The sequence below is a fragment of the Mytilus trossulus genome, chromosome 11 (assembly GCF_036588685.1).
Source record: "Mytilus trossulus isolate FHL-02 chromosome 11, PNRI_Mtr1.1.1.hap1, whole genome shotgun sequence".
Lineage (NCBI taxonomy): Eukaryota > Metazoa > Mollusca > Bivalvia > Mytilida > Mytilidae > Mytilus > Mytilus trossulus.
In genome coordinates, this window is record NC_086383.1 from 48,874,801 (window position 1) to 48,946,889 (window position 72,089).

At 32.2% G+C, this 72,089-nt stretch overlaps 1 protein-coding gene across 6 annotated transcripts in view; it reads right to left on the reverse strand.

Annotated features, from left to right (window-relative positions):
* Window positions 1-71,632: 71,632 nt before the first annotated feature.
* Window positions 71,633-72,089, reverse strand: part of LOC134691258 (neuromedin-U receptor 2-like) — a 15,520-nt gene continuing 15,063 nt past the window's right edge. For all 6 annotated transcript variants that reach the window (XM_063551666.1, XM_063551663.1, XM_063551661.1 and 3 more), the window contains exon 2: window positions 71,633-72,089. This exon is cut by the window's right edge and continues 1,391 nt beyond it. The gene's annotated coding sequence lies outside the window, so the exon portion shown is untranslated.

Genomic DNA, 72,089 nt, shown 5'->3' on the forward strand with positions numbered 1-72,089 from the left:
TAACTTCTTTAAAGCTTTATATATTAGAAGGTTGAATACATGAATGCTTCATACTTTGTGTATAGATGCAATCATGTTACGAAGTTTCCATCAGTCACATGTCAAATATCCTAGACTTTATTGTCATGGTTCAGACCACTTGAAAATAAAGTTCAAATGTTTTGTAATGTTAAATTCTCTCTTATCATAAGTAATTGGATAACTATGTTTGATATGTGCGTACCTTGCATGGACCTCATGCCCGTCAGACAGTTTTCACTTGACCTCGACCTCATTTCCTGGATCAGTGAACAAGGTTAAGTTTTGGTGGTCAAATCCATATCTGAGATACTATAAGCAATCGGTCTAGTATATTCGGTATATGGAAGGACTGTAAGGTGTACATGTCCAACTGGCAGGTGTCATCTGACCTTGACCTCATTTTCTTGGTTCAGTGTTTATAGTTAAGGTTTTTTGCTTTGGTCTGTTTTCTCATACTTTATGCAATAGGTCTACTATAATTGTTGTACGGAATGATTGTAAGATGTACATGATTAGCGGGCAGATGTTATTTGACCTTGACTTAATTTTCATGGTTCAGTGGTTAAAGTAAATTTTTTTAGATTTGGTGTTTATATATAATACTATATGCCATAAACCAACTATATTTGGAAATATTTTATGACCTTTATTTCTGTTACGCATGTTTTTATTTGACCTTGACCTCATTTCACAGCTTATTGCTTTGTGTTAAGTATTTGTGTTTTGGTCTGATATTCTTAATTTATAACCAATAAATCTATATTTATTGTATTGAAGAATTGTTAGCTGTACATGTCAGTCTGGCATGGTTCATCTGACCTTGACCTCATTTTCATGGTTCATTGATCAATGTTTCGTTTTCTTGGTTTAATGTTGAGTTTATGTGACAGATGTAATAAAGCTTTATATTTGGTCTATCAACATAATATCTATATGATTAGTAAAGAAGGCGAGCCATTTCAGCGTGTGCACTCTTGTTTTCATATCGTTTTTGGTCATGTATCGCTTCAAGAATGTATTCATACATCCTGGCTTCCATACGTTTGGATCTAAGTATATGGTAAATACAGATAATTGCTTCGTACACAACACATACATTAAGTGTTATTTGCATTTGATATTCATTGCAGAACATTTTCATGTTAAAAAAAAAAGAATCATAAGGAAACAAACATTGAGACAAAAACCGTCCAAGGGTAATTATACCAGGAAAAACCTTTGACTATTGATGTTTTAATATCTTCACGTAGGTACCTGCAATGTAGATAACCAAGCTGAGTGGATATGATTTGTCAGTTTAAACTTTTTCAGTATATTTTTGTTAAAACTTCCTAGTTGACTTATCATTCTAATATATCGAATAGAGATACATGTAGTGTTTTCGATAAGTTTAGATTTAAATTATCTGAAATACTTGTGTTGTGAACGTAAACTTTTCAATATGAAAAACATGAGATTTGTTTTATTTTGTATTTTATTTCGGGTCTGTTTCATGATCAACAAATGTACCAGTGGTGAGTACAAAACATAGATATACACAAAATAATGATAATTTCGTATAAAGTTTGGCTATGTTACATAAATTTAACAATGAACTCTCGGTAGATCTTATCAAGAGTATGAAAAGAAGTAGAATAACCCTTTATTTCTAGTTTCATCTATAAATTAAGATTGTCCGGTTTTGTTTTTATCATCAATTGACAACATTTTTTGTACTTTCGATTTCAGTTTTGGATTTATAACACTTTATATGTTCATATTGTATTACTTTTATACTTGAAGCTGCTGATGTACAGTTTATTCGACAAAGGAAAACTTGGTTTGGAGCCCAACAAATGTGTGAATTAAAAGGAGGCAGATTAGCAACAGATAAAGACAATACCTTAACATGTGATAAACTTAAAGGTGCTTTAGATTCTGATAAAGGTTCTACATTTTGGTCTGGAAGGTATACAACAATGACAGATTGGATATCCAGGGAAGGTATGAACCGATTATCAGGTTTTCTGCTTATTGATATTTTACAATATAGATTTAAAAATCGATTTATCGGATTGTATTTTTGTACTTTGCATGATAGACAAAAGTGTTTTTCCTTGTTTCACCAACAAACCCGAGGATAAAAGAGGGGCGAAAGATACCAGAGGGACAGTCAAACTCATAAATCGAAAAAAAAATTACAACGCCTTGCTAAAAATAAAAAAAGACTAACAGACAACAATAGTACACATGACACAACATATACAACTAAAGAATAAGCAACACGAACCCACTAAAAAACTGGGGGTTATCTCAGGTGCTCCGGAAGGGTGAGCAGATCCTGCTCCACATGTGGCAACTGTCGTGTAGCTCATGTTATTACAAATCTGGTAAATAATCTAATTAGGTAGGTCACATTCATGAAAGGGAAGAGGATTGAAGTTTCGATGTAAGGAGTTTATCATCTGTGAAACGGGTATTCCATAACGGTCAACAAACTCGTGATGGCGTCCGTAAAATTTACGTAGGGATGAATTCAAGTTCACCATTTGGAACTCTTTGTGTAATAGCTTCCTTGTGAGCAGCAACCCTCTATCAAGAAAATCGTGATAGGAAATAAAAACACGGGAATATCGTATCAATTGGGAGATATATACTCCGTATGGAGGTGTTGCTGGAATGTTGCTACTTATAAAAGGAAAGTTCACAACTGGAAAGCTGTAAGCTTTTCTTTTGCTGTAAAGTTTTGTTTTCAACCGACCCTCATTGTCAATTTCTAGATATGAGGCCGAATTAACTGTATCTGTTCTATCCTTTATCTCTAGTTCGATTTGATAGATGCGTTCAACATAGTTTAGGTTAGTTAAACTAATCAACGTCGTTCATTATAACCGGTTTAATTTATTTAGGCATAATAATTATACCGACTATCATGTTGCATATTGATATTGTACAATATTAGCTGATAGACACAATATGAAACTTTTTGTCGGGTGAACACAGAAATCGAGTTCAAAACGTTTTCATATCATTTCGAGCAGCTGATATTTTACAATATCAATATGCAGACAACCAGATAATCGATTTATGGGATTATGTTTTAGTATTTTGCATGATAGAATTGATACAAGTGTGTTCTTTGTTGCCTCATTAAACGGAACATGTCATAATAAGTTCGGGTCAAACATATCAACATCGGTTCATACATTATGTTTTCCCTGATATGTCCGAGTCAAAGTTATACAGGCCGGTTTGACGTGTTTAACGTCATAAAGCTGTAATATGCAATTTTATTGAGAGATGAGCGAAGTGATACAGACAGAGGGACGAACGATATTTAATTTTAGGAAGAGCTGAGCAGAGCTATACAAACACATGTAGCAACAGATTGTTTCGAAAATACTTAACAAACATATATTGTCTGCATCAAATAAAATGTATGTAAAACGATCATGATCATAATAATAAATAAAAAATAGTCAAACGTCAAAAGAATCCCCCGACACAAAAAAAAACCCCAAAACACCCACTAACCAACAATAGTTTGTTATGTAAAAGCATACATTTTTGTAGTTTTAGAAAATTATGCTTGATTTGCAAATTCATAGTAAATGGTAAACTTACGACTTATAATAACATGGTTTTTGTAGTATGAAGCACTTGTAAAAAATCACATGGATATATGTTCTTCTTTATAACCAATTTATAAAAAAAATACCAAAATGACATATGAAGATTGACGGAAAAAACGACAAAAAAATTACAACAGTTTATTCTAAATACTCATCTTTGAAAAACTCAGCTAGCCTCACGTTTCAAAATTGTCTGCAAATTCAAGTCTCGAGTAAAGCAATATCGTGTTACATTGATGATAGAATCTACATATCTTGGTATTTTCCTTGTTTTTTAAAATTAAAACGTGTATCCGAAACTAAAGGTTTTTCTTTCTTTCAAAAAATCAATTTGTAACTCTCAGCCCAGAAAATAGCATAGTTTAAAACTTTTACAACTAAACCTAAATCCATGCATTTAAAAATGAAACGAATCAAACAAGACTGTTTCTAATTCGGAACATGGGTTATTGCCATCGCCATATCAACGACTCAGTGTATCATCAGTCCATCACATAATAACAAGCTTAGTCTAGCATTGGACATATTTTTTTGGATTTTTTTTTAAAAAGATACTATCAAAATACCTGTTAGCAAAAAAATTCTTAATAGAAGATGCCCTGCAAACTGACTAGACAGACTTATGTTGAGAAAGCTACATGTTGTGCATTTAGCATTTATTCTCCATCCGTTTGATTTATTTGAATAACTATAGCAATAAATACAGAATTCGTAAAATTTTCTAAAAAAAGATAAAAGATATCAAGAGAGCCATGGTGTATAGGTTAGTGCATTAGACTACTAACACAAAGGTTCCTGGTTCGATTCCCGTTCCGGGATTAAAATATCAGGGACAGAATTTTCGGCTCTCCCTTAACACCACTTGCAAATGAGGAATGTTTTTCCCTCATGCAAAGCTCTGATTCCTTTCACGGATTTGGCTATATTTTTTAAACCTATTTGATTATAGCTCTTCATCTTTTAATAAGCTTTGGATTTCAAAATTTTTACCACGAGCATCACCGAAGAGACATGTATTGTCGAAACGCGCATCTGGTGCAGGACATTTGGTACTGTGAATGTTATTGCGAGAATGGTCTTGAGAAAACGATGATAGTCAGTCGGAGATGGACGATAAATGGCTGATCCGTATAAAGAGACAGCCATACCTCTTGCACGTTAAAGACACCCTGGTAGATTTCGAAACAGAGCATTGTAATGCCGCTACAAGGCAGCACTCGCAACCGCAAAATGGAAAGGGATTAATATAAGTTGCAAAACTTGTTTCCCAATCCATTATAAATGATTGATTGATTGTTGGTTGCTTGACGTCCAGTGGCAAATATTTCATGCATATTCAGGACGAGAACAAGTTAACAATAAATACAATAGGTAGGTTGTTGTAATAAAGGCCATCTAGAAGATGGTCGGGGAAATTTGGACTGCCACTTGAAAATGAGGGTATGTTGGATAGGGACAGAAATTTTTCCTTGCAACAGGCCACCTACTGACCCCTCACAGAGTTGTTGCAAGGGTTCTTAACGTGCAAAGAGCGTGGCACTCTCTTTACACGAGGCATCGGATTTAAAGTCCCCCTTCTGACCGGACGTGACTGCGAACTTAATACATCCCGCACAGCCAAACGGACGCCCCACTTCGGCAAGCGTTTTACTGCCGGTCGGGAAAAGACCAAGTGACCATATTTCTATACCCCAGTCACCCTTGGGGTGGCCATTATAAATAAATATTTGTAAACTAAAAGATATTTACAAACACTATACGTTTAAAAATTCCATTCCATGATAATTATACATACTTCATATCAAAATTGAAGACACTTTGTGTAACCAACAGTCAAAGGTTTCGTTTGGTTAGCTCAACGCTGTAGAGAAAGTTTTAGATTGGCAGCTGCCTTGAAATAAAAAAAGAAATTTCAGATTGTTGTTAATGTATTTACTATTTAGACACCATTTCTCTCTGATTACCCCTGATGTCTGTGTGTTAATGAAATTTTAAAAGAATAAAAATTTGAGCAACGCAACAATCAGTTTTCTATAACCTTTTAGGTTTGTTTTTTTGGCATACAAAATAAAAATTTATTAGGCATCTATATTGAACATTTTGCAGCACAATTTGTCAGTAATATTTATTTTTTTACTATTTTTTCGCTAGGTTGTTACGACATTTCAAATATAACAGAAATGTCCCATTCCGTGTCATTATCAGAATGTTTTGAAGTATGCAGACATCAGCATACAATTCTTCATAGATTTGCATATAGATCTAGAGTAAGTTATACTATGAGATAAAATACATTTATCACTGACAATGTTTGAATTTAGATTCAAGGTGCAACTAAGAAAATCAATAGATAACCGTACAAAATAATTACATCAGACAATTTAAGAAGTTTTTACAATCAAATCAAACAAATGGAACATCTTGTAAGGTCATGCTATTTAGTAGGTTTTGTACATTATAACCACAAACAACACCACTTTTATGAATGTTTTAGTCAATACATTTGGGACATATCATACATGTTTTAATCAGTATTCAAGGGTTAGACGAATCGGATTTGGTAGTTCAGTAGTTCTACTCACAAGCACGTAACTAACGCAATTTTCTCTTTTGCAGTAAAATTAGTACTGTTAAGGTTATAAAAAATACCATTGTATTTATTGTGTGCACCACTTGCTAGGTGGTTGAATTCTATGGAATTTTGTATGCCTTTCATGAAGTTATTACGACCACATATTCTCATTATTCATGTATGTCAGTCGACACGTTCTCAATAATGTAGATAAAGTGAAAAAAATTAAAACAATTCAGACGAGAAAACTAACAACCTAATTAATGTACAAAACAACAATGAATGCAAAACAGATATGATATACACCAATAAACAACTACGACTGGATTCCATGCTCCTCACTTGGGACAGAAACATGCATAATTTGGTGGGACTAAAAATGAATATTAGATGTCGACAAACCCCCTTACTACCTGGGACATTGATGTACAACATACAGCACACTTTACAAAGCAGATGACTTAGGCTTATCTCATTAGATCGATACAATGTAAAAAATAAATAAATGTAAAGACCTTAGTATACTCATACTTACTAAAAGCTAGTTAAAAGCAAAAAAAAAACTAATAAAAAACATGTATGTGAGACTAAAATAGCAAGCATCTAATGAATTTAGTGTGATAACGTACTTAGCAGACAGATAAAAAAAACATGACATTGTGCAAATACACAACTTAGCTATGACCGTGAATATGCATATGTATATTTCCATAATGATTAGTTTGCATTTAATTTATTAACAAAATCAAGAAGTATGCCGATATTAATAATATTTATATGTCTAGTTACTCTGTAGAATCGGTGACATTTTGAAATAAATTTATCCAAAGTATCGATAAGTTTACCTGGATCGTATCCCAATTTACGAGCTAGGTAAACAACATTAGCGTAATAATGCACTATTCTATTTGTAACAAGTTTTCAACCGGTATGTATAACTTAAAGACCGAATAGTTGTTGCTATAAAATAATTGGGTATAAATGTTTTAAGTAATTTAAACATATTAAAGGACGGGAAATTTTTACATAATAATTTCACATTTCTGTAATCTGAAAAACGATATGATACGTTGATTTGTATAATTATTTATGCACTGTATTCTGTAAACCAACTTATTGTCGCGAGCGATTTATTTTAGCGACTTTCGCAAGTAGAATAATTACACACGAATTTAAATCGTCGCGAATATGTAAAAAGACTCGTATTCAACTACATCAAGTAAACTTGAAAATCGAGAAATTGCATTGCAGCGAAATGGACTAGAAAGATCTAAACGCGAAGTAAAATATCCGCGAAAATAAGTTTGTGTACAATATTCGTTTCAACCTGAATAAATAATGGTCATTATATTTGTAAATTATATCACCCGTCTTTCCTTTTACTAAACCTACTACAAGTATTTACACCTAATTGATATATTTGCAGGACCAAAAATGTGTATGCTCACATAGCAATGCATTCATGAAAAAACATGAAGGTTATAATTGCAGTGATTTTCTTAAGTCAAATAGGACTTACTTTGTGTACAGAGGTATGTTTAACACTTGTTTATATTATATAAATTTGATAACATTAACATTACAACACATAACAGTTATACGTTGATTTGGACGGTTCTAGGTATGATAACATTTTCCTTAATCTTTTCGTTTGTAATATTAAACATTTTAGACGAATAATTCATAGTCCGATTGCTTTTTTTTGTTAAACTTTTCAATTTCAAGCATCAATAGCTACTTTTTTGTATTTCTAAAAAAGTTGCAGTCATTTTATTTCTAAACTATACCCTGTCCTGAAAAATTCGACATACCTTTTATCGCATATACGAGCGTGCTGGTTCCTGGAATGTTGATAGGCAATCAGAAGACAGAATATTATTTCAGGTACGGGTAAAGGTTGGCGCTTAATTAAGCTTTAAAACCCACTGCATTTTGCCCCTGTCCTAATTCAGGAACCTGATGTCTAGTGGTTGTCGTTTGTTTATATGGTTTATAAGTGTTTCTCGTTTTGCGCTGATTGTTTTTTAATAAAGATTAGACTGCTTGTTTGACTAATTGAACGGTTTTACACTAATCATTTTGGGGTCCTGCAGCTTGCTGTTCGTTGTGAGCCAAGGCTTCGTGTTGGAGGCCGTATTTTATATTTTTTTTACTTGAGCGTCACTGTGAGTTTTATATAGACGAAACGCGCGTCTGGCGTATTAAATTATAATCCTTGTTCATTTGATAACTTTTTATAATTTTTATACTTTTTCATTACTTAAACGAACCTTACAACAAGGGTTATACAGTATTTCTATGTCTCAAATATAAAAAAGAAGATGTGGTATGATAGCCAATGAGAAAACTATCCACAAAAGACCAAAATGAACATTAACAACTATAGGTCACCGTACGGCCTTCATGCCCATACCGCATAGTCAGCTATAAAAGGCCCCGATTAGACAATGTAAAACAATTCAAACAAGAAAACTAACGGCCTTATTTAAGTGAAAAAATGAACGAAAAACAAATATGTAACACATAAACAAACGACAACCACTGAATTAAAGGCTCCTGAAAGCATTCATTTGATAAAAAAAACTACCCAAATAGTTCATGTATTGACAAATATATAGGTTCGTGTGTGCGATGGAACTTTTTTGTTTGAAATAAGATATGTTATAGTTTCTTGCATGTTGTTTCAAAATAGTGGTTCTATACCTTAATAGAGACTGTTATGTTCTCATTTTATAATGAACACATTATTCAAAAGAGATGATAATGGTTCTTTTCATGCATCTCCTTAGCATGATCTTAGCTAAACTGATTCAACTTACATAATTCTTATTTTTTCAGTTATTCAGATGGATGCATTTAGGTCTACAGGAAACTGTGCATTTGTTGACTGTAGTAATAATCATAGTATAGAAGCATCAAGTTGCAACGACCGGAGGACCCCTTTCTGTGGTATATACCCTAATATTATGTGGTGTTAATGTAATGACTTGGCCAAGCGAAATTCCTTGGAAAACATGTGTATTTTCATGTCGAGCACCTGTTATCGCCTACGATTCAATGTTTGGCTATTTTAAAGTTTGACACCGGTTCTCACCTTTTTAATTCAATTCATTATGTTTTCAGTGTTCTACGTAATCCGTTTTCCAAGTGTAAAACCATTTTTATTGTTGTATAAACGAGATAACTTTTGTAGTAAACTTTCACTTTCACTTCAGTCGCCATTTCCGGCACAATGATTTTAGTGTATTGATTATGCAAATGAGGTGACCTGTGTGTAACCTCAGTGAACTTTATGTACCACTAGCGTAAAACAGTGTATGAATACTACAGCGCCGTAGATTGATTATTCCAGGATTATTGTATTAAAACGATATTGTTTGTGATTGTAAATGATACTAAGATGATTTTTATGTTCCGTAAACATGTTGTTTACGTTTTTATGTACTTAATTCTAGCAATCGGGGTTTCGTTCTTGTCAGGCCCGTTCACAGTTCCCCGTTCGTTTCCCCGTTAAGAACCGTTCGTTACCCCGATAGCTTCATCGGGGTATATAAAGCTTGCACCCGTTCATCAGGGGCTCTTCCTACTTTGTCAGACCTACAGAGATGTTGCCAGATTTTCGGTCAGTTGATACAGTTGATAGCTGAAGTTTATCTTATTTCTATCATGATTTTCATGTAGTTTAAGCAGTTTTACTGCAGTTTAGAACGTTTTGGACTTGTTCTGTTCATTATAAGTCTTTGTATTCTAAGACTTAGATCAGAATCAAAAATGGATTTAATATAATTGTACATGTACATATAAATAGCTGGTCTATTTATTCAGGCTAGATTTGCTAACCTGTTTCTTTGAGTTAATCGGAATAAAGTTACATGCCTTCCCCATTCCCCTTTCCCCTCCCATTTTGTTAAGGACATTTTGTTAAGTATCCTGTTTGCTGAGATTTTCCAGCATTCAGAGAGAATATTTGTTAATTCTGAATATTTGTTAGGTTAGGAATTGTAAGAAGCTAGAATAATTAAATTGCTCTTAAATAATCTCAATCTCAGCGATTGAAGTTGTCCTCCTGTGCTTACTCCAGGAGGCTGAAGTCATAGTATTAAATATAACAAGTTAAGGTTATTTTTAATGTATAATTTATTAGAAGATGGCAAAGATATAATATATATATGTTAATGTTATAGCATATTTGATAGTTGATTGAAGACTGTAGCAAATAATTTAGATAAAAACTGTGTAATATTGTTAACTGAACAATTCATGAATTTACTCATAAAACATCTTTTTGCTCACAATTATCTTACTTTTCCTTGCTGAAAATACATAATACGTCATTGTAGTCCAACTGGTCTCTGGTTGTTGTCCTTAGACTGTCTCATGAGAGAATAGATCTTCTTGTTAGACTGAGACAAGAGACTATTCGATTGTCAGATAGATAATATTCATTTGTGGAATAGTCTGATGGTACTGTCCTGAAAGTTTCCACTTCTTGAGTGTTAGTTTATATGCGATTCCAGTTTATAGAGGCGCAGCCTCTATTTTACAGCGTCATGCTGTTCTATAAACTACACGATAGAAAGTGCGTTTAGATACACAGACTATTACGTATTTGAATATTCTTTACCCCTATCGTTCTCGCTATTTGAGTTTCTTGTTAAATATAAAGTAAAGTTAATGTGTCAGAAGTGTTTTAACCCTGTTGGTGTAGTACATATCCGTGTTTAAACCATTCTCTGTTTTAGACTAGTTATTCTAGTCTATTGAGGTTCCCTGTGTACCTGTAAACACAGGTGGTGGCAGCAAAGTAAAAGACACCCGTTTGGCCAGTTATTACATTAATGCAATGGAAAACGTAATGTTTCACACAAACACAAAACTTACCGCATCGAGAATAAAAAAGAAACATTTTTCTTTAAGGGCAACGAGTTATAATGTTTTCTTTTAATCGTATTCCCATATAACATGTACTAAGAAAAGTGCAATTTTACACGAAATGCAGAATAAGGAAATTTTATGTTCTTATTTCTTTTTATACAACTTGCTAATATTTCAGGTAGTGTCTCCCATGATTATAACTGGGAAATGAGTCAAGAAAAATGCAAAGATACTATTCCAAAAAAAATTACTAACATATGCACTAACATAAACCATGATGACCACGGAGGTATATGGTTACCCATTAAAAAAGAGGCTTTAAGCATTGCTATATCAGACGGTATGTATGAATTTATAAACTGAACCGTCAACAAAATTATGGCATTAATGAATATAGGAATGACCTTACGTCTGCTGTGAATAAGAATTCCATATCTAATCATTATGGCAAGATTGATAATCCTGCAACTACGACATTGAAAACTTGACATTAACGAAAATAGTTTATCATTATATCTTTATAAAAGAACACATTTTATAATTTAAATTGCTTATTTTAACTGTTCATGCAATGCTGAAATAATTCAGAACACTAAGTTTGTCTATCCCTTTTTAAATATTACCTTCGACAAAATGAACACAATGTTTCGCACTTTTTGTTTTAATTACTTTTCAACTTTGAAATTCATTTGAACTTTTAACTGTTAAGTCTTGTACAGACAAGCTATCTATCTGTACTAAACGGTAAGTCTGTTATCTTTGTTTTTTTTGTTAATCAAGTGCATATTTTTCTACATGTACACAGAGTTTGTCTTGTATACTGTATGGCATTTTTTTTCAAAATCTCTTCAAATCTTTAATTGGTTTATATTTCAAAACTAGTGATAAATATTATAAAGATAACGAACACGTCTGGAACATAAATAAGACTAACAACTTCTCAATACTTTATGGGTCTGTGGTTGCTAGTTTGAAATAGTTCTTGGATTACTAAAGGCAACAGTAGTCTATCGCTGTTCGAATGCCAAAATTCGATTGAGAGAAAACACATCCAAACTACAAACTAAAACTGAGAAAAACACACCAACTATAAAAGAAAAACAACGAAAGAACAGATTCACTGAAGTGCAACAAAAACCAACACGACAATGCAACACACGCAGAAACGTACTATAACTGCCATTTTTTTTACTTGGTACAGGATAATTTAAGAAAAAAATTCTGGGTTGAACCTTGTTTTGCGGTTAGCCAATTCATTAAGCTTTTACAAAATATATTGGTATGATTAGAATGTTTATCCTATAACTTCACTATTCTTTTCAAGGTATACAGTATTAAATTTTTAAGCATACAAAATAATACAGAAATGGTTTGTATTACATATAAGAGAAATATGACATTCAAGTATCATCAGTAATCCATCACTTTATGAAAAATGACTTACCTAAATGAAATGATATTTATTTCTATATAAAGATGGAATTTACCATGAACAGAGTGTAACACAATGTACATCTTACCTCTGTAACACAGAAAAAGAAGATAATCGAACAATAGCAAATACGGCTTGCAGAAATAAAACGGATGGATTCTTTTGCTTTTTTCCTATAAAAAGTGAGTATATCCATCAAATTATCATATAGATGATGGGGAGTTATATGATTTTCTCCGACTTTTCACGGAACCTGATTTAAGACTTCCAACTAAGGATTTACGCTGTAACATTTAAAACTATTCATACAAGTGTCGACATAAATCAACATAAATAAATTGATAAAGGCAGAAATCTACTTCCCTTAATGTTTACAAACATGATTAACCTCTCCACTTTCTGAATCTGCCGTTCTCTAGTCTAGAGCCTGTAATTCAATGTAGTCGTTTGTAAAAAAAAAATTGTTCATGGTATTTAATTAGGCCGTTGGGTTTTATAGTTTGTAATGTTTCAAATTATGTGTCAAATAGTAAATCAAATTGTGTAATAAAATGAGCATACTACAATCGAACTATAAGACCTTTCTGTGACATCATACGCGGAAGTCATAAATGTGTGTACTTAATTCAGTGTTGATCCAAAGTTACAAGATAGTTTTGGTTTCCGAAAACATTTTTCTTGTCAGTGAATGGCGACGAACAATACATCGATATTACGAAGTTTCAAACTTGCAGACAAAGCAATTAGGAAACACAACAGCACCATTTTTTTAGGTTCACAGAGAGTAATTGCAAGATTTTGATTCGCAATAAATTGTTTTTATACTGTTCTAAAAGTTCTTATTTAGTTTCAATATTACATATGTCACATTAATTGTGTATAGTTTAATTGTCACAGTAACTCCCGAGTTCGTCATACGAAGTTTAAGTGTTTCGAACTCTTATTTGCAATTAATGAAACGATTATGAAAAATGTAAAAAAATAACGTCTTCCAAGTGATTGTCAATTATAAAATCAAGTCCCAATAATATTGTAACTAGTCTATACCTACGTCATTTGAAAACCTTTAATTTTGAATTTTTGAACATATTAACTTATAAAGACGTCTTTTTTCGATAGGTATTACAACAACACACGTCACTACGGAGCAACAAACAGTAAATATTCTAATAGAGCATATTGGAACTAAAGACGCCACAAAATATTCGAAACAGACTGCAACATCTTATACTGGTAATGGCACATTCACAGAATCATGATAAGTTAAAAGTTATGAATCCTTGCATTGATCATGTTAATCAACATCATTATTTCTCATCTAAAATAGAGTATGAAAATCTGTAAACAAAACGCATTTTGAGTGATTAAGTATTAGTCATTATTTTTAATTACAAACTGTAGCGAATAATTTAAAGAGTTTTAAAAACAAAACTCTGCAGAACTCTCAGTTTTGGTCTTCAGATATATATAGATATAGGAAGATGTGGTGTGAGTGCCAATGAGACAACTCTCCATCCAAATTTACATATTTTGTTTTGATTTAACTTATCGATTATTTACAGGTTTAATTGTTGGTGGAGTAGTAGGCGCTGTATTACTGACTGTCGTCATTGTTTTGGTTATTGTTTTAAAAATAAGGTATACTGTTTGTTCAGTTGAGAGGAATTTCCTACAAAAAATATTATAATATCGCATAATCTTTCGTATGTTATTTACTTTTTTTTTAAATATCGTATGTTATTTACTGTTGAAAGTTTTGTTGTTGATTGCGATTAATCAAAACGGACTAATACAATTATCTTTATTGGAACATAACATAATAAGAGATTTCACTTTATGAAATATTTTTATTTTTATTGGCAGAAAACTGATCGGAGGTTGACATCCTAACATATGTTTCATAGTAGAAACAAATGATAACATTATTTTACAATAAAATTCTAACGATTGAAAAGTGTAAATGATTGGCGATAGGGTAAGGTCATTATCACTGCAATAAATAAAACATATGCGAAACATACCGATATGAATTCAAACTCCGACAACGCTATGAAAAAAAAGACAAAAAGACAGAACAACACACAAAGCACAACATACATGTACAAGCGACTTAGCAACACGAACCCCAACAAAAAACCGGTGGTCAATCTTAACGTGTTGCGCTGGTAACATCAAATTGGTATACACCTTATCGCTATTTAGTCCAATCCGGAAAAAAACCAGTCATTTATACAACTTCCTGTTTGGGTCAAGCCGCCAAAAATAGAGGTCATCAGTAGTGAGCTGGGGGAGGAAAAACTTTAGAAAGCGATCATCAAAAAACTTTGATAGAGTATGATCCACTTTTTCAAAATTAAAATTGAAATAGAAAAACTATTTTGTTGGAAGTATTTACATTAGTTTAAACAGGTCTAATTAAAAAATATCATGCATGGAAAATTTAAACAGGGTCCCAGATAGCTTCAACTGGATGAAAAAAGTTGTGTAATTTTAGAACTTATCCGGAATGGAATAAATAGCGATAAGGTGTATTGCGAAAGTTGATATTCGGTGAAAATAGGACAAGATGGTTTTACGACAATGCAAACAATTATATCAGCACAAAAGAGTATCTGTTCAAAAATACATTCCAAAATCTGTATCCAATATTCACTGAATCTCTAAATACCCAGATATATTATTTGTATGGAATATTTACTGTAAAAGAGCATTAAATTAAGTAGAATATTTTTTTGAATAATTCTCATCTGACTTACTGAGTTTGTGATACTTGCAATATTGTACATGTTGTATAACAATTAACGTGTTACTCAGAGAATGAGTCAAATCACTTATTTTTTTTTATGCAAGTTTTTAAACCGTTATATTATATATCATAAACAATTAAACAAAACTGTCATCTATTAACAATAGCACTACATTAATGTTCATCTTTATGTTTAACTTCTCTTTTCTTTCAGATATAAAAACGCCACAACGAAAAAAGAAAATGATAATTTTTTTGCATTGAGTAATGGAAAATCTCATATTTATGAACACCAGCACAGAAAGACATGTTCTTCAAATGACAAAATTTTCAACAACAAATTGTACGATGAACAACGTTTACCATACTGTAACGATGAACAACGTTTACCATCCTGCAAAATGGTTCCGGATAAAAATATAAGAATTAAAAAAGATAGAGAAGATTACAATCGGCAAAATTATGTTTTCGCGGTTCCAATTGGAATTCAAGGAACACCATCAACTCAAAAACCAGAAGATTGTAAAGATGGCATTGATGTTGAAAGCGAATATGACATGTTGAATAAAATTCCACGGTCATTAAACAGTTCGTTAGAACACAATATATATGACAGCACTATTGCATCCAGGTGTGAATCTGATCCAACGTATAATACAGCAACAAATAACTTGTCGAATCGGAAAGACATTGATGGCGTGTATGACATATTATAATGATGAAGTGCTGAATTTATTCCGGAAAAGTATAGTTGGAAAAAAGCAATGACGGTTCTTTTCTCTCTTTTCTTAAGCTAATACAAATACATTTTATATTTTCAGTCCTTGTATTTCTATTGTTTTGACTATGTTTTGAGCATTTGTATATTGACGCCTTATTGTTTTATTTGTTACTTCAAAATCATAGTTTTGATGGTTTTTTTCTACATTTCTATTAAACTAATTGCGTATAGGTTTACAAAAGTACCCAAGGCCGTTAATTTTTATTACCGATATTACTTTGCGAAATATCACAAAAGCAGGATAAGATTTTGAAAACTTTTAAACCAATAAAAAGATAAGTATACATTTTTAACTGAAATTGTTTCAATATGAAACCAAGTGGAAATTGAATATTTAAGTTTGATAAAAAAAAAAGTAAGGATATGACAAGTTTTACGTGTTTTGCATCGAAGGAGTTATTTTACCAAAAAATATAATGAATAATATCTGACAGCTACTATTGTTTAGTTCGTTTTTTAAGGACAAAAATGCTCGCATTCAAAATGACATGTTTAAAAGCCGTTTAATTTCTGAAATATCAAAAGTCAATCTTGATTTTTTGGGGATTGCGGTTCCATATCCATTTAGCCTGAGTTGGATGAACAAATGAGTTGATTATGTAGTTGGTTCATTTCTAATATATTTGTTTTTAGTTAATTGTTAAGTCTTAAAATTTATAATCACAAAAATACTGACTTCCGAGGATATTCAAAATCGAAAGTCCCTAATCAAATGGCAAAATCAAAAGATCAAACGCTTGAAACGAATGGGTAACAATTGTAATATTCCTGACTTGGTACAGACATTTTCTTATGTAGAAAATGATGTATTAAACCTGGTTGTCAGGCGCTAAACCTCTCACTTGAATGATAGTCACATATAGTTCCATTATATTGACAAAGAAGTGTGAACAAAACAATCAGACACAATAGGTAAAAAATACAAATAGAGGTTATACAGCAACATGTACCCCATTAAAAACCAGGGGTGATATTATGTACTCCTGAAAAGCAAGCAAATCCCGCTCGACATGTGTCCTGTCGTGGTACTCATGTTATTACAAAGCCGAGAAATATTCTTATTCGGCAGGTCCAATTCATGAAAAGGGAACGGGAATGTACAAACAATGACAGAATGCATAAGTACAGAGTACGTCAAATGGATATCACCATAAAAAACAGACAAAAAAGTTAAAGTTATATTAATAAAGATAAATAATAAACTACTATAACACTTTACTAAGATGATAAACAACGTCAGTACTCAGAATCTATACTTCAAGACCATCGTGTATTATTTGTGAAGTTTATACGGAATATTAGTCTTGGTACCCTCTAATGAACTTAACAAAAAGGACGATACGTTCTTTGACCTACTCCTTGTTCATCAACTTTCATCTCAGCCACTGGTGAAAGTCTGAGTAGGAGCTGCAAGATATTATGCCTTTCGTGTGTTATCCCTATTTAATTGTATCACATTTTTCATGCCAGCGCCTTTTCTGAGAAGTTAAGCTAGCTATAAAACCATGTTTAATGAACCATTTTCTACATAAAAATGTGCATATACCAGGCCAGAAATATAACAGTTGTTGTCCATTCGTTTGATGTGAATGAGTTTTTGATTTTGCCCATTGATTTGTGGTTTTCCGATTTTAATTTTCCTCGAAACTCAATAGTTTTGTAATTTCACTTTTATAGCGGACTCTATGTTATGGGCATTTCTCATTATTGATTGCCGAACAGTTACCTATAGTTGCTTACGTCCACTTTATTTAAACTTTTTAGGATATTTATCTTAATAGCAATGTCACCGCACCTCCTTATTTTCATATTTGTGCATTGTGAAAAGCTCTTCGAACGCACCAAACTTACACTCCCTCAAACAAATATAATCTAAGACCGGGTTCTGTTAGTTCATATATAAAAATAAGGAGACGTGATATAATTTCAAATAAGACAACTTACAACCAAAGACTACATAACGTAGATGTAACAACTAAAGGGCATTATACGATCACAAATTGGTAAAAGCTCACGTATTTTCATTTTTAATCACACTATCTTTAAATCCTAATGAACTATCAGTCTATATTACGTATATGACGCCAACTCCCTTTATTTTAAGCCAACCTGGCCCAAAGGGCCAAGTGAGCTTTTCTCATCACTTGGCGTCCGTCGTTTGTAAACTTTTACAAAATCTTCTCCTCTGAAACAACTGGGCCAAATTTAACCAAACTTAACCACAATCAGCAATAGGGTATCTAGTTTAAAAAATGTGTCTTGTGACTCGGCATACCAACCAAGATGGCCGCCACGGCTGAAAATAGAACAAAGGGGTAAAATGCAGTTTTTGGCTCATAACTCAAAAACCAAAGCATTTAGAGCAAATCTGACATGGGGTGAAAGTGTTTATCAGGTCAAGGTCTATCTGGCCTGAAGTGTTCAGATGAATCAGACAACGCGTTGTTAGGTTGCTCCCACTGCATTGGTAATTTTAAGGAAATTTTGCTGTTTTTGATTATTATCTTGAATATTATCAACGGTTCAATGAAGTTCAATAATGGCGATTTTGAATTTTACCGTTCAGGAGTTATGGTTCTTGAAAGATTGAAAAATGAAGTTTCCAGACGTGTCCGTGCATTTACGCATGAACTGTTCTACCAAAGCTTCACAAATTTTAATATGTTGTTACTGATGACAAAATGGAAGTCAAGTTTAATAATGACGATTTTGACTTTTACCGTTCAGGAGTTATGGTTCTTGAAAGATTGAAATATGGTGTTTCCAGTCGTGTACGTGCATTTTCTCATGAACCATTCTACCAAAGCTTTTAAAATTTTTATATGTTGTTACTGATGACAAAATAGAGGTCAAGTTCAATAATGACGATTTTGACTTTTACCATTCTTCAGTAATGGTTCTTGTGATATTGCCAGGACATAAATAAATGTTGTTAATAAATCCGGTTTGCTGTCGTTGTGACAGCCTCTTGTTGGTTATTATCTTGACTATTACTATAGATAGAGATAAACTGTAAACAGCAATAATATACAGCAAAGTAAGACCTAAAAATAAGTCAACATGACCAAATTGGTCAATTGACCCCTAGGGAGTTATTACCCTTTTTAGTAAATTTTGTACAATTTTCATAAAATTTGTATATTTTCCACTGAATCTATTTGGTCAAATTCATTATAGATAAAGATAATTGGAATCAGCAAGAATGTTTAGAAAAGTAAGATATACAAACACATCTTCATCACCAAAACACAATTTTGTCATGAATCCATCTGTGTCCTTTGTTTAATATGCACATAGACCAAGGTGAGCGACACAGGCTCTTTAAAGCCTCTAGTTTACTATTATTTACATCCAATATTTGAACGATATGTCAAAATGCAAACGCTTTTTAATAAAAAAAAACAAGTCTAAACCTAAAAAAGCAATCAGTGTAAATTATGAGAATAATTGAAGAATTAAACTTAAGAAACAATCGTGTTAAATAAAGACATATCAACCATATTCAATGTAACCGATAAATGACACCTGTCGTAACGATAGCAAGAATCAGATCTAAAACCAAAAAGTATATGTTTAGATTTAAAAGTGCTTTCATCAAGGAATGACGGGGTTAAACAAATTTAGTAACTTCAACAACAGCCGTTTATTTCATACAATTACACAACCACGTCCGGTCGAAATAAATTTTGTGAGAGAGTGCGCCACGATCCTTTCACGATAGATAAGCCTTTTATCAACTCTAATTATGTGTTAATCTGTTGCCTAATACAAGGCACTTTTTGTCACTTTTCAGCCACCCGGCTAGATATCTAAGGATTTTCGAAGTTCTCTTCTTCCAGCCCGTTCGACCCACTCAGTAGATTTTTTTTAATTGTCAATTTTGGGTTATCATGAAATTCAAAAAATCATTAGTTAAATGGCCTTTCACATTGAAATTCGTCAAAATCATACGCAGGTTATTCAATAAGGTGTTATGTGGACACAGTTTTCTGATATAATCTGACGACATAACGCGAACGTCTTTTGAAAATTATACACCATTTTTTTCCGCTGGATAGTAAAACGTTCAAATTTACTCCAAACAATATTTAATTATTGTGTCCAAAAAATTGAACATATCTTTGGAATTAAGTTAACATCCTAGTTTGAAAAGATGTTGTCGTATATTTCGAGTGTAGAATGTTCTGGAATTTGTATGGTTTATATATTTATAGCTACTCTGATGTAAATATAATCATAAGTCAATGAACAAGAAACTAAAAATTAAACAATGATAGAATATAGCGTAAGTAGTATTTGCAATCTTAAAATAAGATTAGATAAGATCGTGAAAAAGTTAAAATTAAGAAGAGCTGATGTAGATAATTAGAATAAATATGGATTCAACCATAGGATTTTTCATAATACATAACACATTTATTTTAAAACCTGTTGTTGTCATGACATGAGTATGTTCTTCTTGAATAATATTCGATGGCACGATCTTCAAGATTTTGTTGGAGGGTTCGTATTTTATTTTCAATTTAATGGAACCATGACCTTTCGATCAGCTAAATACAGGACTGGAACTGCATGTAAGGAACTTTTGTTTTGAATTGGGGTTTATTGTGCCTTTGCTGCGTGTGTGTTTTCCACATTGGCTAGAGGTAAGGGGAGGGTTAAGATCTCACAAAATATATCTAACCCTTCTGTATTTTGACAGTTCTACTAAATAATTCCTTGGTTTTATCTCGCTGCGGTTGAGATGTTTTCTGCTCTTTGTTATAGTTTTGTTTGTATCCAATTAACATAATCCTCGTCTATATTCTTCTAAATTCAAACTCGGATTCCTTAAAATAATATTTTGATATAGAAAGGTGTAGTTGTGTATTAACAGCACGATACAGTCATATTCGAAATATTCTTTGAACAAAACATGTTGATAACTAATGCTTTGAGAAGCCATGTTATGTTTATTTGAACATATCCAAATGATTACTCTTGATAACAAATCTTATGACTTCAGATTTAAAAATATTTTTTTTTGAAATCTAATACACGATAATTGGAAGATACTGATACGTTAAAGGGATCACTACAATGAATTTTATCACTGTTGTTTTAAAATTTGGTACTTTATACCTAGATAGTAAAATGCTTTTACGGTATATAAGTTTGGCATACGGAAATCAAGTGCCAGACATAACCGGACCGGCCTTGTCACTACTGAAAAGTGGATCTGTTTAATATCAGGACGCATTTAAAAGTTGTAAGACGTTTGTTAAAAATTTCATAATATGCTAATTTTCACTCTGAAATGATTCCTCGATAAATACAGATAAAAGTAATACCGATATTGCTTACAGTTTAATCGCAATCAATTTTGTAGAACTTCATAGTTACTTTAAATAGTTTGGAGATATATGTAATATGTGCATTGTAAGATTAGTTTCAGTTTTTTATTTGTTTCTTATCTGTCTCCATGTAAAGCACGAAATTAGTGGTGAGTATATTCTTGATAAAGTTACTAATACCTTTTGTACATTAACAGCTGTTAATGAAACCTGTTTTATTTCAATGCATGTTTTAAAAGATAACTTCTTTATTCTTAATTATATGTACAGGATAATGATAATCCCTTTCGTCGTGGAAGTGAGGCCACTAACGATGAATTACTTGCCATTACAGGTTAAGCAAATTTTTAGCAAAAAGTAAATCATTATCGTGTCGTGCGCTGTGAATGGTTAGATTTCCTTTTAGTTGCTCTGAATGTACAAATATGCTTTGCTTGGCCTGTCCATATATTGTCGTGTGCTATATAATCAAATAATTGGAAGCATATACAATTATATTTGTAGGAGGCTGAAATTGTATTACATTATTGATGAACTTTGTGTATATAAGAATTTACAAGATATCAGCTGAAGCCAGAGATAATTTATTTTGGTTTGGTTAAGTCCAAATTCCTTTTCAGTGTGGTTCACTCTCATTGGTACATGTGTCATTAGTCTTGATTTTCGTCTTAAATACCGATTTACCATTTACTTAACAATCTGCAATTTATCATTTTATTATTTCAAGTTATTTTATACTGAACGTATGTATTTCAACAGTATTAAAAATTGTGGTTTTCACTTCTTCATAAAAGGAATATAAATAGCACCTCATGTTGTCCAAACATCGTTACATATTTTCGTTTTGTTGTTTCAGCGTTTTTAGTTCAGTATTATTATAACCAAGAAACATGGTTTGACGCACAAAAGTTTTGTTATTATGTAGGAGGCAGACTTGCGACTTCTGAAGATATATTGAATTGTAATCAATCAACACTTTCTATTGGATCAACATATTGGACTGGAAAATATAAAACAATAACACACTGGATATCAAAGATAAAAGATAGGTAAATATTTGAATGCATGTGCCAGATGCATCTATCGTCAAAAGTTCATTGAATTTTTGTATTACAGAATGTCAAAAGCTGTTGCAGTTTGCTTTTTAATGTACCTGTCTTAAAGTCGAAAAATTGATCAGTCAAAGCAGCACAAATTGAAAGTAAACATATGCTGTATACCTTACATCAAATTTTTTTCATTTACCTGTGTACTTTATTCTATTTGGTGGCAGTTTTTCCAAGGTTATGGTTGACTCTCCGATATAATATTACATCTCACCCCTTATTTTGTTTATTTTGTATTTACATTGTGTCATTTATCAAATGTATACGATCATTGTATGTTCGATTGTGTTAATATACCTTTTACTAGAGTTAAGCCATTTCAAATAATATTTTATACTATTGTTTCAGGTACGGTTGAAGGTTGGTACCCATAAAACCGTTTAAACCCGCTGCATTTTTGCACGTGTCTTAAGTCAGGAATCTGAAGTTAAGAAGTTATCGTTTGTTGATGTGGTTTATAAGTCTTTCTCGTTTCTCTTTTTTATATGGATTAGACCGTTTGTTTCCCGTTAGAATGGTTAAACATTAGTCATTTTTGGAGCCCTTTGTAGCTTGATGTTCGGTGTAAGCTAAGGCTCTGTGTAGAAGACTGTACGTTGACCTGTATTCTTTTACCTTTACAAATTGTGACTTTGATAATGAGTTGTCTCATTGGCACTCATGTCACATCTTCTTATATCTAAAAAAAAGGTATTTGTGGCTCTGAAGAGCTTGTGTCGAACAGCTAGGTTTATGTACAGCTTCAACGTTGGACAATTTACATAAAATTAAACTAATATTTAATTCATGACTAACATATCTTTTTTATCATTTTGTATTGCTAGCACTTTTTTTGTTGTTAAATTCTTACATCTTCTATAGTTTTCGCCCAAAACAACACTTACAACGTATGTAGAATTTACACATGTTCTCCCGATCACAAACAAAAAATATAGTTATTTAGAAAAATAATTGTGAATCGATATGTAACACTCCCAAACGTGTCCTTCTCCCCAAACGTGTCCGATTCTCCCAAACGTGTCTTTTCTCCCTAAACGTGTCCGAAATGTACAATATTCCCCAAACGTGTCCGATTTCATAACTCCCAAACGTGTCCGATAATTGTTATTCGCCAAAACGTGTCCAATATTTAACGCCAAACGTCACACGTCTTTTAGCGTTAATACATGTATCTCCTTAATAAAATCGCTGATAATGTGTACGGCAATTCTATGATGGGGACACAGGTGACAAAGTTTTTATTCATTAGCTTTAGTTAATCAAATACAGATATTTAATAAATATCATAATTTCAAATTTAGTCTGTAATTGTTAATTATCTTTTGACTGAAATTGTCCATTGTTCAGTTGCAAGTATTTCATACTTATTTAGAGCGAACCTACACTGAATAATTATCGAGTTGAATTAATCGGTAACTTTGTAAATTATTTTTTACTTATAAACTTCGTTGATGCTTTTTGTATTTATCCGAATATTGCATGCCGGGCGTTAATCAGCATTTTTTCACCTTTGTCAATAGTTTATGTGTATTTCAATAGCTCATCAAATCATAAAGTGGTTATCCGGTTTTTAATAAATTTTAGGTGTCCACCGTCACTAAAGACACACGATAAAGAGACATAACGTCCAGTGCAAAATATTATATGCATAAGTTTTATACATTCTCTTTTTATGAATATGATAGTTATGTGATCAACGCCGGTTTTAATTGCGAATTTATTTTGTAGTGTATAAATAAACTTTAGACTGGTGATTACGTTTTGTGCAGTTGCAAGCACATTATGCATATTTAGAGCGCACACTAGTTTTGCGAGTTTTAATGTTTTTACAGTTGTACTGTACAAATTAACTTGAAACTGATGATCGCGTATTGTCCAGTTGCAAGTATGTCATGCATATTTAGAGAGAACATACAACTTTTAATGTGTTTGCAGTTCTATTTAGAGAGAACATAGACTACCTGTTTTTATTTTTTTTTACATTTGAACATACATGTTATAATGGTTTTACTGATCTATTGTTAAGATAGACTTTAGACTGTTGGTTCCGTATTGTCCAGTTGCAAGTATTTCATGTATATTTAGAGAAAACATACAAGTTTTAATGTTTTTTTCAGTTCTACTGAATAAATTAACTTTAAACTATTGGTTGCGAATTGTCCAGCTGCCAGTATTTCATGCATAATTAGAGAGAACATACAATTTTTTATGCACAGAGAAAGGGACCCCGTTTAATTCTACCGGTTTAAAAAAAGTAATAACATGCCTTATTTATAATATTTTTAATGAAATGGTAAAATTAGTATATTTCAATGAAATAGCAATAACGTTTTGGAGATTGGACACGTTTTGGGGTTAGTTGAGAAATGGACACGTTTGGGCGTTTATACAAATGACACGCTTTGGCGCTGTTTTCAACTAGACATGTTTGGGGGAATCGGACACGTTTGGGGGTAAGGGCACGTTTCTGAGTGTTACAGATATATAGTAATTTTAAAGTGTAAATTGCGTTATTCTATTGATAAAATCAGTTTAAAATCCAAAATGTATGTGAGATATAAAAAAAGAAGTCTTATTTGTGATATTTGATGCCATTTCATGTACATATTGGGTGACATGCTTGATTTCGTTTTTTTATACTTAAAAGTGGTGGTGTAAATAACTGACGTATTTTCATTTAACGTTTGCAAAGGTTGCTTAGAAATTCTCGGAAAATCAGATGTCTCACATGCACATTCAGAGTCGAAATGTTTTGAAAACTGCAGAAAGCAGGATGCGAAAATCAAGTTTTTAGCACATAAAGTAAGTAATCATTAAAATTATTTCTATAATTACAACTTTTACGTTACTTATCGTTAGTGTTGATTGTCTAATTGTTAATAAGGCCACATTCTCTTTTTTACCCGTTTTTTTTTACCTGTAACACAATGTTTACGTTGGGTTGTCATAGTCTGGTACATATATTGAATAATGAATCAAGATTTGCACCTATATATGGAGATAGCGGATATATAAATGTTCTTGGAATTTCGTAATTGCATTTCACCATCTGTATTCATCATGTTCATATGTAGTGACTATACAATACGATACAAATATATTTATTATAGTGACATTGTTTATAACAAAATATGTACAATATTGAAATATTTCAATAAAATTACAACCGGCCTAAAGGACCTATAAGTCACTATAAACATTGATTATGTTAACCCATATTGACTTTTGAGACTTGCGTCTACAACTTATCAGGACCTGTCAAAATAATTTGAAAAAGTGGACAGCATACATTAACTGTTACCACTCTCACATAGGGGACGAGGGGTGCGTTTTTGTCGCATGATATGACGTTATCAATGATTTTAGTACTTTTTGAATGATTTAAAATTATAGTTTGTTTTTCTGCAGAGAGAACGGAGGAATTTGATTTGATAAAACATTTGAATCGGTTATTGTATCTATGGATAATAAACTCATCATAGAAACCAGGACTAAATTTAGTATACACCAGACGCGCGTTTCATCTTCAAAAGACTCATCAGTTGAAGAGCGTTGAGGACCAAAACCCCTAAAAGTTTTGCCAAATACAGTTAAGGGAATTTATGCCTGACGTAGAAAAGCCTAAGTATTTTAAAAAATGCATAAAAAATTTGTAAACAATAAATTTATACTTATAACAATATTAATGACAATTCATGTCAGCACAAAAAGTGCTGACTTCTGGGCTTGTGATACCCTCGGGGAAATAAATCTCCAACATCAGTGGCATCGACCCAGTGGTTGTAAATAAACTCATCATAGATACCAGAACTGAATTTAGTATACGCCAGACGCGTCAATGACGCTCGAATCCAAAAAAAAATAAAAAGGCCAAATAAAGTACGAAGTTGAAGAGCATTGAGGACCGTGGATCTTATCATGAATATTGCAAACTGTCATTGCTATCCATAGTAAGATTTTTCTGTAAGAAACTAGCAACTGTGGAATTTACTCACGTATCTCCTGTATGATGGGATCTTACCGGGGTTTGTTTTCTCCATTATTACGTGAGTTTTCTCCGTCGCATTGACATCTACTCTACGAGGCCATCATTTCAAGTTATATCAAAAAGATATGATTGCAAATAAGACAACTCTTCACAAAAGATCAAATGCCACAGAAATGTACAATTGTATGTCACTGTATGGCCTGCAACGATGGACAAAGCCCATACTGCATAGTCAGCTATAAAAGGGCCCGTCATGACAAATGTAAAATAATTCAAACAAGAAAACTAACAGCCTCATTTATGAACAAAATAATGAGAACAAAAAACCAATATGCAACATCTGACAAACACTGTATAAAAGGCTCTTGGCTTGGTCCAGACACAAACAAAAGTGGCAGGATTACACATGATAACATGCGACCAATTCTCTCTCTTATCATGTGACCGTAGTGCCACATAACAAGAGCTAAACAAAACAATAAAAACAAAACATATGATCAGTAGCCACAAACATTTACCACTCAAATACTGACACTTAGGACCGGCACATTTACAATGTGGCTAGGTTGGACAAGTCAGCGTGCAGCGAATCCTCCCCTAGTCCGTGAAAGTGGTTTTACATCACAACATAAGTACAAACTATAAAAATCAGTTGAAAAGGCTTCACTTATCAGATGGATACTAATAGAAATACATCTAACAAAAACACATAGTGGACGTGGCAGGGTAATTGTACATTCCAACTAAGTACATATCTGTGAGTACTCGCAGATACTGACAACTTGTTCAGAGCTAATAACAACTAAACAAAAAGAAGAAATGGAAGACTATCAATCAGTCCACATAAAAAATCCAAACGGATTTAGTATAAAGACGTCATAAACAAACCCACAACCTTGTGCAATGTCAAAATACAGGTAAACAGCGATTATAGAACCATAAATGTGCATATGTATATAACTATAATAATTAGTTTGCTATTAATATACAGATAAAAAAATCAATATTAATACTTATAATAGCAATATTCAAAGATCTTTTTATGTATTGAACCAGTAACCATTTAGAGAAATTTTATTTAACGGATCGAAAAGTTTACAATGTTTGAACTTTCCATTTCTAAGTAGCAACATTCCAGCAGCACCTGCATACGGGGTATATATCTCCCAATTGAAACGATATTCCCGTGCTTGAATTTCCTATCAAGATTTGCTTTATAGAGGGTTTTTGCTCACAAGGGAGCTATTAAACCAAGAGTTCCAAATGGTGAAGTTAAAATCATCCCCTCGTAAATTTTACGGAAGCCATCAAGAGTTTATTAACCGTTATGGAAATACCGTTTCAAAAATGAAAAATATCGGATATGTTCCTACCGTCGTAACTACAATCCCCTTCCCTTTCATGAATTTGACCTACCGAATTAGACTATTTACCGGGTTTGTAATAACATGAGCATCACGACGGGTGCCATATGTAGAGCAGGATCTTCTTACCCTCCCGGAGCACCTGAGAACATCCCTAGTTTTTGGTGGGGTTCGTGCTGCTTATTATTTAGTATTGTATGTTGAGTCATGTGTTAAATTGTTTGGCTCTTTATTATCTTTTATTTTTAGCCGTGGCGTTGTCAGTTTGTTTTCGGCTGATGAGTTTGACTTTCCTGTTTCTCTGATATCTTTATTTCTCTTTTGAATAATATTATCTAAGTTAGAGATATACAGGTATTGTTTCTATTAAAAAAATTCACTAGAGAAATAGAGATTTTATATTGAAATTTAATGTACAAAATCTTAAACGAATTTAACTTATTGTAAAGAGGCGCGATGCAATGTATATTTAAACCAACATTATATTTTGAATATCAATGAAAACAAAATATCCTTTAATTTTACTTTACTGTAGCAGTACAATTTCAATTAAAACCATAACAGTTACTGTAGTTAGAATTTTTTTTAATAGGGAAACAAGTTTGTCTGTATATCAGCAAGTATAACAATTCTTGTAAGGATTGTTAGAATTAACAGTTGCAGCAACCCTCTAGATTTAGATAACAAGTATTCGGCATATACAGGTATATTTTAATCATATGAATTTTTTACGCTTCAGGGTGCTCAATTAACTCGTTTGAGAGGTTCTTGCTAATTAATTTTACATTGCTGCCTGAAAGTTTGATATTGATGCTGCTTGATGGTTTGCTGTTGATATAATTTGTTTTAAGTAAAGACCGCAAAAAGACGAGAAAAAAATGTTTAAGTCTGTGTCAAATAAAGAAATACTTGACATGAGCAAAGTTTTATCCTGCCCAGTACTATAGAAAACATTTCGCGTAACATTCCATTGCATATAAGAAAATAACCATCACTGAAACTTAACCAATAAATTTCTCCCCTTATTTAATCTGTGTACAAGGTTAGGTAACCATTTAACCTCAAGTTTACAAAATATTCTATAGAAATCCCAAATAAAAAATCATGGTGCTTTGAAATACCCAATACATATGTTCATGACACAGAAATGTTTTACGGCAATAAAATGTAAGATTAATAACCTACAACTGTCAAATTCAAGAGAATATTTTTTTTCGACCTATTTTCGGATACAACTGGATGTGACTTACCATGATTTGGTGGTATTTATTATTACACCTTAATGAAAAGAAATTGGAATTGAGATCATACTATGTTACGGTTTTTCAAATAACATGAAAACAAAAACAAATCATATCATACATGCTTTACGTCACAAATAAAAGCGTAATAAGACCACTATGTATATCAATAACAATGTATCAATTTGTATGAAATTTCACGGAACATGCAATGAACAGAAGCAAGACTAAAGGAGTTAAAAAAACTTATACATATGATATATAAAACTTGATCATAATACAACAAAAACAAATAGGAACAGAACAATTTAGTTAAAAACATGGACAGCGTACACCTTGTAAGAATATATACCATAGCTTGTGGTGATTCAATAGTCTAAAAAAAACAATAACAAATTCCGTTATAAAAGCAAAATTTGCCTGACAAGATCCAGTGCACAAAAGCCACCGTCTGAAGATTCTCCGTCAGTTGGTCTGTAGTGGAAAGTTGTCCTTTTTGAAATTAATCAAATCTTCTTACCTTCTGCGTCACCGAAGACTGAAGAAATGTAGTTGGTGCTAGCCATTCTCCGTCCCCCTTCCGTCCACCCACACAAAGCTACTCACTTTTCACTTGATCCAAACAGGGCGTTAAACGATGGTCATTTATAAAACACGTTTTCCACATATTCTCTGAGATAATCTTCTTTTCTGTAGATTCGGAGTTCACAAATGAGTAATTTCTGTGTCATTTTGGTCTCTTGTGGACAGTTGTCTCATTGGCAATCATACCACATCTGGTTTTTTTTTATAATTACAACTGGATTAAAGCATTGCAACTCAATTATTAATATATGAAAACCTGTCAGAAAGTTAGAATGCCAAAATGCATCAAAATTGAAAAAGCTATGACATGCTTATTTTGACCATATAATGACAAAATTTGTCATTTTTGCAAAAATTTTATCATCTAAAAGTTTAAATCCTTTTAATAGTATTATGCTATTGGAGAAAATCGACACCATCAAATTAATCAGGGAAGTTGCCAAAGTACAGATTCTATATGTCCTGATTTCACCTCGTAGGTCCGAGTAAACAGTTATTTCGTAGTGAAATTTCTTTAAGACAACAAATAAAAATAAAAAAAATGGATTATTTTTACAGTGTACTGTACTACTTTTGGGACAAATTAAACAAAAAAATATAGAAAATTTCATCAATCAAAATATGGACATTTTTATGTTTAGGAGGTCTTGAAATCTTTTGACAGCTTCCGAAGTGCTAATTATCCTTTGTCAGCTGGATCAAATCACTACTTCACTTTAAAATTCATGACCCAAATTGTTTTACAGTGTCATTTCATCCCCCTACTTACTATCTGAAGCATACAACATGGAGAATAAATTTAGAAGGGGTATTTAAAATGGCAACTTACACACTGTCCACAACGAAAATCAAAGGACAATAACTGTATACTCGGACCAGCAATCTTTACATCTGCCCTGTGGCAATTTTCTGTTTGCCGATAGTTTGAAATTTTATAGTCGCCAATGTTAATTTTACAAGGAAGGTTTTTGTTAAGATGTCTGGACTTCAATGAAATAGATTTTTTAAATATTTGGTCCGCACCTTGAGTGCGTTGAGTTATAGCGAGTAGCTAATGTTGGCCTGGAAATGATCAGGTTTACATGTTCTGTAAATCAATTGCACGCAGCGACGCAGTTGTATTTGTATTCTTTTTATTTTGAGCATAAAGATCGATTTTACTTAAACTATATTAAATGTAAAGCATTAGTGCAACAACAACAACATTTTAAAAACGATACTGTTATTTTCAAAGTATAAGTTTATCGTGAATAGAAATTTTAATATATACACATAATACACTTGACTTTCTATTTCTATGCAGGTATACATGTGTCTTTATATTATTCTTAACTGCATGTTGCTGACAAGATTTTGATATTGAGTTACATGTATAGCTTTTTAATAACTTCTGAAAATATTATCAGTTACTCAGAACAAATCATTAAATGGTCCCGGAAACTGTGCATTTCTTGATTGTCTTGATTGAAAGCAGAGGTGCATACAGATAATTGTGGAGCAAGACGAACACCATTCTGTGGCAAGTATTATTTTTTATGTAAGTTGGTTCCCTCCCTAAAATGTTCAGTTTGCTTTCGGTATATACATATATTATTGATCTACATGATCTAAGGTTGGCCTTGACCTTTAATGTTTCGGGCCCCGGTTTGTTGAATGTCGACATTTGGTACCTGTTGAAAGTGGCATCAAACGTCAGACTGAAGTGGGTTCTTGATGGAAACATATACCAAACTCATTGACTCTTGATTTAATAACAGAGGGAAACATGCTTCCAAACAACAAAGACATTTTGATTGTCGTTTTGTCTCGTTCAATTATGCATATCAAATAACCATGAAATGTATGGGATTAACCTTATAGGGTACATCGTAAGGCTATTGACAGAAATGAGTGGGTGACTCATTTCTAAAATCGCGATTATAGTACAACTCTCTCTCTTTTATTTCCCAGATGACACATTACCACTTTATTTGTACCCCTATCCAATAAACAAAACGTATGGCATTTCCTCGCTGCGGAACCGTAGCTTTCAGGTCCCTTTTTGACAACTAAAAATACATGCATTTTAATATTGCAAAACATAAACAAAAACAATAATGGTTATAGCAATATAATTAGAACCTTCGACTAAGAACTTCTGTTCTGCAGCTCGTCATAAATGGCTGACTGACTTTCTGTGATAAAGTTACTTATGGAAACTAAACTACATTTTGGAGTTAAAATCAAAATATAACTGAAGGTTATTAAAATGGCACATTTTGATGATGAATGTTTTTTTTATATTTGAATATTAAGTTAATGCATCTTTGCTTGTCAAATATCTACCGATGTTCTCCCTTCAAAGAAATAAGTACCTTTTATCATGAATCATTTTTTTTTATAGAAAAATGTTTATATGGTGTTTTTTAGAGGATAACAATTTTATCTATTTTTAACAGAAAGAAAGTGTTAAATAGTCTATTTCTTCAACTGGCGTGTTGTAGGTTTCTTTTTTCGAAAACAAAATGAAGTGTATTCTTATATTGAAGCATCCAAACTAGACAATTATAAAGTACATGTTATTCTTCCAAACAATATTACTATGTATTATCTTTTAAAATTATTTTTGATAACTAATAGCATGTCCAAATATTCTAGTGTATTGGTTTTTAGTAAATATTTGTCCTGAATGTTTTTCCATTTATTTGTATATGTAAGTGTTATATTTAACATTGCCATTATAGCGAGAGTTTGGCTAGCTACAACACCAAGTTTAACTCAACGTTTTTTTCTTGAAAATATCCGGAACCAAGTAAGAAAAATGAGAAGTTAGATCATATTAATTTTTCCTGTCACATACTGTTTTTAAAGTGGGCCAAAATAAAAAAGTAAATTTTACCCATACAGGAAGGTTTGCCAAGATTTTCACTAATGGCCGGGTACCAGTCTATCTTGAATGATCTTTTTCAATGTCTTCATTATTACTAGATCAGGGAATATTGCGTTTTAATTACGGTCCAGATGAACAAAATTATATACGAAAGTTAATGTTACTGGTGTGAATAAATAATTTACCATAGGGATTTTTCAAGGCAAAATTGCCCAATTTAATTGTTAAACAAAAAACAAAACTTTAAAAGATCTGCTTAACATGTATCTTGAAGATGTTACATAATTTTTTTTATCTACATACGAGCAATACCTGTTTTAGAAAATTCCTCCCTTTCAAATTGGTACACGAGTCAAGAAAAATGCAAATATCATACGACCCCAGATGATTTATCGGATATCTGTCAATCATTGCCAAATGGACACTACACTGCTTGGTTACCAATGCGTAGAATAGTATTCTGGACTGACGTAACATGTGTTAAGTTTTGAAAAGTGATCGGTTCTGAAGTATTCGCATCGGCGATAAATGCAAAGCTCAATTTATTATAACAAGGAACTCTACAAGATATTATAGCTAGCTATACCTCTCACTTGTATGACAATCAGTCGCATTAAAATCCAGTATATTGACAACAATGTCTTTACGAAACAAACAGAGTTAATACTTACAAATCACAGTCAGTATTGTTTATAATCCTAATCAATATAACCACACACAAATATGTCAACTGAGTAAAACGGCATAAAACAAAACACATTTAACGAAAATAAAGAAAGACGAATAGAATGTACCATGGCACAATAACACAATGACGGAACGTATAAGTACTGGGATACGTCTAATGGGTATTACCAAAAAATAAAAATAAAATAATACTATAGCACGTTATAATAAACAACGTTATTACGTATTATCTATTGTTCAAGATAATCACGTATTATTTGTGAATTTTAAACGGAAAATTATCAACAAGGTTTTAGTTTCTTCCGATGGTAAAATTTCAGATCCTACTCAAGTCGCCGCTATTTCACCATTGTTTTTTATCTCCCTTTTCTGTGTTTAACAGGATGTAACTCTAAACAGGAGCATATACAATTATGTATCTAAATCATATAAAAAAGAAGAGTGGTGTGGTTGCAAATGAGACAACTATCCACAATAGACCAAAATGACACAGATATTAACAACTATATGTCAACGTAAGCCCATACCGCATAGTCAGCTATAACAGGCCCCGATGAGACAATGTAAAACAATTCAAACAAGAAAACTAACGGCCTTATTTATGTAAAAATGCCTTTATAAGAATGAATTTATTTTCGTATAGATGGAGTTGCTATTGAAGATGATTTTTACAGAATGCGAATCATTCCGCTCTTATGATGTAGGAGTTTCTTCTGTTCGAGCTAATACGTCTTGCAGAGAAAAAAACAAATGGTTTCTTTTGTGCATTTTGTAAGCATATATATTTAAATCTCATATCTGTATATATTTCTCAAATACGTATCTAATCGTGACGACAACAGCTAACCTTCGTCCATTAAAAATATAATGCCTTAAAATCTGAGTCCTTTTTTCAAGTTTGTTTTCAATCGTGAGGATTTCGTAAATCTATGTCCGTTAAAAAAGATACTGCTCAAAATTGTGTCTTTTTCATAAAACTTTTTCAGTTTGTTTCGTAGTGCCAAAATTAATGCCCATCCATCAAATACGGACATATAGGATTTTTGTTTTATAATATAATTCTTACAATTCAATGTTAAGCCGGGATGTGTTCTCCATGTGTGTGCTTAACATTTTCACATGCGTGTTTAATAATTGTATGACTTACTTTTTATTGTAAATCTCTAACATTTTCTAATTAATTGCTTTTCTTGAGCACGTGATAATTGTTCTGTATCATAACTTCCCTTTTTCTCTTTACGTCTTGATAAGAAATATTAGTAAATAAACAACATGAGATAAAATGACACCTATATACAAGCAGCTAAAGATACATGAACGGCCTTCAAAAATGAATTTAACCTATTCTGTATCCTATGTTTTACACACTCAAAACCATTTCATTTTCTGAAAATATTTATACTTTGAAAAGCTTAAACCTATTGAGGATGTTGACCTATATAGCTTTTCTCAATACCAATAACAAATATTAAATATGATATAAATAAAGAAAAATTTGAACTTCTTCGTACCATCAGATCTTTCACGATCCTTTTCACGATCTTCAAAAATACGGTACATGATCTTTCACGATCCAAAAAATCCCTTTTTGTGTAAATAGTTCTTTATTTACCAAGTTTCATATTATGTTTATACAAAATAACTTTAAGAACCATTTGATTAATTCAAATAGAATGCCCTTATTCGTATTAAAGTAGGTTTTCTAGTCGAATTTGTGAAAAAATCATGTTTGTTTACATTTTTTATGTCATTGAAATGTCGAGAAGCAATCTGCCTTTTGTTGTTTTGTAATAACTATGTACTTTTAAAACTGGATATTCTGACATACTGATCATAATGTTGAACCATTTTGACAGACAATTTTATTTTGTCATAAATTTTTCTGGTTAATTAATTTAATTAGAATATGTATTGACCTTTCATATGTCTTCTCGATTAAATGTCTTTCACGATCCGTTACCAGAACTTTCACGATCGTCGCTCAATACTTGACCGCCGTTAGATATTCTTTCACGCTCATTTCTCTCGATAAACCGAATGACACCCGTGAATAAAGAAACACACCAATACGCAGAGTAAAATTTAGTTTAAAAGAAGTCCGAGTCCGAGGTGAAATAAGGTAACAAAATAAACTACATTGTAAGCAAAAATGACAATGCTACTTACACAAATAAAAAAAAATACTAGCAATTACTGACATTGCAGCTCTAGATCTAAATCAAACTAATTGAATGAATATATAAATCAACAAAAAAATCAAGAATTATCCCTTCCGTTAGAGGTTTCGTATCATACCATTATAAAATAACCCATGTCATGGCGGCAACTGGTTTTAGAATTGATGTGTATTTGCCGATGCAAAGACCATATGAGCATAATGAGTGAATCAATATTAATATCAACATAAGCCATTCTTAATGACCTGACTTGAATAAAATGACAAGTGTGTGTTGAGCGCGGTTATTCAATGCCAAACAAGGGTACCACAATACTTTTTGGTACGACATACAATCTTTGCAAATTTCTTCTAAACTACGCATGTTGACATGTTGGTCATTTAACTTACTTCTAGAGAAGAAGAGCCGTGGTGTAGTGGTTAGTGCATCGGACTACTAGCACAAAGGTTCCTGGTTCGATTCCCGTCTGGGATGAACATTTCAGGTACTCAATTTTCGGCTCTCCCTTGACACCATTTGCGAGTATGGTCTTGAGGAAACGATGATAGTCCGTCGGAAGGGGACGATAAATGGCTGACCCGTGTTAAGAGAGAGCCCACCCTTGTAGATTTCGAAAAAGAGTAGGCTAATGGCGCTACAAGGCAGCACTCGCACCTGCACAGTGGAAAGGGATTAATATAAGTTGCAAAACTTGTTTCCCAATCCACTATAAATAAATATGTTTAAACTAACTTACTTCTATTTTAAAAAAAAAAAGAGAAAAGAAAATAAAAAAGATGGTCGAAAATATTATCACGTTTGTTTGTGTCTGGGGACATTTTGATATAGAAATCCAAATTTGTCATCGTTCCAATGAAAAGACAATAAACTTTGAACAAGTTGAAGGTTGGTAGTACACCTCACACCAAACAATACGTTTTCACAACTATTATATTTGATTTATATGTGTACACATTGTTCATTTGAAAAAATGATATAAAGACATTTTCACGATTTTGAAACGGACTTTTGGCGATTTTGGAATAGCATATCTCAACTAATGATGTTGTCAGTTTGTCTACCACTTAAGAGTTTGTGCTGTTGTCCATTTTAAAACCGAAGTCGCCATTTATATACAGTATAATAGAACAAACTATCATTTGTATCTAAGGTATATTGACGACAGTAAAGTTGCAAAGCAAATACGTGGATATCTGAACTCTTTATTTTCATTTAGTGCGGAATTGTTTCTTATGCTTACATTTACTTTTTACAGGTACATTTCATCAATTTTTAACTCGTCTACTTTTCTTGAAAGTACTACTAGTATAATGGTAAAGCAAAAAGACAAAGGGAGCTACACGGAGATGTCTGAATACCACTCAAATTCAAGCATGCCAAATATCGGTAATATAATTAACATTGGAATAAAGCGAATTTCGTTAATAATCACCGAATAATTTCATATAAAAGTACGATATCGTTTAATGTGTTTAGGCTTTTTTTTGCCATTTGATTATGGACCTCCCGTTTTGAATTTTCCAAGAAGTTTAGTTTTTTGGTTATTTACTTTTTACTTTTTTTTGTAATCTTGCATCCGAAATGAAAACAAAGTTCTTGTATTAGCTTTACAAATACAATATAAGGATCAATACTAATTAAAACGTTTTCATAAAGAAAACTATAGTTGTTCAGATAATCATTAATGAAGGAAGGGAATGTAGAATTTCATCTGTATTTTTTTAACTATGTTTTCAATATAAAAAAAAAAATACTGAAGTCGTTTTAGGAAATCATAAACTGAGTAAAATTAAGATTACCTATTGTATATCATTTTTATGATATTTCGGGGCTTTAGTCTCTTTTGATATTTTCCATGATTGAAGTATATCTATTGAGGAGTATTATTGGGATTGTGGTTAATTATTTAACTACAATTAAAATTGAGGAATGCAGACAGGGTCAAAATGTTTTCCTTGCAATAGGAAGAATATAACTTTTAAATTATGGAATATGTGCACAGCTCTCATAACAGCAAACAAACCCTAAATAAAATTGATTCCTTGAAAAAAAATTTAAGCAGAAAACGAAATGCTTCAGGCTGTATATTTTCATACAATCTTTAATCTCAATTTCGAAATATTTTTTGTTTTTTCATTTTCATTCTAAAATCCGTACACCTTTATTGACATACTTACAGCAATTGTTTAAAAACTAATCAAAGATTCAATGAAATCAACTGAAATAAGATACTGAATTTGGAATTATAAGATCATTCGACAATTTTTGACTTGTACTATTTTTATCGGAATCATAAGGATAATAGAAGATTTATACAGAGGACTGTACAAAAGAAATACAGTTAAGGGAAAGTAATTTATTAAATATAAACGGTTTAACGACAACAACCAAATCGTAATGAGCAAGACAGATAAGAAAACTTGATATTATCCAATGACATAAATACATTTGTGTACGACTATACAAAGCATAAAATAAAAGAAACTTTTGTAATGTGAGGTGTTTCAAAATGTATTTAGCGAATCAGTATTTATTTCGAAGTAAACAAGGCGCGAGTTGATTACTCAGGACCGATTCAAATGTAATCTTTATCATTAAGTGTATTCGCTTTTCAACGTCAATAATTTTCCTGGGATAGTCTTGAGGTGTGTGTTTGTTGTATTAACCGTTTTTTTTCTTTTAAAATCGAATCAATAAAAATATTGCAAACGCCGTTATAATTTTAACTACAGTATTGGACATTTTCAAGCATGTCTTTTTGTTCGTTATATGGTAATACAATGCTTGTGTATCTAGCATTAGTTTGTTTAAATATCTCCAGCGACTTGCATTTCAAGGATTTATGTATAGGTATAACAAACAAATAATAAAGATTTGCTTCCGGATTTCACGATAAATTAACTGTTGCGTTTCTTTGTAGTATGATTCAAATAAAAGGCAATACCCACAATGAAAGAGTTCGTATTTTAGGGAAAGAGAGGCAAAAATCACAAAAGAACTGAACTCCGAGGAAAACTCGAAACCGAAAGTCCCTAATTAGATAGGAAAATCAAAAGCTCAATCACATCAAACAAATGGAAAACTTACTTGGTACAGACATTTTCTTAGTTGGAAAATGGTAGATTAATCTGTTTTATAGCTTCTTAAACCTATCACTTGTATGAAAGTCGTATAAATTCCAATATATTGACAACGATGTATGAATTCAATAAACAGACACGAAAGGCAAAAATGTCAAAAAGGGATACAGCAGTCAACCTAGTGTTAATTACTATATATCAAACACCTATTATTACCATAGCATTATAAAAAATTACTGAATGTAATATTACAGAGCCACTCATATGTAACAATGAAAAGATAAAGTTATAGTAGAGGATAAAGGTTTAACGAACTAATCCGAGAATCTGTATACACATCTGTCTTAACCAATAGCGTGATCTCTAAAACAGGCAGAAAGAAGGAACAATATACAGTAGTGGAAATCAATTTCCTTGGCATCTGGAACATAGAAACTAGTATAATTAAAATTTCAGTAGAATAAGGATGTGTGATGATGAGAGAGATTTTCAACATCTAGTGGCAAATACTAAATGGTTGTTCTTATGCATCTTACTTTTTATACTACTTAATATATTCCACTTTCTTGTATTTCCAACATCCAACCAATTTTAAATTAGTTTCGGATCGTTTAACATACATTACGCAAAATTTACGGCTTCAAAAAATGTCAGCCATATATATATATATGTAAATATACCATTTGAATAACACAATAATATCAAATTGTTTTAAGAACAGTTAGCGATATCTGTCGTGAAAATATGCATTATAATCCTTTGGGATACAAAAAGTCGAAAATAAACTGACAACTCTGTTGTAAAAAAACAGTTAACAAAACACAAAAGAAAAAGAAACCAAATCCCTGGTAACACGAATTCCAACAAAGACTTGGATGATTTCAGGTGATCCTAATCGGTACACATATCCTGCTCTACATTGGCAACAGTGAAATATCGTTGGAATAATCTGCATTTAGACAATATTGCTATGTATTTTCTTTAATCTTTTTAGGTGTAATTGTCGGAGCAGTACTAGGCGCATTGGCGTTTATTGGTGTCATTGTTTTACTTATTATCCTAAAATTCAGGTACGTTGTTCCCTTAGAGTTGAAGTTAATATAACAAGCTCCAATATTCTAAAAACAAGTATTGTGTGATAATATTCCTGGAAACAGTTAGAGAAAAAGACTAGATGTATTTTGTTTTATAAATGCCTCTATAAATACACCTATTCAGCATTCGCATATTAGCTTATTGGAACACAATAAACCGGATGTAAAAAATAAAACAAACACAAAAACAAGTGAAATTCTTTACGGAAGTCCCTTATCAAAGGGCAAATTCATAAGGTCAAACGTATCACATAAAAGGAAAACAACTGACTTTTCCAGTCTTGTTACAGACATTTCCTTAGGTAGAAAATATAGATTTAAATCTATCCTTAAATCTAGGTAAATATCTCGCTTTGATAATCTGCAGTATACATTTTTTTATCTGGTGAGATGCTGATAACGCATTAAGGTAGATGTTGATTTTTAGCACTTTCTCATTACTTGGCGTCAATACGTTCAATTTGCGAAGAATCTTCACTGCTGAGACAAGTGTAACTAAATTTGGCCACAATCATCATTTACATAGTTAAGAAATTGTGTCAGTGATTCTGCCTTTTTTAACCAACATGGCCGACATTAATTACGACAAAAGCGATAATTTTTTGTTACCTATTGTTTATTTTCCTTTTGTGGATGGTGATGTTTATTTGACATAATCGCACGGTGTTTGTATTTCACAATGAAGATTTTGTTTTACAGTTTGTTTGTAACTGTAAAAAACTGATTTTAACAGGATAGAACATCCTCATTTTTAGGAGCTTTGTTTACCGTGCCGGGTAATTTAGAAACAATCCTGGTAAACTTGTCGATCATTTAAATAAACTTATTCTAACTGGTTACACTTTCAAAACTGTAATTAGATCTTTATACAAGTAGCTCTGTGTTTTTATTTAATTTTATTTTGATTGGTAAATATCAGAAGATGTGGTATTAGCGCCCATGTGACAACTCTTCGTGCAGACCGCTTGTAAAGAGTTGCCCAATAGGCAATCAACCACATTTTTATTTTTACATTGATGCATGTTTGTTTTTTTAAATTATTTTGCTTTATATCTTAATACCTATAAAAGATAGACACTTTGAATAACACACACTTGCAGCAAGACAAGATTAAAAAAATGAACTCATTGTTACGATACGCGTGAAAATTTTGTAATTTTTGTCATAATGATTTTTGCCCTATTTCTTAATAATAGTTTTCTTTACAGAAATATTCACATACAGTATCATTAATTTCATTGTCAGGAAAACAAAAGCTGCGGCAGATAGGATATATATTCAACCTGACGTAATAGGTAGTCGAACATGTCCAATGTATACGAACATACAGAGAAAGAAGTTATTAAATAATAAAACAATGAATAGAATATACGAGAACGAATCGTCACAATCGGGTGGACCCATCCCTGTAGGAACAACAGATAATATAAATGGACATGAACAGGAGGGGAAGAATCCCATGTATGTAAATACAGTTATTATGACAAACAATATGACATCACCATAGCAAGTGGGGTTTTATTCTGCAGTAGCTTCCGAAGAACATAGACAGCAAATACAAATTGTTGAATATTTCTCCAAAAATTCTAATAGATAACATGTACATAAATAAACTCATCATATATTCCAGAACTAAATTTAGTATATACGCAAGACGCGTGTTTCGTCTACAAAAGACTCATCAGTGACGATCGAATCCAAAAAAGTCAAAAAGGCCAAATAAAGTACGAAGTTGAAAAGCATTGAGGACCAAAATTCTTAAAAGTTTTGCCAAATACATCTAAGGTAATAAATGCCTGAGGTAGAAAAGCCTTAGTATTTCAAAAAATTATATACGTCAGCAGTATACAGACCGATATACAAACAATGTCGAAAAAAAAGACAATGTGTATGATAGATTGAAAAATATCATGAACGTAACTCTTATAGATTGAATATTTATATAATAGTTCTTGGAAAACTGGTCATTATCGTGATATATGGACTGCCCTCAGGACAGTGGTACTGACTAAGATAGTGATAATGACTGAGCCGAAGGGCAGTCAATGTATCACGATAATGACCAGTTTTACAAGAACTGTTATGTTTATTTCATTGAGAAACCATGTTTTGGAAAATTCTCATCAATTCAAACTGCCTACAGCGAACTCGAGTAGTTGTACGATTTCTATGGCAAAGAGTGAAGACCAGTCGTAGTAATACTGCAATTCATCTTAGTGCAATTTTTCAGTATACAAATCTCGTAAACAGAGAAACCACGCCTCAACAGTCATTAACAAAAAAATCATGCTTCAACGGTCATTATCAGAAGGAAACCACACCCCACCGGTCATTATCACGTGAAACTTTGTTAACGACCGGTTTTCTGGTCTGTTAATAGCCGATGGAATTTATTATTGAAGAATAATGAATGTCATGTGACCCCTTGTAATCCAATAAGACGTGGTTTCTCTGTTTAGAGAGATGTACCTTTTATAAAACATGTTCCTGTTTTTATTATTATATTTAAGGTATTGAATTGTTTTTTATATGTTTTCGTTTATTATAAAATTAAAGATAACTTGATTAAGTATTTGTATACTGTAAAATTGCTCTAAGATGAGAATCTTATTTTCAACCGATATGAACTCCTGTTACCTATTCTGACATCGGACTCGGACTTCTTTACACTGAGTTATAATGTGCATTCATAAACCCGCAGCCTTTCTGTGTCTGACCTAAGTCAGGAGCCTCTGACCTTTCTCAAGTCTTGTAGTTTATTTTTTTATATATATATATGTGTCGGAGTTTAGTATGACCATGATGACTATGAAAAAGAAGATTTGATATGATTGTCAATGGGACAACTCTCTACAAGAGACCAAATGACACATAAATTAACAACTACAGGTCATCGTCATCTTCAACAATGAATAGAGCCAATACCGGATTGTCACCTGTACAAGGCCCCGAAATGACAATTTAAAACAATTCAAATGAGAAAATTAACGGCCTTATTTATTTAAAAAAAAATGAACGAAAAGCAAATAATTTATGTAAGTCAAACAAATGTAAAACAAATATGTAACACATCAATAAACGACAACCACTGAATTACAGCCTTCTGACTTAGAACAGACACATGAAAATGAATGTACCAAGTCAGGAATATGACAGTTCCTGTCCATTTGTTTTTAATGCGTTTTGTTATTTAATTTTGCCATGTGATTATGGACTTTCCGAATTGATCTTCCTCTAAGTTCCGTATTTTTGTGATTTTACTTAATACATGCAGAATGTGGCGGGATTATACATAATAGCGGCTCCAACTCTCAACCTAACCTGCGACAGTGGTGTAACAGTACAACAAAATAACATGAATGTGGTCGAGGTTTTGTATAACCAATCAACAAAAAACAAACTTAGTACTGATCTGAGCTCGAGTGTACTCGAAGTTACTGACAGCTAGTTTAAAGCCACTAACAACAACAAAAAAATTATGCATGCATCAAGAATTAATTATTAATCAGTACACAACCAACATCCAATAGATATAGTGTAAAGAAGTCATAAACAGTAAAAGAAAACATGACCTTATGCAATGCCAAGATACAGGTATCGACAAATTGTAGATCCATAAATGGTACATGCATTTAACAATAATATGTAGTTTGCTTTGAATTTACTGATAACAAAGTCAATATTTATACAAAAAAAACCAATATTCAATGATCTAATTACAGTATTGGTAACCTTTTAGAATAAGTTTATATAAAGGATTGATACGTTTAATAGGATTGTTTCTTAATTTCTGGGCACGGTAAACACCATTTCCGTAAAAATGAGGATGTGCTATCCCGTAGGAAATACGTTTTCTACTGGTAAAACTAAACTTCAAAACCAAATCTTATATCTATGGCAGAATTTAAAAAATATTTTAAGTATTTTGTGGTATCAAAATCCCAGGCTTAATAATTTACCAGTAAAACATAGATTACGTTTGTGAAAATAAAAAACGTCACAACAGACACGGGCATAACGAGCTAGTAATGACTTATAAACACCGTAAGATGGTGCCAAAGGAACATCACCATTCTTAAAGGGAAAATTAACAATAGGGAATGAAAATCAATTAAATGAAATTTAAACGGGTCATAAACTGTGATTCATAATAGTACAAAAACAAGTCTGCTATGAAAAGGGCGTAATAGTGCCCATTTAAAAATACCTGTCAATAAATTTTGTTGTCGAAACGTACATGACATCTTTTTTCACTGAATTAGTACACATTTGTGTTCAGGAACTAGCTGAAGACCGCCTCCGGGTGCGATATTTTCTCGTTGAGTTGAAGACTTATTGGTAGTCTTGTTTTCTGCTCTTTGATCAAATTGTTGTCTCTTTGACATATTCCAAAAAACAATTTCAATTTTATAAAACTTCAGAGAACTATACATTTGGAAGAAGGAAATTCCAAACAAAATGTACTTTGCATACAGTAACAGTAAGAAATGTTGACAAAGAACAAAATTGAAATTAACCTATTGCTAAGATTGTAAGGTGAAGCTTGTAATACCTTTTCTTTCCTTTCCTTTCTTAATCGACAATAAATGTTTATGTTGTGATATTGCTCTATTATTTTAAACGGTAGATTGGAAATTTTTTGCGCCAGCTTTGATCACACATAACAGCAGATATTCTTTTTAGTTCAAATAAATTATTCAAATAGAGTATTTGCGAATATACAGTCTAATTAAATTGATTTTTTTTACATTGTCTTATCGGGGCCTTTTATAGCTGACTATATGCGGTATGGGCTTTGTTCATTGTTGAAGGCCGTACGGTGACCTATAATTGTTAATGTTTGTGTCATTTTGATTTTTTGTGGATAGTTGTCTCATTGGCAATCATACCACATCTTCTTCTTTTTTATAAGTCTATACATGCATTTTCCACCCAACAAGGTACTTTAAATTACATTGAAACACGAAGAAACATGCTCTTGTTTGGAAATAAGGCATATATAGTATAAGATAAATGCAAATATTTAAAATTTTGATTCGTTTCAATAATAAAAGTAGAGGCTCTAAAGAGCCTGTGTCGCTCACCTTGGTCTATAAGCATAGTAAATAAAGAGCACATATGGATTCATGACAAAATTGTGTTTTGGTGATGGTGAAGTGTTTGTAGATGTAACATTATTGAAAAATCTTGCTGCTTACAATTATCTGTATCTATAATGAAATTGGCCAGGTAGTGAGTGAAATATATTTTGTAAAAATTTACATAAATTTACAAAATTTATGAAAATGGTTAAAAATTTACTATATATTATTTGTAGCTCTATTTAGTCCTGGTATCTATGATGAATCTTTTAACTATGCTGTACATTATTGCTATTTACAATTTATCTCTGTCTATAATTATATTTAAGATAATAACCAAAAACGGCAAAATGTTCTTAAAATTACCAAACCAGGGGCAGCATCCCAACAACCGATTGTCCGATTCATCTGACAATTTCAGCGCAGATAGATCTTGACCTGATGAACCATTTTATTTCTTTAAGATTTGTTCTTAATGCTTTGGTTTCAGAGTTATAAGACAAAATCTACATTTTACCCCTATGTTCAATTTTTAGCAATGGCGGCCATCTTGATTTGTTTGCCGGGTAACCGGTCACCTTTTTCAAACTAGATACCCGAATGATGATTGTGACCAAGCTTGGTTTAATTTGGGACAGTAGTTTCAGAAGAGAAGATTTTTGTAAATGTTAACGACGACGGACGATGACGGCGGACGACGAACGCCAAGTGATGAGAAAAGCTCACTTGGCCCTTTGGGGCAGGTGAGCTAAAACTGTATTTGTATTCATTGCATTTTGTAATAATTTTAAAAAATAGCATAGATATAGATGCTAATTGAAATTTGGATTCGTTTAAGTAATAATAAAATTGCTGTATTCATTGTACGTTGCAATAATTTTAAAAATAATACTATCTTTATCAAAAATTTCAAAAGCTTACATTTTTGAGAAACTATGCAACGTTTATTTGTTCAAATCCAAATCTTCTTTTTGATAATAAATCTTGTGATTTTAAATTTGACAATACAGGTTTTTAAAAACAAATAATCGATATTTAAATAGATACTGATATGTAATAAAAAGGGGTCGTTTCAAAATAACTTTAGTCATGTTATTCGATAATGTTGGTAAAAATATAGGAGAAATGCATTTCAGGTATTAGGTTCAATTCAATTCAATAAATACTTTACAATTCCATAAGCTTCATTTCTTCAAACTTTTTGGAATGCTGTTTTTGTAATGCTCTTCAACACTCGACCTTTCAACTGTTTTGATGAGAGCGTCACTGATGGGTCGTATACAGAAAAAATGCATTTTGGTCACATGAGTACATATGACTGCTACACAATCCACTTAAAGTGTTTGCTTCCGCAAAAATATATTTCACTTTTTATTTTTAAGTATAAACAAAGTCCTCCATGTTCAGTACGTGTCTGTACTTTTGCAAGGAGGGTAACTTTCAAAATAGAGGCAAAAGATACCAAAATAAAACTCATACTCCCAGGTCGATAACAAACCGAAACAGACATAACGAAAACCGAAAACCGACAAGAAGACAAACAGCAATTTAGCAGTTCATATTACTCATGCAAAATAACCCAAAAAACCGAGGATGATCTCAAGTGTTCCGGAAGGGAAGTAGTTCCTGCATTTTTGCCCAAGAGATTTAAAAAAAGCAATTGTGTAATAGAATTATTTATAAGTCTTCAAAATAAGTTTTGAGTACATCATGGTTATTTTTTACCTGTTTTATGGGCTATTTCGTTTGATTGACTGTCCTTAATTTCCGTATGTCCAGAAATGTTTGAAGTATTAAAGTACGAAGATATGGTATGGTTGATAGATAATGAGACAACTTTCCACACTCACTCTAAACGACATAGAGATTAAAAAGTATATGTCATCGTTCTGTCAAATGTTTACAAACACTTTTTTTCGCATGACGACATTTTACACTAAAATGAGACTAAAAACAAATTGTATTTAAATTCTTTATAGATATATGTTAACAGTTTCTGAAAAGGTATCACTTCAGCTGATAGAAATTTTACATTTGGATAATTGTTTTTGGGAAATATGTGACATTTTTACCCACTTGTGCAATATGTTTTAGCAATTACAAGCAGTTTGTTGCCATGGATACACCAAAATGAAATATATTTTATCATTCAAGTACTTGATATCAGATCAAAGGAAATAATGATTACATACATATGCACATATATGACACAAACAATAGGCTTAATTTTTAAGCAAGGTAAAGGGTAAACATTGTGTTTATTGCAATCTAACATAAGTACTAAAGGAGGGGCGAAAGATACCAGAGGGACAGTCAAACACATAAATCGAAAACAAAATGACAACGCCATGGCTAAAAATGAAATAAGACAAACAGACAAACAAAAGTTCACATGACAAGACATATAAAACTAAAGAATAAGCATCACGAACTCCACCCAAAAATGGGGATGGTCTCTGGTGCTCCGAAAGGGTAAGCAGATCCAGTCGTGTTGGTTATGTAACAACAAATCCGGTAAATAGTCTAATTCGGTAGGTCACATTCATTCATAATCCAGTGACAGATTTCATTTTGTGGTGTTTCTCATACTTTTGATTTTGTGATTTGATTAGGGACTTTTTAAAATTTTCCTTGAAATTCAGTATTTTTGTGAATTTACTTTAAACGGCCCACACAGTGATTGTAATGCCAGCTACTGCCGCAACTAGATTGCTCGACCCCTGTTGCTGTCGATGCCTTCTTTATTGGCCACAGACCACAATTAATTACTCTATTAGTTCTTTATAACTTTTTGTCTCATTAAAAAAATTGTACCTAATCTTTTTGTCAAATTTTTTGTGTGTGTAATGTATAGTACTAGTCCAAAGACATATCCAAAATTCAGAAAGATTGCTCTGATGTAACTTACAAATTTAGCCAATACACATCCATACCCCTATGGACAAGTCAAGAGAAGTTCCGAAAACTGTAAATATTACCTTTTTGCACTTGACCTAATCACTCTTTCCATATTTAAATCAGTTAAAATACCTTCAACAAAAAGTTATTTCACCTCTCTTCTTTCATTTCCACCCCAGAAAAACTAACAAATGAATGAAAAAGGCAAAGAAAAAAAATAAAGAAAAAATACACTTTAATTAAAGGGAACTATATTCGTGAACAACGAAAATTAGGGTCATTAATTGTGGTCTTGGACCTATTGTCTCATGCGCTCTCTTCAACCTCCATCACAGCTAATAACCTCTTTTCTGATCTCTAACCACCTACCCCAATATTCCAACTGCTTTATTTCCACGTAGATATTTTAAATGTATAATTTTACTCAGACCTTCTGTGAACTACTGAATCTATCAAAATGAACTAAGAATTTGTCTTTGTGATAAAGATAGTGCTTCAGCTGACGTATTACGTTATAAAGGGCCATTAATCAAGTATGGTAAAAGAGACGCCATCCAAATTCGCACTTGATCTGTGATTTATAGAAAAAGTATTGTGTATACGTTTCATAAAATTTGGTAAAAGTGAAATACAATTAGAGAACGGAAACTAATTGTGAGGACGCACGTACGTACGGAGAGACAATGGTGACACTTTATGCTTGGCCACTTCGCTGCGGCGGGTCATACTAAGAAAAATGAAGACAAGATTGCATACCCATTCAAGAATTATTTCAAAGGTTAAATAAAAAATATAAAATCGTAAATTTGGGGACTAAGGGAATCATGATATAAACATTCATTCCTATTCACTAGTTTGCATATATTATATCTTCTGTTGTTTTTTTTGGTACAAGATAAAATAAATTGTCCTTATAAATCACAAATCTTACAATAACAGCTAAAGAGATAACTAAAACTTTCCAAATGTTTGTTAGAAAATCTCTCAAACTTTATAATTTTTATCTTTTTTTTTTATGTTCTATATCGGGTCCAGCCTTTTGTTTACGAGCAATTGTATTAAGTTACCATTATAATCGCTTTTTAAGTCTCCATAGGTATTATTTGGGTCTCAAGTCAAAAGAAAGAAAATCAAGAACCTTGTATAGTATTGAAAAACACCAAGGAGTCCGAACATTGGGCACTTATTCCATAACCTCACATAAGTACATCATTATGGGCATACGATACAGTTACAGGGGAGGTAGTGACCTTGCTAACGTAAAACGTCATTTTCGCGACGTCAAACTATGACATATCGGGAAAAGATGCATTTTTGTGACTGATTTTTAATATTTAAACTGATTTAATTTGAAAACAAGTGCATGGACCCCTATTTTCTAAAACGACATTTTGTTTTATTTTGCAGGGAGATTATGTGGACCACATTTTATAAGACTGTAAATTGTGCATTTTTTTTAATAGTGATACATATACAGCAAAAAATTACGTTTTCTCTCAATTTATGACAATTTGGTAAATATGAGTTATTTCTAAAAAAAAAATGCATAAATTTTTAGGAAACTTATAAAATATAGAAATTACAAATTATTTAACAAAAAGCAATTTGTGTTTATCTTTTAAAACAAAAAAGTTATGGCCTTCTTTCGAAAGGGAAATTACGGTCACAAATCCGAATTTTGAGCAAATATACAAATTATCGACCTCATTTAACTAAAAAAGTAGCACATGGAGGTATATATAACATATTTGATTCAATCCGGCAAACAATAGCCTATATGGAAATTTTCATCAAACTGTAAATTCGGGATCAAAACTGTATCGTATGCCCTTAAGGTAGTTAGCTTTGATCACATACTGGTATGTTTATTTCTACTCTGAAATGACCCCTCAGCACATACTGAAAAATCTGATATCAATATTGTTGACAGTTTTCTCTATCTATAGAGTTTTAATATCTTGATGTTAACATCAAATATTCGGAAGAAACATATTACACAAATATGTGGATTGTGAGATTAGTTTTAGTTTTAAATTTGTTTTTCACCTGTCTCCTGGTAAAAATTAGCGGTGAGTAAATGCAAACCATTTACAAAAATGTTCTAAAATGTATATGTTTTCAGCAGAATATCATCTTCTCTAGTGATCCGACGGATAGAGTAGTCAATTGTTCAGACGTTCATATAAAATGATTATTTCTGTGACTGCATTTTACGATCTTTTACGAAAGTCAATTAAGTAAATAATTATGTAATCAATTCAATCGTCATGTCTAATATATCATATAATGTGTAAAAACTCTACATTCTCCTGACGAGGACAACGAAAGATCAGTCTAGTCGGCTGAGTGGTGTAAACTATGGAAAGCCACATGGGACCCCCGACTCCGTGCATGTTTCATATAGTACTTTCACGGCCGTGTAAGATTACCGAACCCGTGAATGTTTTTTCCGATTCCGCGAATGTTTTGGACCGACTCCGTGAAAGTTTTGGACCGATTCCGTGAAAGTTCCTGACCGACTCCGCGAATGATATAGCCCGACTTATTTAAAAAACACTCCAAACGCAATGCCAGTTGACATACTCGGCCGTGCAAGATAGATGCCGACTTTGATAACTTTCTTTCAATTACATAGCACATTCGCGGCCGTGTAAGATTGATGCCGACTTTGATAACTTTATTTAATTACATAGCACATTCGCGGCCGTGTAAGATTGATGCCGACTCTGTAGTAATTAATGTGATTAAAACGTTAGTAATTAGTGATGGTCGCGGCCGTGTAATACAATTTATTGCCGACTGTGTCCATATCATTAGCGATCTCCATGGAATCATTAAAACCATTATAATTATATAATGCATAATTATTTTGTATTATTCGCTACTTGTCATTGTATTAATATGTATTTGACAATTTTATTCTTACCTCTTATAGTTTTTTAATATTTGATCTAAAATTTTAAAATAATTTAGAAGGGAATTTTATTGGGGGGTGGGGGGGTCTTTGTTTATGTAAACGGTATAAAACGAGAATATATGCGGATTTTTTTATGTTACTATATTGACAGTACCGCCCCTAATTTTGATAACTTGCTCCACATGAATACAATATATTAGATGTTCTTTTTTTTAGTGCGGATTATCTTTTTTCTTTTGCTGTTTTATAATGCATGCATACAATTAGTAGCAGAATCAGGAGACACGTTTAGCAATTGTTATAGTTTTCACAAAAAGAACTGTCTATCATTTTTTTCTTTTGAGGATACAAATATCATATATAGATATTCATTATTCCTACTAGAAAATATAACTACATAATGTCAAAGGTTTTAAAAGTATGTTCCTGTTGATTTATCCTGTAAATGGTTTTACTCATTAATACTATCTCATAAAAATTAAGAAAAGTCACCAAGAAATAAATTGTTCAGTATCAATAGAATATTTTTTCACATGTAAAGATGTCTGATAATATATCGTTCGAGAAATACGAGTCTGATAGAGTAAAACTTGTCATCGTTGTCGAAGAATATAAATTTCGTCAGGCATTTGTAAGAGAAATAAGATGGAGATACACAGATATTGGAGTTGTTCTAGGCTTTTAGATTATTTACATGAAACTAATACTCAGAAACTAGGAAGACAGATTTTGAGAAAAGCATGCAAACGAAAAAGCAACTGGTATGTTATCTGAGCAACCTTCTACAATAATTAATATTTGAAATATTAACCTCCTTCTTTCAACTATACATAAAACAGAGAAAGAAGGAAACTTCATCCAGTTCAACAAAAAAATCAATCCGAATTTCACAAATTCTTGATGATATTTGGTGTTGCAACAAACAAAGATGAATCAGCATATTTTTTGTATTAAAATGACTTTAAAATAACTCTGCCAGGCGGTAAATTGATGGTCCTATGCATGGATGAAGGAGGAGAGAAGTCAGTTATTTAGTTGATATATATAAGTAAAAATAAATAAATTCATCATGAAAATTGGCGCAATTAGATGTTGTTTTTTTGGCGCAAATGATACCTATAATTTTTAAATTGGAGTGGCGCAAAAGTAGCAAGTGGCGTAAATAAGTTGTGGCGCAAATGAGTTCATTTTAGGCGCAAAAAAGATATCGCCCATTAATAAAACCCATATTATAATTGATATTTAAATTTGGAAGTACATGTATATTATTCCATTTTAATAAAGCTAGAATTAACTATTTTATGTTATTCTTGATTCACAGATTCAGCTACGAGAAAGTGCATAATAAATTTAACAAATCGGTTCTAGTAAATAAGAAAACATTATGTAACATTGCTACATAAGTGTTATAAAATAGGAAATATAACATAAGTATGAGTTATGACAATTTCCGCTAGATTTGTTTATAAAAACTCAATTATTTAAAAAAAAAACATGTTTAAAAAGGTTCCAGAGTAAATGAATTTATGTCTGAAGATGGAACATATACATTCTGTATGTGCCTGTCCCAAGTCGGGAGCCTGTTCTTCAGTGGTTGTCATTTGTTGCTGTGTTACATATTTAATTTTTCGTAAATTATTTTGTACATAAATTAGCCTGCCGTTAGTTTTCTCGTTTGAATTGTTTTACATTTGTCATTTCTGGGCCTTTTATAGATGACTATGCGGTATGGGCTTATACATGTATTTATAAACTTGACTTGCTTAAGCTTGATTCGAGTGTGAGGAGCCGTTATCCAGCTTGCTTTCTTCAAGCGTAAAACTGTCTTAGGAAGGGGGAAAAGACCAGTAATAATTCTTATATGATTTGCATATTAGGAAATATGATTGGTCGAGAGGTCTTCCGATAGTTGATACGACGTTTTTTATTTAAGAAATAATTCATGGAAGCCATAGATTTGTTGGAAATTTACACGCGGCTTGGGCCGTGATATTCGAACTTTATCCTGATCTCACTCCCAAAAAAGGTTCACATTGTGGTTCGCGGTATACATATATCGCTCGTACAGTAAAAAAAGATAGCGAATAAACCCTGACAATGAGCGAAAAGTAGCACCGGACGCTTCACGTGTTGACCAGAATCTTGTTACCCACCAGGAGCACTTGAGAACATCCCCTACTTCATGAGGTTAATTTATATGTCTTTATGCTTTTATGTAGTGTCTTAATATTGTTGTTATTCTTTTTTGTCAATATCGAATTTTGGCATAGCGTTAAAAAAAACTCTTAAGAGCCTGTGTCACTCACCTTGATGAGCATATCAAACAAAGGATATATATATACTCTCCAACCTTTTAGATGAGAATAGACTTCATGACAAAAATCTCTATTTTGTTTTATCTTGTATTACTGATCTTTGAGTCTGTTTAGTTTTTTTGACTTTATTAAAATTAATATTTTTATTTACTTTGTATTTACATTGTATCATAGATCAAATTTATTCATTCAGTGTATGTTCATTGTGTTACTACGTTTTTTGATTGCGTTAAGCCATTCCAATTGATATTTTATAGTGTGTCTTTCTATGTTGTGATGTTACACTATTGTTTCAGATAAGGGAGAAGGTTTGGTACCATTAAAACATTTAATCCCGCTGCAATTTTTTGTACCTGTCCTAAGTCAGGAATCTGATGTTCAGTTGTTGTCGTTTGTTGATGTGGTTCATAAGTGTTTCTCGTTTCTCGTTTTTTTTTTATATAGATTAGACCGTTGGTTTTCTCGTTTGAATGGTTTTACACTAGTAATTTTTTGGGGCCCTTTATAGCTTGCTGTTCGGTGTGATCCAATGCTCCGTGTTGAAGACCGTACCTTGACCTATAATGGTTTACTTTTATAAATTGTGACTTCTATGGAGAGTTGTCTCATTGGCACTCATACCACATCTTCCATAAATCTAATAACAGAAAATTCCATAGACATCTTTATACTCGCCAAATATACTACTTTGTTTAACTTAGTAGTTATTGATAGACAAATTCATACTCTTGAAACTGTCCCATGCATATGACATTATAGGTGTTGTCTTGGAAACATCTAACATGTAATTGGTCATTTGTATTCATGTGATTGCTGAGGGAACATATGATATTTAAGTTTGTTCCCACATCACAATTCATTAAGTTGATATCTACACGTGAATTATATTAACAGGACGAGCCATTCAAGCATTTTGAGGCATTATATTTTTTCCCCATATCACAATTTAAAACATGATATCAATAATATCCGTATGAGGGTGTGGATACGGTTTACAAAATAGAGAATAATATGCAAATAATATAGAAATGAGAATAATTGGCGCCAGATACAAAAGATATGAGAATAGTGGAGTGTTAGAAAATAAAACGAATAATGGGATGGTAAATAATGAAGAATAGAAAAGGATAGAGAGAAAAAAAGTCGAAAAAATTAAAGAAAACAAGTATGAAGACTGTTATGCAAACACTCATGTACACTTCATTTAAATTTATTTTTATCATTTCATCATTTCAAGAACTAATGTAGTTTATAAAATAACCAGAGCCGGCTGCATTCTTGCAATGTTCCATTTTGGCATGTATCGTTACGTACTTGAATGAATTGAATGTTAAAAATCCATTCAGACATTATAACGAAAAGGAATTTACAAAATATTTCAATAAGTCAGTTCACATTTTTCGCGAAGTCTGTCAAGAACTTTCACGGAATCGGTTCATAAGTTTAAGGTAGTCGGAATTAAACATTCGCGGAATCGGTCAACAACTTTCACGGAGTCGTTCCAAAACGTGAAGTCGGTCAACAACTTTCACGGAATCGGCCCATAACTTTCACGGAGTTGGTATAAAACATTCGCGGAATCGGTCAACAACTTTCATGGAGTCGGTCCAAAACTTTCGCGGAGTCGGCAAAAACATTCACGGGATTCGGTAATCTTACACGGCCGTACAAGTACTGTATTATTACACTGTAAAACTAGCACGGAGTCGGGGGTCCCGTATGGCTTTCCATAGTAAACTATAAAATGTCACCCTACCAGGAAAGTTTTAATATTACTAGAACACACCCGTGATATCACGGGTCCGTGACCGAATTAAAGTATTACCCTGTGATTATGACCCGTGTACATATAGCATATTTATCCTGAATACACCGTTTGGTGGTGCGCCCGTTAGATGCGGAACGTACAGATAAGGTAATAGGTAACAGGTGAATATACTATTGGTATCGGTATCGGACTCGACCCGGAATTTCTTAATTATTGGCAATATCAATTACGTGGAAAACAAAAGGGCCTGGAGTGGTGTAATTTTTAATCTACACCTTTATACTATATTAGTTATATATAAAGTTGAATTCTGTGAATCGTCGTTTTTACGTGATGACGGCTGAAAAATTGGACCTCGTAATTTTAGTATTATAGATACTAAGTAGCCAACTGATTGTTGCTCTAGTATTATTAACGGAGAGGCATTAGATAACAAGCCTTCGACTATATCTATTCGCATTTACTGTAAGATTAGCAAACTAGTCATGCTAGTGCAAGACAGTTCTATGTTTCAACAGTATAAATCATGATGTAGTTTAAAAATCATATGGTGTATAAAAATAGCACTGTATTTTGCCGAAGCATCGGTACATATTTTACCTTTAATCTTTCAGCGTATTCTGTTCAGTATTACGATAACCAAGACACATGGTTGGACGCACAGAAACGTTGCTATGACATGGGAGACAGGCTTGCGACTAATGACGATGAATTAAATTGTAATCTATTATCTGGACATTTTGATAGTTCCAAGAGAATAACATACTGGACAGGGAAGTATAAAACAGTTTCACACTGGATATCAAAGATAGGTAAATAATTAATGTACGTGTCACTAACGTATTAAGATAAGACCAAAACAATCGAGTTGACTTGTGAATGCAAATTTTATCTAACTTTAATCAGATTGACTTTTAATCTGACTTTGATTTTTAATTCCACTTAAAATATGCAGTTTTGAATGCAATGCAATTCAAAATTAGCATCAGAAAATAAGTAGATCTGTAAGATAATAACAATAGATTTATAAGAATACATGTCTGACAACTTCAATGACGTGGCTCATTTTTAATATACACTATAAACAAGCGGCAAGAAGGAAAATTAAACTTCGAATTTACATTTTGTGTAGAGGATATGCCTAAACAACTATACTTTTTTCAGAATTTGAAAGACATTATTTTATAATTCTACCTGTGTGATGTTTACATTCTGAACGAGGTTGAGCGTGCGTAAAACCATTCAATCGTTTATTGATAGATTTATCAGACATAAATAATAAATTAATTATTTTCAATGAGATTATGAGATTATAATCATAATTACTTTCATAATGCATAAACAAATAATTATGATTCGTGCTGAAACACGATCTCACAAATACATTAACACCCAGTTTGCTAGAGTGTTCCAACTTTTTTGTAAATGTGCCCAAATAGTGTTTCTTACTGGTCTGAGTTGTCTCTCGATGAACTTATCATGCTTATGGCACTAGAAATCAATAAATAACGACGAAATATAAATAATGAAACTGTTCTGCAACTGAAATTCAACTGGAAGTTTGGAAATGTAATGCCAAACGTTATTACAGTCGCACTTTTCCTGTATAATTGACAAAAAAATAAAATGAGGACTTACTTCTTGTAAAAGTGATTGCATCACAGGGTCCTGGCATCTGCGACAACAACACAACAAGGAGGACTTATAAATACGCTTAAGGCACGAAGGCATAAACCATACGCTTACAACACGGATCGTCGCTTGTGCACTTATTTCATGGGACCAAACAAATGCGTATACAACACAGAGGCCTAGCGCATATGACCATTTTTTGTTGAGTATTTTTATTCATACTGGTTTATTAATTCTTGCTAAAAAGAAATATTTTCCTTCAATTTGTCACAATTTTTGTACATGTAAATCGTTTATTAAAAAGCTACAAAAATGTATTACTCACTCAAGACACCAAGGCAGTACATAACTTATTTAATATATTCGAGTTGCATGTTGTTCAGAAACTTCTGTAAATTCCAATTGTCATTCTGCTTTACAAATTTTAGGATGCCTGTAACATATTTTATATATGTATACCATTGCTAGGTTTTAATTGAATGTATATCATTACAACCTAAGTTATTTTTATTTTATATTTTCGTAGGTTGCTTCAATATTTTGGGGACCCCAAAATTTTCACCGGCACACTCAGTATCAAGATGTTTTGAAGTATGTAGGGAGCAGCATATACAAATTAAGCTGTTAGCACACAAAGTATGTAATTAAAAAAATATACGTTTACATACAAAGGATTGCTCTGTTCATACAAGTTACTTGATTTTAAGTTTTAATTTGCGGTCGTTTGATTTTTTTTTTTATATTAATATTGCCTATCCTTGAGGAAATATATTAAGATAATTCAAGTCTGATTGTGTCCTCTCCAATTCCGTATCATAAAGTTGCTATGCATGACTCCTGCTCTGTCCAGCTGGTGATCGCCATTTTCGCATTTTGATATTGTGGCGATTAAATGTTCTTAATGACGAAAGAAATTGTCGAAAGAAATGTATTACGGTTCAACTTTGTTCTTGTTTACTTTTTCTGATTTCGTTGACTTTTCCCAGATAAGACAATACTGTGAATTCATCTCGAACTCGTGACAATTTTGATAGACAATTAATTATCATCTGATGTGTTGATTGTACTGTTTTGTGAAATGGTCTATATTTTGGTAAAATGGTTTCACTAGTCACATTGAGAAATTCTCAGGAATGATTTTTTTTTTTTTTTTTTTTTTTTTATCTATATTGCAATTTAAAAGTAAAAGTTTGCTATATTTGAAAATTATCTAATTACAATGTATATTAAATCAAGATATGTAAAACTATAGACAACGATGCAGCAAACTTTATTTGATTTATTATAAAGTGAGAACATTTCAAACTAAAAGATATTTGTATGTTAGTTTGTCAAAGAAAAAAAAAACAATTTGCAAAATAATGACCCAGGTTTTGAAATTACCAGTAATAATGCACATATGGGGCATTTAAATTGGTACAGTAAATGCTTTACGACTGGTTACTACACACAGCTTTGTCTGAACATCATTACAAACAATGGAAAAGCTTGAATTGTCATGATAGACAATTTCAAAATTCAACATTACTATGCTAGTAGTATGCATTTACTTTTACTTTTTTTTTTATCTTCTTCACTATCAGTTTAAAAGAAGTTATAATAAAAGGCAATCGGAAACAAATAGTTTCATGTAGTATTTCTTATAATTCAAAACAGAAAAGGGAACGCAACATATTTTAAAGACAATTGTAAAATAAGAATATCAACATTTCTAGAACTAATTTGCCTATTCTTGGAAGTACAAAATACACATGATAAAAATATCTATAATCATTCTTTTATATATGTAGGGCAACAACTGTGTTTGCATATCAGAGAACACACCAAGCCTTCAAAAGATAGATATAATTGATAAATGCAACCAACCTGTGAAGTCATATAACCATAATTATTATTGGGCATATATTGGTAGGTTTATGTTACTCCCGAGTCATGTTATCTATCCAGCATAGTATAAAAAAACAATAATATCACTGAAACGTATTGTTGTGGTTTAAATTTTTCTGTGAATAAAATCTATAGTGAACTCCCTTTGTTACGAATCCATATGTAAATTTCTGTTTCAAAGCTCTTACATACAAGTGTTTATCATTTTATAAAATGTCGCTCGCTTAAAAGATCGGCGAAATATACGAACGTGACTCTTCATTCGGAAATGAACTGACAACGCAATAGCAAAACCATACTTGAAAAAAACCCACAAGACCTACAGCTACATACGGGACACAACATAGAAAAGATAAACAACACGCACCCTACCAGCAACCAGGAGCTGATCTGTAAAACCTGTATTTCAGGTCTGTCACAACCTTGATCGGATATAATTTATGATGAAATTAAAATGTTTCTTTGTCAGCTTGTACTGCTAACAACAACGCTGGCTGAATCATGAACACATCGGATTAACTAATTTTAGCTACTATCTGGATTGGTTTTAAGATTGTATAAATGAAGTTGGGTTTTTATTCCACATAGTATTCTCATATAAAAATAAGATGTGGTATCATTACCAATGAGACACCTTCCCAGAAAAGTCAAAAGGAAGAGACATATATGCAACCGTACGAAACTGCATAAGATGCACATAACGTATGGTTGTCTTTAAAATTCCCCGACATGAAAGATATGAAACAAATCAATTTAGAAAAACTAAAGCCCTAATTTATAACAAAACAATTTACTAAAAACAAATGTGAAAGACATGAAACAACCACAATCACGAAACTACAGGCTTCTGGCTTGTGGGACAGGAACATTAACCATGTGGCAAGGTTTAACAAACTTGTTAGCGTTCAGTCCTTTTCCCACCTGTAACAGTGGTGTAGCATCAAAACTTAACACAAAACTTTAACCTTCAGTTAATTAAAGGCTTAACACCTCAGATGGTATGGTTCTTATAAAAGTCACTAAGTATAGATCTGAGAATACTAGCATTTACTGACATCTAGTTAAAAGCTGATAACAACCAATACAAGACATCATGTACCTTAGACTAAACTATCAATCGGTACACATAAAACATCCATTAAATGTATTGCAAAGACGAAGTTAACATTAATATTTATCAGAAAAACATGACTTTGTGCCGAATGCCAAACTACAGATTAAAGTATCGTGAAAGAACATATGCGTAATATTTAGTATGGTTTTTAATTTACTGATATCAAAATCAATATTTATACCAATAAACCAATATTCAAAGATTTAATTACAGTGTCCAATAGGTAATTTTTAAGGATAAGTTCATTCAAAGAACTGATAAGTTTATTCGGATTGTATCGAAAATTTCCAAGCTAGGTTTACAAAATCATTGTTAAATTTAAAATTTGCTATTCCGCTTAAAATAAGTTTCTCTGGTACAGTCAAACTTGCAGACAAAATGCTGGCAATATAGTGTCTTAAATGTCCCTCAATCATCGGCATATTTTGGTTCCGATGTGCGGTTAAAAAGAATCAATAAACCCGGTATAACAAAAAAATAATATTTGGTTAAAACAAAGCCAGAAGTTAAAGATGTAGACGATGAAGACATCAAAAGCTATATTGATTGTGTCTAAATCAATGAACTTAGAAATGGACAAATTGAACATCATATGTAACAAAAGTATTATAACTGTACGTTTATGTAAAAAATATTCAAATTAACAAATAAAACAAATATTTTTGTTGATATGGTTTTAATTAGATAACATGAATAACTTTTAAAATACTTCTGACATCATTAGTTACCCAGAACACAACACTAAATGGTTCCGGAAACTGTGCATTTGTCGATTGTGGATCTACACCAGCGGTGGTCAGGACGGCTAATTGTTCAACTGAACGGGCATCATTCTGTGGCAAGTATTTTCAGATGACTGTTTCAGATGAATATTTAACCAGTACTTTAATTAAGTGCGTTTATCAATTTCTTCCTTTAATCGTAAGAGATTTCATCAGAAATAGAGAATTCAAAAACAGTGAAGGAAAATATCTTCAAATCGAGAAAAAAACAACATGTTTTTATTGAACTCAAATGCAATAAAAGTGTAATTGTAACAAAATGAGTTCCTGGACCACAAATGAAATGAAGATCAAATACAAGGATAAGATCTGTTGAAAGAACGTATTCTAGAAACGGTATCATATTGCATACCTCGCATTAAATGGTAAAGCCAATAACTCATTTTAAATTTGAATATCGCACAAACAAATGTTATCTACATTCTAGAAATATCATTTGTAGACTTTGATGCACGTATCAACTGGCTCACGAGTGAAGAAAGGTGCAAACATCAGGAACTGAGAAATACAGAGGATATTTGCAGACAAATTAAAATTGAACACCCTGGTGCTTGGTTACCTATGCATAGAGTTCCATTCTGGACGGAAGTAACGCGTGGTAAGTGATGTATGAAAAAAATGTTCCTTGTTTTCCTACGTATTATTATGTATCTTATGCTTCATATTTTCAAAAAGAATGTCAACAAACAACAGTATTTCTAAAGCTGCAAATTATTCTCTATAACATATCTTTCTTTGAAGATGGAGTGGATAAAGAAGAAGCTGAATATATAACAGAATGTCAATCATTTCTCTGTCCAAACAATGCAGCTACTCCAATTCCTGCGAATACTCCTTGTAGCGAAAAGACGAATGGTTTCTTATGTGTCTGTAAGCATATATATATATATATATTCAACACTTTTTAGTGTTTCGTTTTCCATCTATTTATCGGTATTGTTACACAATCTTTCAGACTCATATAATTTTGCCTGTTTATGTAGTATTGTCAATTTTGATGATCCAATACCTATTAAGTTTACTGGTTGGTAGATTCTTATAGACTCTATATATATATATAATTAATAAATATATAATAATAATATAATTATTTTCTGTGACTGTATCTTACATTAATTTGTAGGATCCTTTACTATAGATAATTTAGCTGATCTGTAACAATAACATCTTCATGCCTTCTATATCATGTACTGTAGTACGCTGCTAGATTAAAACTGACGTGGAAAGGTAACACATGGCCAGGGAAAGCTCTATTATTGTAGAGCCCATGTGGTCGTGTGGTCTAGCGGGACGGCTGCAGTGCAGGCGATTTGGTGTCACGATATCACAGTAGCATGGGTTCGAATCCCGGCGAGGGAAGAACCAAAAATTTGCGAAAGCAAATTTACAGATCTAACATTGTTGGGTTGATGTTTAGACGAGTTGTATATATATACCTATTTGTTTTTACAGCATATACAATTATATATATTTATTAGGTCAATGTCAGGAAAATATAAACTTTCTGTTTCTGTATGAGGCTGAGAAACTGGGAAATGCCGAAGTTCTACCGAGATCTTCCCCAGTTTTACGCCGAGTACAAACAAGTTTATATTTTTATGACATTGATCTTATATTGATTTTAAATGCATCTTAAATTAATACATTGAAAGCTTTCTAAATTGAAACACAAATGTCAAACTTATTTTCATTCCTTAATGGACCCAAGATTGTGGAGAAAGTGTTCCATAACGAAATTGATATAATACAAATTATAGCTATATTACTATATTTAGGAAATGAATACAGCTAGTTGCAGTATACATTGCTTCATCCTGCAATTGGGTTTTCTACTATACAGATACAGAACTACAGATCTCGCTATGTTGTATCTGTATATATACAGATATATTTTCAAAGCTCCGCCCACTGCCGGACTGAGTATTGTATGCACCTACGTGACCTCAGGATGTGTATTGCTATCGCATTCCAATGACGTAGCGATTGCGAATTAACGATTACTTTTATACGTTCTGTGTGTTTATTAGTATTTCTTTGGAGCAATAAGAATCACACCAATTTTCTTATAACATACCCACATGAACAGCAGTCTTTTCTATCGATTTAAAAACTTGAATGTGTATGATTGTGTCACAAAAACAACCATGTCAATTTCCGCATGCATGTTTAGGGGACGAAAAATTGATATTCTGGGGGAGGGGGGCAGGAGGATTTAAAAAAAAATAATAATTCAGCATTGATAATGACAAAGATAAATGGTTTGTTCTGTGCTAGTTTGAAAATAAATTACCTGACTTGCAATCTATTGAAAATGAATAACTCAGCAGGTCTAATCGAAAGTATGAGATGGCATCAGATTCCTTAAAAATTCATCTTTGCCCCCCAAAAAAATTGGAAACACTTCCAAATTTGTTTAATAATAAAAGAATAAATATTATTTTAATTTACTTGAAATTTCTGAAAACTTCATTTAACTTGAGGTATATGGTCTCAGAAAATCTTACCTCACTTTTATTTTAACAGGGCCGTAACTTCCTTGAGGCAAATGCCGTATGTAGGAATTTCAAAACCAAACGCTTGTCTCCTAATCATATTGTGTTCACGGCGAGTGCCTTGCAAGAAGAAAGTTCTTTTACCCTCAGACGTAACCCTGATTTTTGGGAATCAATTTTTCTTATGTTTTTGTCTTTTGTTCACTGACTGCTCTTTTGTATTCTGTTAGTACTTGTTGCAGTCCTTTTGCAATCTAGTAATTTTGTTATGAACTTGATCATGAGTTTAGAAATAAAAACAGCAGTCACAGACTTAACTACGTGTATTCAATTTTTGCTGTATCATGCACATTGGTCTTTTGATGTTGCCCCTAGGAACTTACTGACACTAAATTTATAAATATTGATTTGATTAATATCGTCAATTATTAAAACACAACTTGCATTTTCAGAACACCTAGAAAACATGATTTTGCATACTTTGTTCTATAGCTTCTTGGGCCTTCAGTGGCTCCAAAACCCTTCAATTTGTTTTGCCTCGGTCCGCTCGGCGAAATATGCTTACCAAATCTTTTAAAAGTGAGTACTTACAACCAAACTTTAATACTATGTATGTATGCAATACATGTATATGCAGTTGGGAATATCAAAGATTAATTTCTGCACAGAGGATGATGATTAATTCTGATTAAATGGTACATAATGACTTTCCTATACATGTATTATTTATAAAAAAAACCAAATCATTTAAAAATTACATGTTTTCGAATATCATAAATATAGTTGTGAAAATGAATAATCAGTTTTTTTTAATGAAAATGAAAAATATTGTTCATAGTGTAGAAAATGAATATGTATTTCATTTACACAAGGTCTATATATTTGCAGGTTCCACTGATAAATTATGATTTATGGTGTTCCTTTATCAGCAATTCATTTACTGAGAATTTTACTTTCATGCATGCACTTAATCTTAATTATATTAAAGTTTGTTCAACTATTTAAAGAAAAATAAAACCAAAATTGATTTACGTATAAAGTTTGTTTCACTAAATGTTAGTTCAGATCCATTCAAATGTGATACAAATGAATGTTTAAAGGAATATAAACCTTTACTACAAAAGTAAGTTGATATTTTAAACAGCATCATCTAACAATATGACGAGGAATAGAAATAAAACATTAACCGATTCAGCTGCACAGTACCCTGGAATATTAAGTTATGAATCAACGAAGTCTCGTGGTACTGATGCACAAACAATAAACGCTGGCAGAAAAACAGGTTTGCTTTTACCGAGTACAATTCTTAATTGAAAATAATTTTTCAAAAGATACCAAGCCAAAATCGTTTGAGAATAAAATAGTATACGTTGGTGTAATACGTCTGTGTGACAGTAATGCAACAAAAACAAAACGAGAAAAAACTTCAAGATGCACCAAACATTTACGTTTTGCAAGTATAGACATGTTTTCATACCATTGTTTAGGGTATAAACAGCTTCGAGCATAGACATTTTTTACCTAATGTAAGAAGCAACTGCGCGCTCTCATTTAATTCTTTGATTGACAAAAAAACTTAAGTCGACAAAAACTGGAAATTTTTGACTTGATTAACACTTGGTTTCTCATGAAAAGCATATAATTAATACCTTTAAAATAATCAAACTATGCTGCCAGTCAATCAGTGTAAACATTTTGTATCTGAGGTATTTTACACGACAGTTGAGTTATATGTTTAGCTACGCGGAGTGTCGGTTATAAACATGAATATCTCAGCACTAAATATATCGTCATCAATTGCACACATTATGTTAATGCTTAAATTTTATGTGGGAAAATAAAAAGTTGTCGTCAACTATGCTTCAAGGTACAACCAGCACAATAGGAAAGCAGAAAGAAAATAGAAACTTTACAGACATTACAGACCACCATTCAACTTCAAATATAGGTAACATCACTAATATTGGAGTAATGATATTTTCCATAATACGTTTCATATATTTTATCTTGAAGTATGTAGTTGAAAGTTTTTCTTGATAATCTTGTATACGGTCCCTGCCTCATACCATATTTGAAACAGTAACTTTCGTGACACTAAACAGTAAACATTGACAGAATATTCAAGCGTGTATTTCTTTGGTTGTCATATGATCATAAAATAAACATTCGGCGTGGGAAAGTGTCGTGGTTTATTTCAGGAGATGTACTTCATATTTATAAACCTGTGAAATATGTATAATGTATAATGCATTTAGAAAATAAAGCTATATTTTTTTTATTTTTTTTTTAGGTTTAATTGTCGGAGGATTGTTAGGCGCCTTAGCAATTTTTAGCGTCATTATCCTAGCTGTTATCTTAACCCTACGGTACGTTTTTGTACTTGATTTGGCTTTCGAACTTTTCATCTGAGCGTCACTGGTTGGTCTTGTGTGGACGAGACGCACGTCTGACGTTTTACTTTAATAATCGGTAACTATTGTCAGCTATTATTCGTGTGTTTCTCTGTCCTATATTTTCTCCAATTTATTTGTATTGACTGTATTCCTGACATGTTATGTTGTCATTTTAATGTTATTTTTAACATTGCCATTAAAGCGGGTGGTTTGGCATGGCACAAAACCAGGTTCAACCCACCATCTTTTTCTCAAAATGTCCTGTACCAAGTCAGGAGGATGGCCATTGTGATATTATAGTTCGTTTCTGTGTGTGTTATATTTTAATGTTGTGTTTCTGTTGTTTAGTAGTTCTCTTATATTTGATGCATTTCACTCAGTTTTAGTTTGTAACCCTGATTTGTTTTGTTTTTCTGTCAATCGATTTATGAATTTCGAACAGCGGTAGGCGGTATCCTGATGTTGATTTTATTTGCCTAGTTTTGATGTCAATATGACAAGTTTAAACATGGTTTATGAGTTCTTAGATTGCGAGCTATATGTGCTAATAATACAAGTCTGGTTTTAAGGCTTGATAAATTCGTCAATCTAAAAAAGACAAATATGCCACCATCCAAAATCAAAATGGTTGTTTTTTAGCTGGTTGTAACATTTTACACAGGGTTTTAATATGAAGTATATATATTTCATTTATTGTTCGATGGTAAATAGCGCAAATGGTTGATGTTGATTTTTAGAATCTAACTTCTGCTTTTAAACAGACTTGAAAACACGGATCTTAACAATTTCATTTCCATTCCACGTTTATGACTGATTGCTTGTTTTGTCTATGACGATGGATGCCACTAGTGGTCAGCGAACTTCCAACTGTCCAGAAGATCTTGCTTGGTCCCTTTTTTGATGATGTTTCAGTTGTTCACTAAAGCTTTCGCTTTGAAGATTGTCGCTTACCTCTTTTATTTTGGCATGGTAATGTGTATCTTCCTACTTTTATATTAAAAGATGAATAATCATAATTTCACACAAAGGTATGCACAATGTGTCATTTTATATATTGTCAGAAGGAAAAAGGCTTCAACCAAAAACCAAAATGTTCAAAAGAGTGAAATGAGTAATGAAGATCACCAGAGAACCAATCGTTCAAATAACACAAGAGTGAATCAACTTTACGAGGACGAAGGGGCACATGCTGATAGACCGGTTCCTTTGAGAACAAAGGAAGCTGAAATTGCTCATGAACAGGAAGGAAAGAAGCCCAATGATGTTTATGCACATGTTATGAAAAACAATAAGCCGTCAACCTTGCAAGTGGGTCTTCCATCTGTAGTATCTTTAACAGACGTCGTTGAAAGCGAATATGACAGATTGAATATTACACCGAATTTTCTAGCAGATAACATGGAAAACAATGTATACGACAGCAGCATAGCTGAACGATGCGAATCTGACCCTACATATAATACAGCAACAAATATAAGGCATAGCAGAATCAATACGGAAGATGTGTATAATTGATTATAAAATGAGTTTAACTCATATCATTTACATATCATTGTTATATACATTGAATCTTATTTACAATATACGGATATTTATGCTTTTGTAACTAAATAGTGTGTTCAAATATTAAACGTGTTCGTTTATTCTTATAAGAGGTGACTGAAGGTGCATTTATAGCCAGATCTAATTTAGAAAATTATATGCATTGTGTAATTATTCAAAACATGAAAGGTATCATGTTTTGATGCGGATAATTGCAACCAGACCGCACTGTATGTTATAACACCCCTTGATGTTTTATGGAAGACTTTTGCTATGTTTTATCTTAAATGTCACGTGTTGTATTTCGTGATATTTTTTATGTCTATCGTTTTGTCACCGGTTTAGATAAGAGCCATCGTGGTATTTACGGTATGTTGTCACCTGATATGAACTTCCTTAAATGTGGACAGAAGAAACAGATTGGCCCGATTTTGCTCAGATATCTGAGTGGTTGCATTCGTGTTACTCAAACTTTTGTATAATGTATTGTATTACAATCGCTGTTGTTTTTTATTCACGTGTAGTCTTTTTTTATATCGCCCTTGATGTTGTTTTTATTTGTTTCATTGGTTTATAGTTTTAAGATCACTTCTGGAACAACTACTGTTTCAGTAGTATGTCCCTTGAATATCTATCGATGGATAAAATGTTAAAATAAATTAAAAAGTATCATATCCGTATATTTGATGAGAGAGTTTGTTTTTCTGTACGTTAGAAGACGGCAACCAGTGACACAAAAACAAAAGGTGACCAAGAGGTCAACATCCGCTCTTCAACAATACAGTGTTTATTTATGATTTCAGATCTGCAATGAAATTGAATTATGTTTTTGAAGGCAAATGCTGTAAGTTCACTCTCAATCAAAGGAAGAATCAATTAACGAAGTTCAATTTTTGGGACTTGTAGGCAGGCAGGACTGCCATTGTTGTTGGTAATCGTTGCTTAACATCAACATAAGGCAAACATGAAGCAGACATGAGATGGGACTTTATCATAAAGAAGGTCACTAAATTTGGTTTACATCTCTTTCGACGACATCAAACTAGGGACACTTAGTTCTCTGTTTACTTGACAAGATCTAAAAAGTAAAATCACAAAAATACTGAACTCCGAGGAAAATTTAAAACGGAAAGTCCCTAAATAAATACCAAAATCCAAAGTTAAAACACATCAATCGAATGGACAACAACTGTCATATTACTGACTTGGTACACGCATTTTCTTATGTAGAAAACTTTGGATTAAACATGTTTTAATAGCCGACTAAACCTCTCACTTGTACGACAGTCGTATAAAATTCCATTTTATCGGCAACGACGTGTAAATAAAACAAACAGACATACACGGGTAATAGGTAAACATGTCAAAAATAGGGCGCAGCAGTCAACATTGTGCTATTTCTTAATCACTGTAAAAAAAAATATATATCAACAAACATTTACCATGCACAATAACACAATGACGGGATGTATAAGTACAGAGCCACGTTTAATGTAAGAAAGAAACACAAATAATAATCATAAAGACAAAGCATATTAGCAAAAATGAGCTACGGCGACAGTGTTTACAGGACAACTACAGCTTGCTATAGAAATAATGTCAAGGTTTCTTGCCTGCAATAGTTTTGGCAGCATTTATACATTCTAGTACTCGAAATTTGCCGACATCCTTAAAAAATATTAAATGGGTTAAACCATTCTTATCGATTTAAAATTTGGCTTTATTATTCATACAACTGAATTTTGTATCGAATGACATTCTTTACAAGTTTTCATTCTAAAAGAGACTTCATACATTTGTAGCCTACTTTCAATTTTGTCCTCGTTATAGTTGCTTACAAATGATACCCCTGATATAAGTGTTCAGTAGACAAACAGTTGCTGAGCAATTGATTCACAAAATACATCACAAGGTATAGCATGATCATAATACGATATAAAATTTCACGAAGATTTGAATCGAAGTTCATATTAAGCAAACTCAGATAAAACTTCATTCGTTGACAATAATATGCAAGAATAATGATGTAACAGGAAGTCAATAAGCAGTAATGCTTACTTGATACCAAATTTTAAGGACTCCAATTAACTTTATAGTTCTTTATAAAAACGCGACGAATATTTCATAGGACGGTCAGACTAACTGACATACACCAAACAGAATACTGTGCGCGTTGGTGTATACAAATACATTCTATATGAACACTTCACCAATAATCTAAAACCTGTCAACAACCGTATATATAACAGTAAGGTAAGTGTTTTACAAAACCAGCTGATCTGCATAAACAGTAGACCTAATTCTTCTGTCCCTACAATGCATATATTTCTTATTTACATTTGCTTTTTATGATTTTGCTATATAAAAAAAAAAGTAAATAGCAAAACCAATAAAAAGAAAATGTAAATTAGGAAATATATACATTATAAGGACAGAAGTATTCTATCTACATTCCACCATACTTCATACACTATTTAACAACCAGACGATCGAGGAATTGCATTACATGTCTAACGAAATCTATATTGTTATGACCTGGTGAATATCGTGCATGAGGACTTCTTACAATGTCACTGGAATGCAAGTTAAATTCGATACTGTAAATCAGTCCGTCTTTTAATGAGGTCAATGTGTACTGATCTTTTTTTGCCTTTCATTTTCAATTTTTGGCTTTGAGTTTTAGTTTGGTATTAGTGTAAAATATTTCTTTCATTTTGAACATGCATTTTTGATTTGTTTCAAATAGAATTATGTTTATCTGATATTAACATTTGAATCTCACTGAAATCAATTGACTGCTCAAATATCTGCCATCAGAATAATAATTTACTGATATATCAAACATAATTATAAATATAGAAAAAATATGAATATTTTAGTATGGATCATGATAACCAATAATTGGCTTAATTATATACATAGAACCAAACAAATTTTTATAGAAATTGTTTCTATTTCCCTCAGTTTCAAGTTTTCCTTCCCGAGATTTTTCTAATATTTGAATATAATTATTTAAAGAATTTTTAAAAAAGTAACAGCATGTAAACATGTGAATAACTAGGGCATGAACAGTTTCAGGTAAATTACTGCCTCGTGGAAGGTAAAGATGTGATTCTTTGCAAACAAACGTACTTTTAGTATTTCAAATAATTTGTTGAAAAGAGGAAAAAGATATCAACGAAACAGTCAAAATTCCTGAGTCGAAGACCTAAATGTTTAAAAAGCAGCAAAAATTACGAAAGAGAAACAACAGGCTATAAAACAATTACAGTTACAACTAAAGGTTGAGTAGCACGAGCTTAACAAAATCCGGGATGATTTCAATTGGTACGGTAGAGAGAGCACATCCAGCTCTATAGGTCTCGGTATAAATAAAGTATGTTTTACACAATTTTGAAGGATGAATTGTCGAATTATATATTTTCGATGATATTCCAAAAGGGTATAATTTCTCGTATTCAAAGACTCAAATACTTCCTTAACAGGTACTCGGTTGTTTGAAAGCAGTCCCATTGATTTCTAAATAATTCAATGCAATCTTGCATGGTTCGGCTTAGATTAGATATTCAGTCCAAATCTATTCTCAGCGGGGTGTTCAAATGGGTGCTAATTTTGAAAAGTTTTTATGAATGGTCTGTCCATGTGGTGATACTTGTGCTGGTGCACTGCTTGTTCCCGACGTTATTTTTTATTAGCTCGGTCGTGTCTTGGTTTGTAACATAGCTGTTCTTAATTTCCCCAATAATAAATCTAAAAAGTATTAACAAACAAGTACTCCATCAGACAAAGTTGACTTAGCTTGAAATGATAAATTATTTGGGTTACATTCAATCGTATGAAACAGGGTATCTATACATTCTTAACTTTCATATTTAGGGTTTGAACGTTCCTGAAGAAGCTAAATCCAGAGAATCACTTTGAACACATAAAAAATAGTTTGTTTACCATTGGACCACGATTGCTTACGTACAGATGATGTTAACTTATATGCCATGTTATTTCTTTCTAACATAGTTGTCCCACTTGCAATCATTCTGTCTATAACATCACAACTATAAAATTGTAATTATAAATCCATATTACAAATATTCGTTTTAGTTTAATTTTATTTGTTCATAAATCACACCATTAGTCTTCTCATTAATTTGATCATCTTTTTATATTATCCATGAGTTGTCTGCATGTGTGATTTGTGTATAGATGTTCCGGACCATATGAGTATCTGGACCATACGCGTATGGTCATGACCATATGGGTATATACTCATATGGTCCGACCATACGCGTATGGTCGGACCGTACGCGTATGGTCGGGGTAATCAACACGTATACTTTTAAACTCTTCATTAGGTGTGACCCTTCTGATTGTTACGTCACTAAAATGTAATTTTATGTATATTAAAAAAAAAAATTATTTAAAAAAAACAGTTTCGCACAGTTAATATTTCTCACTATTTGTAAGTACAATTATAAAAAGATGCCAAAATTAAATGAACATATTGTACAAGGAATTTAATTCTTTAAAGTAGGTGACATCACCGGCAAGGATCATGATATTTTTTAAAGATCATGATATTTTTTAAGACATTTTAAAAGTAAAATATTAAAAGTGTATGTTTCTTTATTTTTTCTATTCTTTTTTTCTATACTTCTATTTAACCTTAATTATAAGACGGTAAAATAGCATTTAAGAGTTATGAAATAGCCACTGTCTTTATCATGTTTATCTAATTTGATCTGTGAAATTCATTTTACGATATTGAAGATCTAGAGTTTCTCAAAAACACCGTAGACACATCGGAATTGTCCGAGTCGATATCACTGCACGCAGCCAAAACAAGCAATCTCAGAAAAACTACATGTATGGTACCGTGTGAATTTCATTTTAAGTATACAAAAGCATACACGAATACAATTAGCGATGAAAACTAAGATCAACTGACTGTGGCATCAATATTTAATGTTTATGTAGCTTTTGACATGTAAAATTAATACATTGTTTTGTAAACACATTTGTTTTTAAGATAAAGTTTATTGTATTATTTCTATTGTATATTTGAAAAAATACCAATATGGTCCAAATACTCATATGGTCCGGTCCGTTAATAACCAAACGAGTATAATACTCATGTGGTCCGACCATACGCGTACGGTCGGACCATACGCGTATGGTCGGACCATATGAGTATACGCATATGGTCATGACCATACGCGTATGGTCCAAATACTCATATGGTCCGGAACATAGACATTAGTATATATCCATGTTCTTCTCCAATCCTGCAGTAAATCAGTTCGGCTGGTCGGGATGTATTTATGTTACAGTGAATTTGAATAATCAGTGATTATGTAGAATCCCTGATTATGTAGAATCACTGGCTAGTTTAGGGATTATATATAATCACTAAAATGTTCAGGGATTTGTATAATCACAAGAAAAAACGTCAGGGATTATACATAATAACTGAAATGAAGGAATAGTTTTATTTATAAAGAAAATTAATAAATACTCACTGTAACATATATATAAATACCCAGTCACGTCCGATCAGAAAAAAGATTTTCAATTCATTTGTTCGAGGAAGAAAGTGTCTCGCTCTAGGTAAGTTTAATTGGTCTGAAGTAGGCCTGTTGTAAGGAAAATGCATTTTAAAGTAGCAGTCGAAATCCCGGCCTTCCTACTGTTCGACATATTAACAACGTAGCA